The 72,089-nt window shown below is 42.0% G+C and overlaps 2 protein-coding genes across 3 annotated transcripts in view; one reads left to right on the top strand and one right to left on the bottom strand.

Annotated features, from left to right (window-relative positions):
* CASQ2 (calsequestrin 2) overlaps positions 1–4,046 on the top strand; it is a 101,403-nt gene extending 97,357 nt beyond the window's left edge. Inside the window, exons 10-11 of the mRNA XM_074263160.1 lie at positions 560–634; positions 1,703–4,046. Coding sequence (XP_074119261.1) covers positions 560–634; positions 1,703–1,936 — 309 coding nt within the window. The 3' untranslated portion in view covers positions 1,937–4,046. The remainder of the gene's footprint in view (positions 1–559; positions 635–1,702) is intronic.
* Positions 4,047–13,315: 9,269 nt separating this feature from the next.
* VANGL1 (VANGL planar cell polarity protein 1) lies at positions 13,316–70,452 on the bottom strand. Of its 2 annotated transcripts, XM_074263157.1 has the most exons (9): positions 70,288–70,452; positions 54,553–54,766; positions 44,564–44,696; positions 38,935–39,542; positions 23,143–23,276; positions 22,082–22,120; positions 21,595–21,727; positions 16,910–17,144; positions 14,306–14,614 (listed from the first exon to the last, which is right to left on the bottom strand). In XM_074263157.1, exons 2-9 carry the CDS (start codon positions 54,621–54,623, stop codon positions 14,354–14,356), a joined length of 1,614 nt encoding a protein of 537 aa, XP_074119258.1. In that variant the 5' UTR covers positions 54,624–54,766; positions 70,288–70,452; the 3' UTR covers positions 14,306–14,353. The 2 variants fall into 2 exon arrangements, with proteins under 2 accessions (XP_074119260.1, XP_074119258.1); XM_074263159.1 differs by lacking the exon at positions 22,082–22,120 and having other exon boundaries at positions 13,316–14,614; positions 70,288–70,451.
* Between the last annotated feature and the right edge of the window lie 1,637 nt (positions 70,453–72,089).

Below are 72,089 nucleotides of genomic sequence, written 5' to 3'. Positions count from 1 at the left end.
TATCACTTGAGTAGAAATAAAGCAAGCAACCAAGTATTAGTCCAAGAGATCCAGATCCTCTCTTTTAGCTTCTTTCATACCAAAACATCATCAGTCTCTGTGGATACTGGACTTTTTAACAATCCTTTATTTCTCTACATACAGAATAAGGAATTTTCAAAAGTCATATTAAAAGAAAAGACAGAAATAAACATCCCAAATCACTGTCCTTTAATTCTCAGAATGACACATATCCCACATGAAGGAACATTGGATTATGTCAACTATATACTATTAAACTGTTCCTGTATTACATGTATACTTGTACCTTTTTACATGTGTTTCTCCCATTTCCTCAAATATTAGAAATGTCTCAAGGGCTGGGATTGTGTCATTTATTTCTTCTGACCACTTAATTTATAGCTAGGACTTGTGGGAGAAAATCTTTAAATGGCTTTAACTGGTTACAGGGAAACCATGCAAGAATAGCTGTAGAGTAACAGACTTGTCTAGCTACTTCCAGTGGTTCTGGTGATGGAAAGTTTATTCTGTCTCCTAAGTGTATTTTTTGTTGTCACAGCTCATTTCCTACTGGGAGAAGACCTTTAAGATCAACTTGTTCAAGCCACAGATTGGAGTAGTGAATGTAACAGATGTAAGTAGTATATACTCGAGGGCTCTGTAAGAACCTCTTATTTATATCAGTCTGTGACCGGACGTGGCTGGGAGAAGTCTGGTCCAGAGATCTTATAACATAGAGTGAGAACTTAAAAGGACCTTAGAGACCATTGAGTATAAACCCCTCATTTTGTCTTGCCCTGGATCATTTAGCTAGTAAGATAGAATTTAAATTCAGGTGTTGACAGTTGGGGAAGGAAGAGGAAGAGAAGGGAGAGAGGAAGGGAGAAAGAAGGGGAGAAGAAGACGAGGAAAGAGAAAAGGGGAGGGAGAGAGAAGAGAGATTGAGATGGACAAGGACAGAGACCGAAAAAAGAACAATTACTGCTTCTTCTCCCTCTTCCCCAGTTGAGCCATGTTGCTTGCAGCCTTCCTTTCTAGCACTAGCAGCTACAGAAGTCTCCAAGAGAACATTGTCTCTTCTGGCTCAAGTTAAATAGGGGTAGTTGAGCCATAGGGGAAGAGGCTTTTCCCTATCAGTCCCTTCCCCTTGGAGCAGATTAGAAACTTAATTGTGTTCTTCTGTGTCTTTAACTCAAATCCCCTTAATCTACATAGGGAGATAAAGTTGGGAGAAGAGGGGTAGTATTTAGGATCTTGCTAATACTTAGTGAAAAGTCTGCATTTTGGAAAGCCCAGAATCCTTGAATGTGTAGAGCTTCTCTTCCAAGTGTAATTTAAGGGAAATTATCTGGATAATTCAAGTCCTTGAAAAACTCCCAAAGATTTTAAAGGGAATCAGAGAAACAAAGAAAGAGTTTGGAAGGCAGAAAAAATCTATTCACCAGCAATATAGAAGTACAGACAAAGTTACAGGAGGAAAAAAGGATGGAAGTTGAAAGTTATTGAAAATAGAGAGGCGATAACTCTTAGGTGATGGGGTGCTTGATGCCCCCAGAAAAGGTTGGGTGAGCCTTTTTGAGGGTGTTATACAGGATATTCATGGCTACGTATGAGTTGGATTAGAATTCTTTAAGGTCCCGGCAGACTCAGAGAAGCTTCCACTCTCCTGTATCCATTAATTCCCACTATTTCTCCACTGTAGGCAGACAGTATCTGGATGGACATACCAGATGATGATGACCTACCTACAGCTGAAGAGCTAGAAGATTGGGTAGAAGATGTACTTTCTGGGAAAATAAATACGGAGGATGATGACAATGATGGTGATGATGATAATGATGATGACGACGATGATGATGATGATAACTCTGAAGAAGATGATGATGATGATGATGACGAGGATGATGATGATGACAGTGATGATGAAGATGAATAGCTCTCATGGCAGATATTCTCACAAACACTGAACCATTTTTATTCATTATTCTTTAAAGACAGAACGGGAGATAGGAGCAGGCAGTCCCAAAGAGTTCCTTCCCTTATTTTTAAGACCTCCTTTTCTACTCCCTTATTATCAAGAATAAGAAAACTCATCAATTCCTTCCTAATATAAAGTGAGGAGTTGCTGGTGGATATAGGTTGGGAATAGGAGAGTGAAAAGGGGAAGGATAGGGAATATGTCCGGTTTTAATGTCCTGACTCATGTCTTAAGACCAGACATGCCAACAGGACAAGGAAAACCATTCACATCTTACTGCATTTAGCAATTTATTTCTCTTATCCCCAAAATACAGGGATCATGACAGTGTCAACATCTGGTGTCTTGAGAGAGAAAAAAAGTCTTCTCATATCTATTCTCAAATATACTTTTTATAGTTGACTGTGACAATAACAGAAATCGGGTTTTGAAATACCCACCCATACAGAGTTATAGAATCAGATGCCATGGGAAATACTCCTTAATTCATTTAGGAGTATACTCCCACAACAGGCAAATATTCTCAATTAACTTAGAACCCAAACTCAGTATGGTCCATGTTCATGGAAATGGGTGAAATTTTGAAACTTATAAGTTTGCTAAAGAATCCATTTATGATATATTTTTTTCAATATCAAAACATTTATTTCATTGGATGGTAGTTACAATATTGGCACTTTCCTCATCCCATCCCTTTCTCTATGTCCTCTCTCTCACCTCAAATGCTCTGTGGATGAGCCAGATATAATTTTATGGAAAATTATGTACCTTTGTATGCCTGGAGCTTCTTTATCATTGCATTTTTCTCTTTGTGGTAAAAGCAGTTGTTTTTTTTTTTTTCTGACATCCTATCAAACTGAACTTTCTATTAATTAACACTTCTACACATCTCTAGTGCAATCAGAAACAAGATTTATAATTGTGCTTCTGAAGCACTGTGAGATCCTGAAGTGTTTTCTGAATCATCAAAGAAAGTTTAAATTATGTTCAGTACAGTTGTAGTGTTGTTTGTTTTAAGCCTCTTCTAATTCTTTGAAAATTGGCAACTCATATATGAAGATTATTAGCCAAAAATTTTTACTAATGGGAATTGTTTCTTACCCAATCATTCTGGGAAAACTAAGTTAGCCCTATTTCCTCATTTACTTCTCTGCTGTAAAAATTCTGGTAGACTGTTCCATAGTATATGACTTTTCAAGGTCTGGACATACTGGCAGGCCTCTAAGACTGTCTGACCTTCAACAGAATTTCATTTTGGACCTTTGCGGATATGAATCAGCAAAGTAGTTGTTGAAACTATTATGCTCACTGGGCTTTGGTCCATGTGTCCATCCCGTCCCTACATCTGGGATGATACTGACTCCTCTTAATCTTTAGGCTTTTATTCTCAGGGAGATTTGCTAAGTTTGCCCCCTCCACAAACATACCATCTTTAAATTGTATTACTATGTAAGAACACTGGGACATTGGAAGATAACTGAGGAGGAACAAGTGGGAATGATATAAAAAGTACCATCCAGTACACATATGATTACGAAAGGACTAGTTGTATGCTTCATGAACATTAAAAAAGTATCAGAAAATGACTTCCAGGGCCTTGAGAAGATGCTTTTGTAAAGATTGAGGGAAGAAAATTTCACAGGATGCAAAGACAGGGAGGGGTTATAATCTGCTTTGATGATCCATAAAAAGATCAACAGTCACGTCCCAAAGTCTATGTTGTTTTCTTTTAGGACTCAGACCAACAATTAGTCTTTATTATTCTCCAGGATCCAGTGCAACAAAACTTTCAATCAAAGCCAGTCAGAGTCCTTCCTTTTGTCCTTTATGGTACCTCTATGTTTAGGGATGGGGCTCCAGTAATTTTCCCCACTTCTTTCACTCAGTAGAGCCTGGAACAGATTAATTCTTCCAGTCTCCTTTTGGAAGTAATAGCCAGGATGATAAGCATTAGGAAAATAGGGCTATCCATTATGTTTTGGGAAATGGTTCATTGTTTTATTGTCAAGAATGAGTAAAATTTTAAAATTTGTCTGTAAGAATAATAATTCTGTTTTAACATTTCAAATTGGCTTTTCTCATTTTTATATACTTAGATTGTGCTCTGATCATTTCTTCATTTTCTTTGAATCCGTGAGGTCATCTTTTAATTGAAATCATTAAGGGCATGTTGATTACACACACCATATGATGTAGTGGAAAAAGATTGGATTTAGAGTCAGATGGATTTTAGTTCCAGCTCTGATACTTCCTATGCACTTCTGGGTTGTCTGATGATTTAGTCTCATTTATCAAATGAAAATAATCATACTTGGGTTGTTATTTTTTTTTCAGAAAAATAAACAAAAATAGGCCAGTTGTTTACTTGAGCATAAAAGCCTTTAGTGACAGGTTGCCCTCTTTTCGTAATTTTCTTACTTGGAACTTTATGCTCCTTGGGATTCCACTTGGGAAGCCCCTCATGAAGAAATTCAGATTGTTGGGAGATCTTGTCATGTTAGTCATTGACATGTCTCTAGCAGTAGAAATAGCACTAGCTAAGACTTTCCATTCAAGGATTCTGTTTCTGGCCTGAGCTCCTGGAGTATTTTGTGGGAAAACAGTTTCTTTCTTCAATGTCAACCCCCAATATACCTCTCTTCTTTGAATAATAGCCAAAAAATTCACATAAACCCTTCCTAAATGCTGATGGCCCTGTCAGAGAAACGTCCAACCTAGGTATAAGAGAAAAGACTACCTTAAAGATAATGATCTTTAATAATAAAGATATTTTAATAAAAAATAAAGATATCCCCTACTACAGAGTAGGTTCTGTGGAATAAAGCTAGTTCTCTGACTCGAGAGATGCTTTTGATAACAGTGCCTTTGTTTCTATAAAGAACTTGTTCCACAGGAGCAGCTGGTAGGTGTAGTGGATGAAGCACCAGCCCTGAAGGCAGGAGGATCTCAGTTCAAATTTGACCTCAGACACTTAAAATTTCCTGACTGTGTGCACTTAACCCCAATTGCCTCAGAAAATAAAAAAACTAACAAAACAAAACTTGTTCCATAAAGCAGTCTGAATCCCATATCACCTTACAAATTTCAAAGAACCATGAAAATAAGTTCTTACATGTTATTAAGAACTTTAATAATTATGTGTTATGTTTATATAATAACTAATATCATATGCAAATATAAGCAAATGTTGTTAAAGTGCTTCCTCTGGTTTTAACCTTACTAAGAAGGAATCTGCTTTGTGTGCTGTCTGCATTGCTGACATGGTACCATCAGTAGATAAGAATTGTGGGTGAGCTTTGTAGGCACAGGTGAAAGGGGAGCTTCCTTGATGGAGTAATTTGCTTTCAGCTTTTCCTTATGTGAACATCCCACTCATCACAATTAACACACCTACACCAGTCACCCAAAATAAGCCTTGTGAAAAGAATTAAGTGAATGGCATTTTCCCTCCCCTAGCACGTCTCTGCAATTGCTATTTTTCAAATCTCCCCCAATTGTTGCAGCGAATCTCTCCTTCAAGACCCCACTCCTGGGCCAGAGGCTTCCTTGACCGTCCCATGCCATATTCTACTTTATGGGGCAGGGTCCTGATATTCCACTGGAAGAATTCTGAATGGGCAGATTTATGTCGTTTTCCATTTTTGTCCCTTACCATAGAAGTCCCACTTACCAGCCTTGGGGCCTATTTCTGGCCTGTTTCCCTTCCTCCAGGAGGAGCCTGGAGCCATTCCTGCATCCTGGATCACTTGTCCCAAAGGAGAAAGGAGAAAGGGACTAGTCCCAACTAGTAACTAGTATGGTTGCCAAGAACAAAAGGCAGAAGCCATGCAAGGGTGGATCCCTGTCTAGGGCAGTGAGCAACGAGTAAAAACAAATTCTGCCCTTTCCCCTAGATTAGCTGCACTAATTCTGAGGCTAATATTGCTGCCTATGGGAATTATAATTTAGATTTTTAAAATGGGAGTAGTGAAGAAATATAAAAAAAGAGAATTGAGTTTTTCTGGGTCCTTTACTATGTAAATAAAAACTTGTGTAATTCTCTCTAAGGCTTGGCGATTTTTTAAGAGAAGCTGGCACTATGCCAGATATCAGGCTTTAAAGATCTTTGGAATCTCCTATGCATATACAAGAGAGACCAGTATACAAGAGAGAAAAGTGCCTTAGTTAAAAGTCCTACAAACACTATTCACTAGATTCTCTAGGGATCTGGAGAAATGCCTCCAGCATTGTTGGGAAAACTTGTGTGAGAATTAAAGGAGTAGGGGGAATCTAGTTGGTGTAGTGGATAGAGTCAACTCTGAAATCAGGAGGACCTGAGTTCAAATCTGTCCTAAGACACTTAACACTTCCTAGCTGTGTGACCTTGGGTAAGTCACTTAATCCTAATTGCTTCAGCCCCCCCCCCCAAAAATTACAGGTCCTTCAAGTCAGGAGGGAGCTGCTGACATAAGGATTAGAATCCACATTTGTATACAGAAGGAGCTTAATAAATGCAATACATGGAATTTATTACAGAGAAGCTATTTTATCTCTTGAGTTCTGCATACTGGAAAGATGATTCCAGCAAGATATCAATTTAAATATTATTCCCTTCCAGCCAAAGTTAACATCACAAGGAGTTTAAATTTTCTATTCTACATGTACATTAAGCCAGATTGTATTATTCCAATAGTCCTGATTTTTTTTTTAACCTACATCTTGCAGTGGAGTACAGTGGAAAGGGTTGGATCTGGAATTGAAGAATGCAATTTGAAATCCCAACCTCAGCACTTACTACCTATGTAAATTTGAACAAGTCCCTTCTACTCATCTCTAAAATGGGGTTTGAGTTAGATGGCAGGTTCCCTGCCACTCTATCTCAAGGAACTTTTACTCCTACTTTTAACAAATGAATCATAATTTAAGTTATTAATATTTAAAATAAAATAAAAAATTAAATTAAATTAAGCTAAGATCCCATATTTCCTGAAAATCAACTACTTCTCGGAACAAAATTAACATAGCATCAAAAAACACAGTGACACTAATATATTTAGGATTTCTTTATTTTCCAAGATTTACAGTACAAAATATGCAAAGTGTAAAATGTTTTAGTTTATCGGGAGAGGAGCGGAAGGTAGGAAAACAAACAAACGAACTAGGACTTGTGGACCCAAACTGAAACAATCTCAGGATGCTAGACTTTGTGTTCATCACAGACACTAAAATTTTGCTACCAACTTCACAACTAGAAAAATTTAATTTAATAAAAATTTTAAAGATAGCAATTAAAGTTACATGTGCAGATAGATGCTGGTCAGCATTGATTCAGTTGTGTACACGCTGAAAACAAATACACTGAACTCCACATAGTTTGTGTAGGAAAAACGCACAATCAGGCTTTGTCATACCCAATGACCCAATGGGTGAAGGTGCAGCGGTTGTAAAATTCATTCCCTAGGAAGTGCTGGATCAAAGCTGTCATTGTACAAAGGCTTGTGGACCTTTGGTTAGTAGTTACTTTTGCTGGTGCTGGATGCTAGGCTTTAGCCTTCTGCCCATTGAGCCCTGGCTCTAGTCAGGTACCACCAAGCTCATTCTGGCTCCTGAGTGAAGGTGGCTAGCAAGAGACCAAGAGCAATGTAGTCGCTCTTAGTTACAAACTGAAGATCACCTGTTTCTTTTGCATTCTCCCTCCTCTCGACCCCAAATGTAGAGAGGGACTCGGACCACAGCCATGAGGCAGGGGACTTTGCACATCCCTCCCTCACTTAAATCCAATTTCCTGTGTGTCATGGTATCACCTCTCCAATGTCACGTCCTCTTCAAGAACAATGGACAGACAGCAACTCCAAAAGTAATTGTGCTTCTCTGGCCCAGGTGTGCGCACACAAAAAATTGAGCAAAAATGAAATTTTACTTCAAATGCACTAGTGGACATTTCTTTTTAAGCATACATAGTGAATCATCTCATAAATTGAATAAACTCTTTCTTGTCCCCCATCCCACCTCCCAAAGCTCCTTAGCAAAGAATGGTCTCAGACCCTATGGATTGCCATAGCAAGATTTCATCGCCAATGGTCGGCCTCTTGAGCCCAGCCTCAGTGCTCCACACTGGACCCACAAGTTGCTGAGTGGTCTGAAGGAACGCCTCCTGTGGGGAGGACCCACGTATCTGCGTCCCATGGAATGCGTGGTCATGGCTGGCTGGGGATGGCGGCGGTGACTACATCCATGAGGTAAGTATTGGACTAGCATCTTTCCAGTTCAGATTTTCACATAGGGGACCAGCAAGGATGCATGTTCAAAGCTCATTGTTTTCTGACTAAAAACTGCTAGAATTGAAATGGGGTCACCAAGTCCTTTTCATGTGGGTTCCTGGAGTGATTACTGGAACAGCTGGGATTCTGGGCCAGTTTTCACTCAACTAAAATGAGCCACCCGTGGGGGAAATGTCCTGAGCCCCCATTATCAATTCCCTGAGCCACACTCAGCCCCTCCGCCCCACCTTAGAATGGAAGCTTTCATAGGCCGAGTGTTATTTTTTAACAGAGCCTGATCAATTATAAGAATGAAGAAATAAACACACATCCAAACACACAAGACCAAAGACAGTTATACATTCATTTCTTTTTCACACAGACATTTCTCCAGAAGGAAGAAAGGCCCTCTGAAGGGAAAACTTTGGAGGCTGCTCTCATTTTTCCTCCAGTACTCAAGATAAAAGCTTCTTGTTCTGCTTGGCAAAAGAATGGACTAAGGAATGGAACATAATGAGTGAAGTTCCTTGAATTTTTTACAAGGGTAACTTTAGTCCAACCACAGATTCTTAATTATTATTAATTTATTCACTTACCAAGCAATTCTGTGAGAGCCAGTTAACTCAAGTATCCCAAATTGGGGGGGGGGGAGTTAGAAAACTAGGAGGGCTTAGAACTTGACCCTATTAAAAGGATTTATCTGGTAGGCAAGTGATCACAAGTTCAGAAGATTGGGATTTGGGATGGAATATGGTGGTAGGAAGAAAGGTCAAGAGGAAAAAAAAAGTCTGCACGTTCCACAAATCCCATTTTTCCAGTAGTTTCAAACTCCTCCCTCATTAAAATAATAATAATAATAATAAAAAACATACACACAAACAATAATAAACTACAGCACCCCTGCCACAGAATAGCAGAGCTCACAGATTTGAGTTTGGCCCCATTTTCTGGTTGGATCAAACCAGTGATGCGGCAGTGGGAAGAAGGGGAAAGGAAACGGGAAAACCTCGACACAATCCTTTGACAAAATGATTTCCAAGAATTCCAAATCTTTCATTCTGACTTCCTCTTTGTTCTCAACAATCATCATTTAATAGCTTTGAACTACTCAGAAGAAGTAAGAGGTAGCATGACTAAGTGGACAGACTGCAGGAGGTGGAGCCAGGAGGATCTGAATTCAAACCCCACTTCAGAAATGACTAGTTATGTGATAGGGAAGAAATGACCTTTTTATGTCCCAATGCCCTTCACTATAAAATGAAAAGGGTTAACATAGTCCCTAAGGTCCCTTCCAGCTGCAGATACCTATTCACATCTAAGTACGGTCTATAGGTGATGCACAAGGCAGAGGGATATTCCTGTGCTTCCCAGCCAGGCCAGTTCAATTCCCTGTGATTATTTCTCCACCTCCAGGACATGGGAAGAAGAATATTTCTCCACCTCCAGAACATGGGGAGAAGAATACAGAGCTGGGCCCAGAAAGGCTGAGCCTAGAGAGATAGTCTTCCCATCCAAGAGGAAGGAGGTGGTGGGGAATCATTGCTGTCAGGTGGGGGAGCACAACCCAATTCACTGTGGGTCAAGAGCACTTAGAAAGTCTTCCAAAGGGAGCTCAGATCTGTAGCTGCAACCTTCAGGTCCTCATGACCAAACCAAACCTTTGACATTAGCTTCAAGCAATAAGCTGGGACCGTGAGATTAATGCTTCCCTCTTTCCAAGCCCTCAAATTGTTGGAACTATGGACCACAACCTCACTCTGTAATTTTCACGCAGGGCTCTGTTAGAAGCTACAAAGGGTGACATTTCCCTGATACTTCCAATAGGAAATAATTTAGGACTCATGTTTTATGGGAGGATAGGTAGTGTTCCTAGAAGGCTCCAATGTAGTGAATGTTACACAATAGTAACTGTTACAATGGGATTTAGTCTCTATCATATTTCACTAATATAAATTTTGGTAGGGTCTTGAAATATAGAAATGTTCTACATGCAGCTAATTTTGTTGGATCCAATGGATTCCTATCTCACATTGTTATTATTGGGAGAAATCAATGTGAGCTGACTTTAAATATTAGAAAACAGAAATGGAAGAGAGGGAAAGAAATTAGTAGTAGGAGGGTGGGGAAGCATTATTTTGAAAACAAAATCATTGAATGGCTTGTATCTCTCAAAATCTAGTTGGAGAACCACCAAGAGATGGTATATACACACATAAATGGGGATACAAATATGGATCCATGCATTCATACAGATTCTTATCTATATCCCATAGATATACAGATTTGGGCTGTCTTTCACACATACATTAAAATCACAGATTTTAAACACAAGCAGATGTTTAAACACAAGCAGACTCTTTCTATTATGGAAACCTATCTTCTATTCTCCCTGGGCTACCACTAAGTATTTTATGTTAAGAGGGACCATTTTATCCAGCTCCAAGTGACGGAGAAATTCATTTAGTCCGTAGCTGTAAGGTGATGTGTATGGTAACCAATTTGTAAGCCAAGACAAAAATGATGTGGAGAAAGACACAAAAATCGTGGGGAGACAGAAATAAGTACGCTTCCCTTTTGTGAGAAAACATAAAAAAATACCATCTCAGCCCAAATCTCTATATAATAAAAAGGATTCTCAAACATAAGCCAATAGTCTTAACACAACAAAATCTGAGTCACACCAAAGAATGTGAGACATTTTGCCATATATTATAACCAGACTTGGCTTATATACACATTGGAGAAAATGAGAGAAAATGGATTATTAGGTTGGCAACAGGGAATTGGGAGATCACTTGAGGTATTGATAGAATTTGGAATGCAAAACTTTTTTTTTTTAAAAAGATCCAAATGTTAAAAAAAAAAAAAGTTTTAACATATCGTTGGGGAAAAATAAAATATATTTAAAAATAAGAGGGAATTTAATTTTTAAAATATTATATCAGAATATCAGTTTTCATGGAAAGAATGCTTGCCTTTAAGAAGAGTTGGAAGCTAATCTCAACTTTCCCACTGATTACTCCCTGTGATACGGGCTAAGTTTTGTCACTACTCTAGATCTCTCTTCATAGAATTAGGAGAATGGACTATATAGTCTTTAGAGCTCCTTCTAGTTCTTAGATTCCATTTCTCTTGAGCTCAGTCCTTCAACTTTTCAAGGGGCAAATAAAAGCTTGGGTGCTTAAGATAATACTAAAGACACAAGAGAATTGGAAACACTCAATAGAGCTGGTACTTAAGAAATATGCCGTATCTTTTAACCTGTATATGAAAGACACATTTGATTTTAAGTTCTCCCTTAACAAATCACCAGGGAGGAAAAATCAGACAGCATAGCCTTTATAAAGTCTGTGAGCAGTTTGTGAGTGTGTACTTTGTAAACTTGAGTGTTACAGTTAGTGGGTACAGCAGAAATAAGGTAAAATGGCATTTAAAGGCAATCTGAAGCCTCTTTTAGCTGAACTACACAGGTCCTTAATCTTTGAGATTTATATGTATGTATTATACATGTATATATAATATATACATATATGTATATTTCCCAGTAGCGTCTTTTTTTACCTTTAATTTGTCATAGGACCTGTCAGAAGGATACAATGAGAGAATTCTTAACAGCTCTATTGTTTCAGCAAGTTGCTTTAGAGTACCATATGCCAACGGGTTTTATCACATCTATTTTCTAAATCCTAAGAGATACAAATATAGTATCAAATATAGTGCAAAAGGACTTTTTATCAGAGCTATGAGAAACTCAATCCAAGTTAGCCCTAAAAACCCAAGTTTTAATTTTTAAAAAGTGATTCTTTAGAAAACCAAATGATTTCCTATATATGGTCTGAGTTCAAGGGGAAATTGAGTTTCTCAGTTTTAGTCAATAGTGCTGGGAATGCACAAATGATAGTCAAAGCTTTTAAAGAGAATGAAAATAAATTCCCCTGTCACTGTCCTAAGGCTGGAGAAATTCAAAGAAGAAACTGCACTAATAGTGGGCAGAAAGAAAGCCCAATTTAGCTCCTTCCAGGTTAGCTATGAAAAGGCTGATTAATATCACAAAGGGATTCTTTTTAAGGACTAGAACTTTTGTCTTGCTAGCATCCCCTTAAAAGGCATGGGATTCTATGGCCCTTTAAAAGCAAACATGTTTATTATCCAGCAGCTGCCCATCTCTCCTGCACTTGACTAAGATCCCATTCCCACACTACAAAATATATTTCCTGAGAAGGTGACTGAGCATTTTAAGCAACTTCCAGTTTTGAGGGCAAAATCTCAAAGGAAAGTAGGATCACATTATGTATCTCCAACAAAAGCCAGATGGGCGATGTCTTAGGAATTGAATAGTAAATTTTGACACTGAATAAAGTCAAACATTATCCATTTCACTGCAGAATTAGAACACTGCCAACCCAAGAATGTAGTCTGATAGTAACAGGTATCATGATAACCTCCAAATTTTTTAACGATTCATAAAATACCAAACAATCATAAAAACATACAAAACTGTTCTTAAAATTAATGCACACTGGATGCTGAAATCATTTTAGACAATGTAACAGACGACCTCAAAGACCTGGAAAACAATACTGAATGCTTTAAAATAAAATTGCAAATGTCTGTGGTGGGAACATAAAAGCTGGAGGCAAAAGATGCTCCTGCTTCAAGATGGCCCTGTCTGAGACACAGACAGAACTTTGCACCCCCAGCAGTGCTTGACAGGTTCTGGTTTCTTTCAGCACCAAAGCTGATGATCAGCTATAAGACAGCTCCTCTAGACAAAAGGAGCCCCCTGAAAGCAAGCTACATGTAAGCAAACTAATTCTGGTTCACCTAACTGCTCTCTCTCCTACCTGCTCCCACTCCATCCCACCACAGAAATAACTTAAAAGACCACAGGAGGTACCAAAGTATCTTCCTTTCTTCCTTGTAGTGATTGGAGGCAAAAAGCCACACAGTGAAGATGGTCAGAAAATAAAGCGGAATTGGATGTAATTAGCTGCCATTACAGTGGATATGGTTTGATCTTTGTTAGTGGGGCAACCTTGGAGGAAGGTTTGTATATTTATATTCTCATTCTCTAATTCTCTTTTCTTTTTCCCCCCTCTTTCTTTTTTTTTTCTCTCCCTCTCTCCACCCCAACCTGGATGACACTCAGTCATAACCTTCCCATCTTAAAACCACAGCTAGTAGTTTATGTCACTAGGACACAGTAGGTGCTTTATAATCTCTTGTTGAATCAGAATGGAATTCTCCCCTGGTGATGGCTTATCTCAGAGGTGAGTAAAGATGCAGGATGAAGGGAGATTTATGTGAACATCTAAGTAGCTATTATGAATGAGTGCACGTGAAGAGGGGTCCCAGAGGCTGGGGTTTTACCCTACTTAATCCTCCCAGCTCTAAGGAGAAAAGCCAATAACCACCACCACAGACCAAAGGGTGCTCCCAGGAGAGATGGAAGCAGGGTTAAAGTAAGACAAATAGAGCAAAGTAGTTATCTTTGGGGAGTAAGGAATGGGAGTGAGGAAAGAGCCACAATCCGATAGTGCACTTATTCATTGTGACTTCTCTGAAGGACCAGAAGGCAGCAAAGAAGAAAAAAGGAAAGGCATTTTCTGTAATGGCCTATGGCCTACCACGGGGAAGCGGGCCAGGCAGACCAAGCTGGGCCACTCAGGATCCCTTTGTTCCAAGGGTGAACTCTACACCTACCCTGTGGGGATACGCAGGAGGGTTACTTCGAAGATGGGCATTTCTGTAGGAACCTGTGGGGACATGAAGGAGACCCAGGGGACGGAGTGGAGGATGGGGGAGGCGGGATTTAATGACACTGAGACAGAGGACCAGCTGTTATAAGGCAAGGTTCCCATGAACACGCCAACTTCAATTTGGTTTACAGCTATCTATAAGACTGTGGCAAAAAAAAAGTGAGAAGGCTTTTGTAGGACGGTCAGCCACCGGAGCCATGTCTCTTGTTGTCTTTCTTCAGGACAAGCGTCCCCTAACTTCTTCCAAATAAAGTGCAGATGGTCAAAGAATACTGGTCTGTCATCTGCCAGTTTCAGTCAGCATCAGAGAAACCAAAACCAGAGAAAAATCCCACAATATAATATATATATTTTTTAAAGCAACAAATATAAAACCTTTAAACTGATGTCTCAGATTGTAAGCGAAGAACAAATTTATGAGATTTGGGGTCTATGAACTCTTCTGAAAGCACGATGAATGGGATTTTCTTCACATTAATTACAAGGCTGAAGTCCAAGCACTTAAGTACAAACACAGCTCCATCCCTTAGTCCGTTCGTGACAGCTTCTTCACTAACAAGTGTCCACTGCTTAGAGAACCACCGATCCTTGTCATACTGCAGGGTTGGGCCGGCATTGAGGTAACGCTCTAGGAATGCCTGTAAAAAGAGGAAGAGCTCATCAAGGAAAGAGAAAATCTCACCATCAAACTGTTGTCTGGTTCTGTCTTTTTCAGTTGGGCTGCCATTTTTATCCCCAGGGACACCTTTTTCCCCCTAGTCAAATAAAACCTTTCAATTAGAATACATTCATATCGCCTTGTTTTCCTACCAATTCACTGGAACATAGTGGGAGGGGAAGGGACTACCCCAGAGCCATCGACTGTAAATTTCTTCATTCCTCTTTTGCGTGTGCGTGTGTGTGTGTGAGAGTGAGTACATCTTTACACAGTTGGTGCTTAGGTTTATGGAATGGAAAAGAGATGTTGGAGAAAGAAAAACCCTTAACAGGAAAGGAAGGATGAAATATCACAGAGGATTTGGATTTATACCAATGAAAAGTCTACCAGAGAAATCATGAATCTATATAAATATTTATCCTGCATATAAATTCTTTCATATATACATACATACATATACATATATATATATATATACACACACACACAGATATATATATATATGTATATATATATTTGTGTCTATTGTTTCCTCCATTAGAATGTAAGTGCTTTGAGGGCAGGGACAGTCTTGGGTCTTTTTAGATCCCCAGGGTGCACACAGTAGTTGCTTAATAAAGGTTTACCGAGTGACTCATTGATTGACCTGCTAAGTTCACAGAAGCAACACCTACTAAGAGCAGCCTGTGACGGATGAAAACGTTCTTCATTCATCTGTCTGGTTTTAACTGGCAACTCTGCTGCCCTGAGTTTGTACTCTATAAGAGCCAGTTTGCAACCTACATTAGGGCCAGGGGAACGGGCCATCTTAGGACCTGAGGCACAGAATGTGCTGCATTGCTCCATGAAGGTCTAAAACACACAGTGAGGACATGGCAGAAAGGAGTCTGGAAGTCAAAAAGGGAAAAACAATCACTGGGAAGCATGTTTGTAAGGACGCAGTTTTCAATGATCAAAACAAAGGACCAGCAAGGATGTGCTAACAGCAGTGATAGGAAACTTTGGAAGATGAAGTGGAAAGGAAATAAATAAGGAAGAACTTAATTTCTTTCCACATGAGGGAATCAGAGAAGAAAGTCCATCAGCCATCTTCACAGTGGGTGATTCCTGAGAGTAATAAGAGAAAATAAAGCGCTCGTCTCAGGCTTAGGTGCGCAGGTCAACAAAGCCGAGGTGTTCAGGACTATTAATTACAGAGACTGCTTGCCCCGAGCCTTCATGTTCATTTCTTTTATCAAAGAGTTATGTCTGGCATAGAAGAACAAATTCTGGCTCCAGTACTTAACGTCCTGGGTTCAAATCCTGCCTGTGACTGACAAAGACATACCCAGCGTGCCTTCCTCACTAACCACACAGGCAAACAAGGGACTCGTTTTACTATAAAGGATGGGTGGGTAGATACAATATCTTACCACACGTGAAAACCAAATTTAAAAGATATCATTTATTGTGGTTTCAATAATGTTATTTATCTTTTCATGTTTTCCTCCTTTCTTTTTTGAGACTGAATCCGTTCTATTTTGCTGAGGGTGAGAGCCCGGGGGCCACTCCCAGAGCTATTCCTCTGCTAATTGGCTGTGCTGGCTCACTCCTCCTTAGGCAGCTTACACCCTGATTCTGCCCCCTCCCAGGGCTTACGATATTTTTGTTATTTTTCAACCATGTCTGACTCTCTGATCTGAAGAACGGTTTTCTTGGCAAAGACGCCGGAGTGATTTTCCACTTCCTTCTCCAGCTCATTTGACAAATAAGGAAACTAAGGCAAATGGGGTTAAGTGACTTGCCCAGAGTCACACAGGAAGACGAACCCTCCTGATCCAGGCTCCGCACTCTATCTACTTGCCAGCTAGCTGCCTGCTCACGTCAGTGCCAGTGATTACGGACACCCCATCAGTCTTAGCCTTATTCACCTCAGAACCAGCAAGCTCGAGAAAGCCATGGATCTCACATGCCCCAGGAGCAAAGTGACAAGTGTGCGAGTGATCACACCCAGCAAAAACCTTTTTTTAACTTACTTTTTCTTAGAGTTTTGATGTCCTAACCATCCCTACCCTTTCAGAGAGGTGACAGACGTGCTGTGTGATTATTGTCTGCAGGCTGTTCTGAGCAGAATGCAAGCCCGCGGAGGACAGGGCCGGCCGGCCCCTTTTGGCTCTTTGCACCACTCAGCAGCCCTTAATAAAGACTGGCTAATCTCAGGTGAGAAACGAAACAGCCGCGCCAGCTGCTTCCACAGCCAAGGGCTGGGAGGGGGAAGGACCCGATGGCTGGCTACCTTGGGGGTCATGTTGTTGGTGATGCAGAAGGCCAGGTGCTGCAGGATGCTCTCCATGGTGTGATAGTGCTGCTGCCGCGTGGTACGCAAGTACTTCTGCAGGGCCCTGGCCATGGACGGGAAGATGGCCTGGGCTGCCTCTCGGGGGTCCATCACCTCGCCAGGGACCTTCTGCTGCTCCTCTGCCTGGAGCCGGCGGATGTGGACGAAGGCCTCCTCCACCGCGACCACCAGCCTGCAGAACACGGGAACCAGGACGTCACCTCAACCGGAACGTCTCTAATCCTTCCGCAGAGCCCAGCCTCCCTCCTCCCTTCCTTGTCCCCGCTGCCCCGACAGACACGAGCGTTAGCGTCTATCATTTGTCATTTCCATCACGGGCAGCAAGGTGGCACAGTGAATAAAACTGGAGTCTGGAAAAGCTTCGCTCAAATTTGGTCTCAGACACTAACTAACTGTGTGATCGTGGGAAAAATACTTCGTCTCTGACTACCTCAGGCTTCCTTGTCTGTGGAATGGGGATAATAACAGGACCCACCTCCCAGAAGGTTGTCTGAAACATGGTAAGTTCTATAGAAATGTTAGCTATCATTTTTACTTACAGTCTCTTTGGCAAACAGGTAGGTGGCGGTCCTGGATTTGGAATCATGAAGACCCGAGTTCAAATCCTCCCTTCAATACCTAATAGTTGTGGGCTGGCCCTAAGTTACTTACTGTTAAGTGCCTCAGTTTCCTCATCTGTAAAACGTGGATAATTGTAACTCCTACCTGGTGGAGTTGTCACGAGAGCAAGTGAGATAATATTTATAAAGTGCTTTACAAGCTTAAAAGCACTATTATTATTATCATTATTATTTACTTACAGAAGACAGCCTGAGAAGCAACAAGATGGTTGCTACCACGGGATATACATTAGCATTTAGGGTGGGTGTGGTCCTTAAAACTCATCTAGTCCAACTCCTTCAGTCATCAGATAAGAAAGCGGAGGTCCAAGACCCTGAATGACTGGCCACCAAACTGCATGACCCGAGAGACGGAGCCACCATCTAACTGCTTCAGGAAACCCTTCAGAGAACGAGAGCCTGGGGAAGTGACCGGGAGCAATTCCAACGAATCAACCCGGGATTGGAGGCTCTCCACGAGCAGGCACGGGCCCACCTCGTTTAGCTTTATTTACTACTCTCACTGCCTTCCTATGCGCTCGGCTCCAGCCAAGATCGACCGCTCGTTCTCCAGAACACACCTAACGCTTTCCTAGCTCAGGGTATCTTTGTAGACACTGCTTTTTAACGCCTGGCTGTCCTGGCGTGGTCTCACGCTCTTGGACTGACCACCACTCCCAGGACGCCCTCTCTGTCACATAACCCTCTGCTGACATATCCTCTCTCTGATATTTCCACACATCTGTGACTTCATTAATTCAACACAATTCAATCAACACATACTATATTTGATTTATTTATTTTTTATTTTTCCTGAGTTATATTTAAAACAAATTTTTTGTGGTTTGAAAATTTTTGAGTTCTTGATTCTCTCCTTATCCATACCCACAATTAAGAAACCATATGCGAAGTTATGCAAAACATTTCCATAAAAATCTCAACCAGCATATATTAAGCGCCTGCTTTGTACCAAGTACTAAGGATATAAAGGATGACTTCAGGGAAGCTAAATTCTACCAGGAGGGAAAAATAATTTGATTTCAATACAAAATATATCATTGGGGGTGGGAGCTAGAGAGGGATGCTAACAGGGATGAGGAAAACCTCCCAAAAGGAGGGAAAACAAGAAAAAAGTGAAGAGGGAGAGCGCGGATGGTGGGAGACAGAATGGTGACTCATTAAAAAAACACATATATGAGTGCTGACTAGTTTTCCAGGGTCTGAGAATCAGAACAACAAAGATCTGTCAGAAGTTAATTTGAGTTACAGGTCAGAGCTAGCTGTACTTAATAACATCTTTTATACTAGATACAATTGTGCACCTCAACAATATTAAATTGTAATTGGGAAATATTTAAGAAAATAAATAAAAATACAGAAAACATAGATGAGGTTAAGAAAAGTAAACAAGAGGGGGGAAAATTCCTCAGCTGTACAGGGAAGGGACCTCAGAGGTTACCCAGTACAAATCCTTCATTTTACATTTCACTGCCAGGAGTGAAGTTACCTAACCAAGGACAAGTAAAAGCGAAGAACGGGATTCAAACCCTGGTCCTCTGCTTACAGAGTTTGGGTTTTTCAGGCTGAACAATGGAGTCCTGGGAAATAAGCCAAGGATAGAGGTCTCCTTTTCTTACTTTCACCCCCCTCCCAACCTCCTCAAGGAAAAGCTGTCACATCAAACAATGGGACTTGGGAGCAGTAATGAGCCACTTCACAAATGCAATCAAGCTGGGCCAGAGGAAATAGAGACCCTGTCCACTCTCCAGGTGGCTGTGAGGTTGGAGGCTCCCCCTCTCTCAAGGTATTACCACCTGCAAGGAGCTTGTGTATCATGCTGGCTGGGAATGGTCTGAAAATGAAGGTCAGGAGGATGTTCAAGAAGAAATCGAACTGAAGTCCTAAAGAGAAGCTACAAAAGCTGGAGAGAAAGCAGAATTTAGTCTCTCAGCCTTCTCCCCTGCCCTTTTTTTTTTTTTGCTCTTTAGTCTTCCTTCCTCTTCCTTTTCTCTCTGGCTATCTGAACACTTCCCCTTCCAGAAATACCAAAAATATCGACAATTTTTCTCTAACCACTATCCATCAAAAACCTGTAGAGACATTTTTATTCCTCTATGCTGTTTTCTCCAAGTTACTTTCTCTAAAAGTTACAGCCTCCAACATTCTCATAACCCATATGTATTTAGACATGTATGTCACTTTTGACATTATGAGTGCGCTGTGTGAATATTAAAAATCCACTAATAGCTACTTCTTCCCCATCCACCAGTTATAATAGTAATCCAACGGTTTTCCGTATTTGTCCATGAAGAAAAATTTTCCTAAGGTCAACAGCATAGATTTTGTCTGTTTCTTATAAAACTTACTATAAATTTTGCTTTAAATACAACATTTTGTTCAAGAGCTAACATTTTCCCAAAGTCATTAGTGCATAACTTATTTATTGATAAACAAATCTCCTGGAAATTTTGCTTTGAATTTATTTCATATTGAATATAAATTTACTGTATATTTATTGATGGGTTAAAAATTTCTCAAAGTCACCAGTATATAGTTTATTTACTCGATAAACAAATTTATTGTAAATTTTAAAATTTATTTTGTTTACAAATTTACTGTATTTTTCTTTATCCGTGGACTAAAATTTCCACAATATCACCGTTTTAGAGTTTGTTTATTTGATGAGCAATTTTATTGTGAATTTCACTTGACTTCATAAATATACAACCTTTTTAAGGAAGAGTCCTCAGTGTGCAATTATAGGAGAGTGTTCTAAGTGGTATTAACATCAAAAACCCACAAGTTCATAAGGCTCTTAAAAACGTGTTATGTTCTGGAAGGAAGGGCACATAACCCCACTCGGAAATGGTAGAACGGTCAAAGTAAAGAAGGGAGAGATTCAGAGCTACATCCTCCTCCCTTGTTCTAACCCACCTAAAGAACGGGAGAGGTCGCTCATAGAAACACAGGATCCTAGAGTCTGAGACCAGGTCCCATCCCTACCTGAGCAAGAATTCCAAGGTGCGTACCAATGACACCCAGCCGCCTAAAGGTTTCTAACACGGGCAAACCTATTCCCTTCTGGGAGCCCATCCCCAGCCTAGGTGGCCAATGGTCAGGAAGCGTTTCCTCTATGAGACCTACGCCAAACTTCAATCTCCTGCTTTGGAGCTTTCTCTGCTGCTTCGGCCTAATAGGACCAAGTAGAACAAATCCAATCCCCCTTTCACATCAGAGCTTGGGAAGAAAAGCTACAGTCCTCTACTTTCTTCCTCAAGGTTTCCCCGTCCAAGCTAAACATCTCTTGTTCCCTTCAGCCAATCCGCCTACGGTATGAACTGGAGGCGTTTTACGCTCATCATCTTCCTCTGAATTCTCAGAATTTTTCAATGTCTTTCCTAGAACAGGGGTCCAGCATAAGAGGGATATAATGCAGTCCTCGAAAAAACGTGTGATGCTGGAGGAACCCAGTGGGATCCAGCGGAAAGAATGATAGGTCTAGAATGGGAGAGAGATGCGATTCAAATTCAGCTGGGATGCTTGCCATTTGCATGATCTCAGTAAGCCTCAGTACCGATCTATGTTAACATATGACTGTGAATATCGAAAATTCTCTCATAGTTAATTCTTCTCTGTCCACCACTTTCTGTGTTATTTTATAGCTTTTGATTTAATGGGTGGTTTTTTTATTTTGTTTTTGTTTTTTTTGCATGTCTTTGAGGGGTTGGTATATTTCCTAAAAGGGGAAGACTGGACAAGACTATTTCTCTTCCAGCTTCAAGTTTATGATCCTAGGAACATATTCTCCAAAACCTAGAAGATTCTGCATTCATAAAATACTACTGAAATCAGTTTATTTCAGGAAACAAAAGGTTAGTGTAAGAAGGAATAAGGGTTAACGATAACAACAGCAACAACAAGAACGATTTGCAGATATGTCTTATGCTTTTCAAAGCACCTGACACATATCATTACTTAATAAATGTTTCCTACACTGAACCGAGGGGGCGGAGAGTCACGTACCTGGCTCTCCGTTTCTTTACCCGACGTTCATGTTCTGCTTCTTCATAATATAGCTCGTTGTGGCTGGAGTCTCTGCGTCGAGCAGCAGCTGCTATCATAGCCCGAGACTGGCCTGTGGCATTGTTCCCTGGGCCTTCAAGGAAAAAGTGGTAGAAAAGCAACAGTTTTAATATCTTAAATCTCCTAAACACAGGGCACATTTCTCAATACCCTCCACCCTATAAGAAACCTACTGGCACAGTGCCACATAAATCCCAAAGGAATAATCCCAATTTAATGTCCTACAGAGTGGAGCGTTCCTAAATCTTTATTTAATATGCCCAGTTTAGGATAGGAAAGACATTCTTAATAAAACCCCAACTGGATCAGTGAAACGTGAAAAAGAATGGGATGAAGAATCCTAGACAATTAAAATGTTTGCAAAATAAAAAAGTAAAAAAAATAAATAAATAAAGACAAAGAAGAGTGCGCTAAAGATGTTACTTACCATCCGTTATATAAAGTTTCAGTTTGGCCATAAGGGCAGCTGGAACATCACATTTCAGCAACAAAACAATGAGAGAGCATGAGAGGGAGGGGGAGAACAAAGACAGACAGAGAAAAAAGAATGTCAAGAGACATGGAGACACCAACCACACGAAGGAAAATAAAAGTTATGCTGGAATGGTCATGGCAGCCACACCTTTTAGGAAATATACCAACACCTCAAAGACATGCAAAAATGGCACCTGTTAAGTCAAAAGATATGTAGCCCATGCATGAGCTGAACATCTGACCCCCTCCCTTTCTGTGTAGCAGAATATATTGAATCCTTCTTATTTATTACCTAATAGCAGATTTTTGATAAGTTCTACAGATTCTAAAAGGATAACTTCAAAATTCACGCTCTAGCTGAATCTATCATTGGACTAAGAAACTGAATGAGCATTTAAAAAATAAAAACAAAAAATGTTCTCGAATTTAACACTGCCCATTTGTCCTAAGTCTTGCTGAGAGTATTAACTTTTTCCGGTACATGCAAGAGTGGGAGGCTCTATCAGAGCCTATCTCTAGCCTTCTGCCAAGTCCTACAACTTCATCTCCCAGCACGGATGGATAAAGGCCTGCACTGCTACAAATATGATGAGAAAGAAGCATGATCTAGCGAGATATTTACTGACTTTCGTAGCTATTTGAAATTAAAGTATTTCTCCAAACTTTTAAAAGTAAAAGCCTTCCATGATAAGATATTCCCAGAAGAGAGGAAATATAAACCAGGGTTATTCTCTTATAATTCTTAAAATGTGTCCAATTTTAATTTTTTTAAAAATGTGTTAGACTCTCAGAGATTCTTTATGCAATACATGTAAAATGTTAACCAATACTTTTTTTAAAATAAATGTTTGCCTACACTTAAACTCATCTGAAATAAGAACGTCATAGAAGACAGACACCAAAGGATGGAGGAACCAAATTAATTCTAAATTTTAACTCAACAGTTTCTCCCCCCATCCCCTCCCCCCTCGACCCCCGTGCATCCAACCTCAGAAGCCACTTCCAGACACATACCATCTACATTGTAGACTTTCAGGCCCGCCATGTGCTTAGCCGCTCGGGACTTGGAGGCTGTTAAGAGGGTTGGGTTATAGATGGTGAAATCTTTGTAGTAATTTTCCAGAACTACCAACGCTGCTCGCTGTATGCTGAGAAGAGAGAAGAAAGTGAATTCAAATCTTTGTCATAATCAAGCATCCTCGGCCACAAAGCCCCCATCTATTGGAAGACCTTAAAGTTGGTGGCCACCATCCGGCCAGCCAGGGGGACACAGACAACCTTCATTCAATTCAATTTAATCAGCACTCATTTGGTGTACGTGAGGTGCTATGGATACAAATAGGGCTAAGATAGTCCTTGTCCTTCAGGAGTCACAGTCGTGGAGAAAAGGATAAGGGACTTGGCGGTGAATACTTTCCCGGGGCCAGTTCTGGGATCTTAGAGCTCATCTGGCCCAGCTCATTTGGTTTTTCTTATTCAGCAGGTCTGAGTTTCGTCCAGCTCTTTGTGAGCTCATTTGGCATTTTCTTGACAGATTCATTGGAGGGCTCTGCTGTTTCCTTCTCCAGCTCATTGTGCAGAGGAGGAAATGGAGGCAACGAAGTGAGTGACTTGTCCGGGGTTACAGTGAGGTCCCATTTGAACTCAGTTAGAGACATCTTTCTGACCCGGCCTGGCACTCTATCCACTGAGCCACCCGGCTGCCTCCCCGTACCCCCTTCGTCCTCCCCCAGACAGTAAATCCACAGAAGAAAACCAAAGTGATTTGGCCACGGTTACGGAGGAAGCTAAATACACAGCAAGGACCCAACAGAGCTCCCAACTTTGGATGCACTTTCCACCGAGCTTCCCAGAAGTGCTGTGGGAAGGCTGCTCCTTGCAGGATGGTCAGGGAGTCCCTGCCTGCAGGACAAGCACCAGAGGCTGCACGAGACCTGCCCTCCCCCCAAGCACCCAGAGCTTCCTTCCTCCTAAAGCCTTTCCTTTTTCATTAGAGGAAGGAAAACTCCAAGCAAAAGCAGATGTTTGCAATGTCCTTCCTAGAGTCTTCACGTTGGGCCTTGTTGCAATTCCAGTGGACCATGGAAGAGAAGTCCATGCCCGCCTTCCAGAGAAGTAGAGGAGAGAGCCCTGAATGGGCCCCCAATAAGGAGAATCACAACTCAGTACAGGAAAAGTAACGGGGGCAGTGATTTCTCTCCTGTATCAAGGTACCGTGAAGACCTAACCTTTCTCTGGCACAAGTAAATTGTCAGCAGATTTACTTCCTTTGATCCACTCAACAACCTCACCGGGTAGGCCTTTTTAGTATCTCCGTTTTACTGATAAGGAAATGGCAAACCACTCCAGGATCTCTGCTGAGAACACCCCAAATGCGGCCATAGTCAGACAAGACAGAACAACAACAGATCTCCAGATTTCTCCTTGATGGTTCTTGAAGTTTTTGCTAACCGTAGCCGATTCCTCCCATCCTCAAAATAACCTTTCCTTACGTCTGCCATCCCTCAAGTGTCATCCTCTACTTCTCCCCTTTATCCCTTTATTTTTGCAGCTCTATATTCATTTTCTGTGTTTGTAGGGGCAATCTGGAGAGTCTGGAAGTTTCCAACCTTCTCCACCATCTCCACAGATGTCCCTATTGTAAACTTCTAGACAGAGCTGTCTGCACGCACCCGCTCATCAGCCATTCGTCTCTTGTAATCTAGTTTCCAGCTCCGTTATTCCACCGAAAGAAACTGCCTTTCTCAAGATCCTGATGGCACCTCTAGGGGAAATTCTGCGACACTTTCTTATTCATTTGTAGGACTTCCTAGCGACCATCCTCTCCTCCGGGATTCTCTCTTCTTTGGTTTCTATGAAACTGACCCTCCTCTCACCTGTCTGATAACTTCCTCTTGGTTTGGTTAACTCATTTCCCCATTTCTGAAGTGTAGGTGTTCCCGTAAGCGTCCTTTTATCTCCTTTCCTCAAAAGTCCCACCCTCGGCACTCTTATCTACTCCAATTATTCTCTAGGTGAAAATATTTTCTAAACACACACAGACACACACACACACACACACACACACACAGGTCCTTTTATCTCCTTTCCTCAAAAGTCCCACCCTCGGCACTCTTATCTACTCCAATTATTCTCTAGGTGAAAATATTTTCTAAACACACACAGACACACACACACACACACACACACACACACACACACAGGTCATATTCCCTCTACGACACACTTACAACATAAAGACAGTCTTTTCCCAACCCCCGCTTTATAGCTTCCTCAGCATGTAAACATAGGACTTAGAGAAGGCATTTAGAATACCTATATATAAATCAACACACAAGGAAAGAACAAAAAATAGATATAAATACAGATTCAGAAAATTATATAGTATGTGGAACGACAGCAAAAGTTTTCTAATTTCTGAGACGGGTCCTGAAAAAACTAAGATTCTAGCAATAGTATGTGTACTAGTCTAGTACCATACAGGACCTATCTGCCTGGGCAAAAATAAATAAATAAATAAACCTTACATATAACATGGAAGAAATGATCTGCAGGTTGGGGAAGGAGAAAAATTAATGAATCAGGCAATGAAAAAGAATGTAATAATTGCTAAAAATATAACTAAAGTCCTTGACCTCAAGGAGCTTACATTTTTTTAATTGAAAACAAAGTCACTTTATTATAAAATTTTTGACAGTATAGATGCATGAGTAATTTTTTTTATAACATTATCCCTTGTATTCGTTTTTCCAGATTATCTACTCCCTCCCCTAGATGACAGGCAATCCCATACATTTTACATGTGTTACAGTATAACCTAGATACAATGTATGTGTGTAAATCCAATTTTCTTGTTGCACGTTAAGTATTGGATTCCGAAGGTATAAGTAACCTGGGTAGATAGACAGTAGTGCTAACAATTTACATTCACTTCCCAGTGTTCCTTCTCTGGGTGTAGTTGTTTCTGTCCATCATTGATCAACTGGAAGTGAGTTGGATCTTCTTTATGTTGAAGATTTCCACTTCCATCAGAATACCTCTTAATACAGCATTGAAGTGTACAGTGATCTTCTGGTTCTGCTCATTTCACTCAGCATCAGTTGATTTAAGTCTCTCCAAGCCTCTCTGTATTCCTCCTGCTGGTCATTTCTTACAGAACAATAATATTCCATAACCTTCATATACCACAATTTACCCAACCATTCAAGGAGCTTACGACAACACATAAAAAATCAAGTCTGAGTTGAAAAGGAGTCAGGGGAGGCACAGTCAGGGCAGCCGGTAAGAAAGCCTGGCTCTGGACAAGCGCAGGTGAAAGCTCATCTGTGAAAGTCAAGGATTCCAGGAACAGAGTAGGAAACGGGCAGAGCACAGGGAGTGGGAGCAGTTCAGTATAATACAGCAAGCATTAGTAAGTTATCTGCAAGGGCACGCGGGTGGCAGAGTGGGGAGAGAACCGGGACTGGAGTCAGAAGCTCAAAGCTAACCTCGCTAACTGGGAGGCTCTGGCCAAGTCACTTACCCCTGCCTGCCTCCGTTTCCTCATCTGTAAGATGAGCTGGAGAAGGAAATGGCCCACCCCTCTGGGGTCCACGGAGAGATGCCCACAACTGAAAAAACTCAACATTACATACTAAGCACTGGGAGTGGAGAGAAAAACAGCCCCTGCCTCTAAGGAGTTCTGGCCTAGTGGGTCTGCGGCCTACGGCCTCAGCGGCAGAACTGTCCATTCCCGAGATCCACTCTACACTGGAGGTATAAGTTGCAAAACCAAAAGGGACTTGGGGGAATGTGACAAATGGTGACAGAGGTCGCACGTGACTCTACATGTAAAGAGTCATCCCAGCGCAGCTGTGATCGGACGAGGTAATTTGAAGTTTGCCACCTTGTAAGCACTTATTAAGTGTTTCCTCCTGTGTCTCCCGAATAAGACTCAGGATCATTTTGTGCGACTTAAGCCTGAGGGGCTTAGTCTCCTTCTGGTTCTGAAGCCAGCCGGGAAGAGATGAGGCGGGGGCACCACAGCCCAGACTCCTGTTTAAAGGAGAGGAGAGGGGCCGGGCTTCAGGCGAGTAAAAAGGAAAAGGCCGACGCTGAAGCTGGGCCAGACCCGGACAAGCAAAGGCAGAGGCAGACGGGAGGACACTTAGCACCTCGGAGTTTCAGAGCTGCCAGTCCAACGCCGTTTGAATTGATAAAATGGTTCCTCCCTGACAAGGGCCTCTCTATACAGTCTGAAACTGGAAGCTTCTCTGCGTCTTCTCCAAAAAAGCGTTTGCTCTTGTAAGGGTTTACTTGGCGTTGCTAAAAGGCTGGGACTCGAGACTCATCTGGCTCATTACCAACAATTGTCACTCGATCACAGATTGGAGAAAAAAGGAATCTTAGAAACCACCAAGAGAACCCCCTCATGTTACAGAGGATTAGTCCGAGGCCTAGAAAAACCAAGTAACTGGCCCAGGGTCACAGGAATAATAATGGGGTGAGATCAGAATGCGGCACCTCTGCCAGCGCCCATGGTCGGGCTGGGTGTGGGAACAGATCAGTTCTCCCTGGGGGCTTTTAGTGTCCCCTCATAAAATGAGAAAACACCTGTGAAATATTAAAAACAGAGTCTCTAATGTCTCTTCCAGCTGACGAGGACCAAAATGTACACGTGTCCCAGGGGCTGAGCTCGGAAAGCTCCACCCTGACTGGCACAAAGTTCCAATGAAAATCTGGGGTGACGGTAGACCTGAGTCTGCACACGCCCCATTTCTTCCCTTCCGGTCACACTCACCGGAACCTGAGAGTCTCCTTACGAGACGGTCTAATTCATTTTTCTATCACTTAAGAAATTATTCCTTAAAGTGGACAGAAGCTTAAAGGTCCCCTGTGTGCCCTCTGGCCACGCAGACCCCATAGTCTCCCTTCTAAATGCAGCCTTTCACTCCGGAGAGTTAAGGGGCCGCCTTCTCACTCAGCAGGCGGCCCCCCAGGAGGGGTCGGTGCAAGGAGTGTTTTCCTATTGGATTCCTCACCTCCTCCCGGCCTTCTCAGAGCCGGTGCTGGCCCGGGGAGGACCTCCACCTTGTCCGTGGAGCACTGGGAGAGCCCCCGAGAACAGGGACCAGCGTGAGAGTGTGGCTTTTGTAAGCACTCCCCCTCGGGTGGGGGGCAGGGGGAGCAGCCGGCCACCACGGCCCGGTCCGGAAGGAGCCGCCAAAGCTGTGGACGTCTTCGTGCTGGCTTTGTCGGTGGCAGGGAGGGGGGAGGGGAAGGAAGGGCAGGTGAGGGCAGATGCACCAGGGGGGTGACAGGAGTGGGACCACCAGCCGCTCCCCAGCCACAAATCACGGCTCTTCGGAGAAGCGGGTACAAATCCCAGTTAACACCTCCTGCCTTTTAATTAAGTGTCAGGCCCAAAGCACCGTGTTTGGGATGACAGCTTATTCGGGCCTGAGATAACAGGGAGAGTAATGACTGCTCTGGAACTTGAAGAGAAGTAAATAAGGATGGACGGCAGCGGAAGGAGCCCTTCTTTCCCATCGAGAGCGAGTCAGTTTTTAAAAGTAAACCGGGACTTTGTGCTCATGGACTCTGGAAGCCAAGAGGGCACAAAACCCGGGAAGGGGGAAAGTTTGCAGCGAAATTCCGGCCTAAGAAGCAGACAAAGATCAGACACCTGCCTCCTTTCCTGCTCACCCTTGCCCTAGAAGCACCTGCTTGCCGGAGGGCAGCCCCCCCAGCTCCATTAGGTGAACGTGGGAAGCCTCGGGGAGCCCCCGGGAGCTGTACTAGAGGGTCTCCGCGGTGCTGGGGGGCGCCTGTGCATAAATTGGGAAGCGATCTGCACATCCACCACAGTCCCAGAACTGGGGGCCGCTGGCCTTGGAAGTGACCTTACAGGCCTCTGGGCCTGAGCTCTCCACAACGTCTCCCACAGGCGGTCATTCGGCTTCCGTCTGAAAATCTCCCGCTCAGGGAACCCCCCTTCCCCTTCTAGCTCGGAATAGCCTAGGACCATTTTACTTATTATTTTCATTTAACAATTGTCTTCCTTGCCTCTCCTTCACAACCAAACAACCCTCACACTCGGCGTGCTCCTGGCACTGCAGGTGTCTCCATAAATGTTTCTGAATTCACTCTGTAGCACTTCGAGCCCTATGCAGAATGCGGTGCCCCCATTTTCTACACAGGCACAGATTAAGTGATTCTCCCGGCTTAGAATACTGGAATTAAAACCCGAGACTCCTTTGGGAGGTAATTAGGGGACAGGCAGAATGGGGGCCTCGAGAGTCAATCTTCACCCTCAGTTTCTCATCTGGAAAATGGGGACTATTTTTCACAGGACTGATGGGAAGACCAAGAAACTAATAAAAGCCTGGCTTTTAGGAATAAAAATTCCTGGAGGGCAGGGCCCGGATAACTCACACTTGTACACAATGCTAATAAGGGCTGCACACACAATAAATCATCAGCCGATGCATTCCCTGAATTTCTGAGTTGAAAAGGGCCGTAAAAGCCATTTAAATCCAACCTCTATTTCCCCACAAAATTCCCCAATACAACATACCTGTCTTGGCACATCACGTACATGCCCGTGATACAGTCATCCACCTGAGACCGAAGCCCTTCCACGGGAAGGGGGAGGAGAAAGTTACTCCCCCTCCTTCCACAGCAGCCCCTCCAACCCCACCCAACCGGGACTGAATGGCTGCACCACCCCAATGTTTAGGAAGTTACTTTTTGTTCCCGACACGTTTAAAATTTGAAGAATAATTGAAGAATAATTAAGATTTCTCCCTACAGAAAAACTAAAACTCAAAGGCGGGGGTGGAGTGTGCTGAGAGCCATTGAGAATCTTCCCTTTCAGACTTTTCCCAAGCTGGTTTGGATAAGGGGAAATTTCCTTTCTCAATACAGAGAAAGAACTGGGGGGGGGAGGGTGGACAAGGGTAAGCCTTAGTCAATAAGACCCAGACATCTTTAAAATGAGAAGGATTTCCTCCCTGCAGCTAGGGTGGGAGGGTTTGGGAACAAAGTCCCAGACAGCTTGGGAAAACCTGAGGCACATCCCAGAACGGGTCCAAAACTATGCAGGGTCCAAGTCTTTCAAGGGCCACAGAGGAAGGGAAAACAGGGGGGAAACCAGAAAGTCAGATTCCCCGTGGCTAAGGGGCCAAGCCCATCCTGGCTGGAGGCCGGGGGACCGGTCACACACACAGAAGCTTCTGGGCCAGACCCCTTCATCCAGCCCCGGGAGCACAAAATGCCTTTGGCTTGGGCTTTGAAGCCCCCTGACCTCCAGATAAAGGCCATAAGGTGAGTTAGAGGGAGGGCCAGCGGCCTGGAAAATGAAGGGGACTGAAGGGGGGTAACGCGGCCAGCCCACTGAGGCCCCTCAAAGTTGGGAGTTCTCTCGGCAGGTTCCAGATGCTTTTAACGGATGGGCCAGGGGCATTCCCCCCTTTCCTCCCCATCCCTGTGGGTTGTTTTAAAAGCTAAAATCACAAATTCCTCTATTTTAGTGAGCAGACTAAAGGAAGGAAGCCAGGAAACAAAAGCTCACGGATGCTAAACTTGGAAAGGGCCGAGCCGCAGGTCAGGGAGATAACAGGGGAAACAGAACCGAGCAGGAGCTACCGCGGGCAAGAGCATGAAGACTATAACACTCACATTTGGGCAGCCAGTCAACGGGCATTTGTAAGCACTCTCAGGCCAGGCCTGGGCTAAGTGCTGGGATTTAGGGGCCAACAGGTAAAAACGGTATTGCCACCTTCCAGGAACTCACATTCTAATGAGAAAAACCACATGTAAACAAGGCAGGCCCAAGGCAGGAGTGAGGGGATGGAAGGGAGGCTTTGAGAAGAAGGACCTGGAGCGGGGGTTTGGGGGGGGCCTGGGAAGGGCACAGATCCCCATTCACACCGTGCACTGCTGCACATTTCCACAGCCCTCTCTCGTTCTGCAGAGGGCCACGTCTGTGTGCGCGCTTCTCTTAGGGGCAGCACTCTCACCACCACAAGGCTCTCCCATTCCTGGGATAGGCAGGGATTACAGTCATCCATACGTCCTCCAACCCCTCCCAGGTCCACTCTGAATGAATCTGTTACTCACCCAGGAGTCCAGATGCTTTACCTACCCGACATGACTCCAGAAGGATAAGTGACATCACTTAAAATCTACCGGCATTCCCTATTCTGAACCCAAATCCACCCAAACTGAATGGAATACACAAAGAAAGGCACGAGGGGGCAGCTGTGGGGTGTAGGTCTCAGCAAGAGAAAAGGGTCATCATTTTCCCTTGAGAATGACTTTATTAACACAAGGTTTTGCAAGGGTCAATGTTGAAAAACTACCCATGCATATGTTTTCTTAATAAAAAACTTTAATAAAAAGAAATAATTTTTAAAAAGAAAAAAGTGACTATTACTGATAAATGCTAAAACAATATTGATTGGGTATTTGCTATGGTAGGTACCATAATGGGTTTTCACATTTTCTAGTTAATGACGACATGGTTCCTGATCTCAAGGACGTTACAAGAGAAGAAGATGCAGGTATATAAAGGATAAAGGCATAATAATATCTATTATGTCAAGTAGGAGGAGGGAAAGGAGTCATGACATTTCAGAGTTGGAAAGGTCTCCAGAAGCAGACATTGGCTCCAGAAGTCAAAAACACCCAGATGCAAAGTCTGACTCTGACACTTACTACCCACGTGATCTTGGGGAAATTAATTAATTTCCTTGTCTGAAAAACAAGGTGTTCTACAAGATGATCTCTGAGGTTCTTTGAAAATCGATATCAGTGACCTTGTGATACAAAATTCACTACAAAACATCTGACAGTGACATCCATCTAATTTTTGTTTAAAGACCTCCAAAGAAGAGGAATTTGCCCATTCCACTCTTGTATACCCATCCCTGTTAGGAAGCTTTCCTGACAGTACGCTTAAATCAGCACTTTTTTAAAGAACAATAATTTAAATTTAATAAATAATTAAAGTAAAAGTCCTGGGAAATATCACTTGCTAGTGAAGTGGAGAAGGAAGAGAAATGCGTTAATAAAGGTTTCATGAAAAGCGTGTCACCTGAACTAGGCCTTAAAGGATAAAGAAGGGGGGGGGGGAGGAAAGGATGTTTCATCCAGGGGAGGGAACGGTATGAGCAAAGACCCGGAGTTAGGAAAACATGGGGCATTCAGGGGATGAGTAGTCTAGTCTAGCTGGTTGGAAAATAAAGTAGTGTTTTAGATAAGGGTCAGAAAGACAGGCTGGAGCCAGACTGACTGCCAGGGTTAGACTTTATAGCAGATAAGGGGGAGTGACTGATGACTTCTGAATAGTAGGGTGCCATAATCTAAACTCTGCATTAAAAATGGCAGGAGGAGAGAGAGAACTCAATTAACAAAAGTTTGAACTAGGGTAGGGAAGGGTCAATAGGAATGGTGGATAACCGAATGTGATGATGTCACAGTCAAAGGTAACATTACATCACCTCTCTGGCTCAATCATCTATAAAATTAGGAGGTCAAACCAGAAATCTCTACCTGTGATCCTCTGAATGGAGGAGTTTGAATAGGTTAAAATGATGCTGCAAACGTAGAAAGCTGATAAGTCAAGTTCAGTCCAGGCCGAGTTGAGTTTGAGAGACCTACAACAGGCTTCTTTTGAATTCTGTAAACAATGGAACTCTGGTGCTATAGAAAATATAATAAGCAACCGGGAAATCTAAATGGGAACTTGGCAGCAAATGGGATAGAAGTAATAGTGATAGGAGCTTAGATAGTCAGAGATCCAGAATTCAAGATTTGTACTTTGGTTAAAATAACAATGACGAATATTGGAGGGGATATGGGAAAACTGGAGCACTAACGCATTGTTGGTGGAGTTGTAAACTGAGTCAGCCGTTTTGAAGAGCAAGTGGGAACTATGCCCAAATGACTATAAAATTGTGCATACTCTTTCAAAAAAATGATTGTATATGTATAACCTGTATATATATATATATATATATATATATGTATGTATGTATATAACATGTATAACAGATTTCCTGCTGTCTTGGGGAGGGGAGTGATAAGGAATGGAGGAAGTAGAAATTTAGAACTCAAAATCTTGCAAAAAGGAGTGTTGAAAATTATTTCTACATGGAATTACAAAAACAAAATACTATTATGACAGAGAAACAACAGCAGAATTCAAGATTTGGGAGAGAAGAAAGGAATAAAAGATCATTCCCTGGTAATGAGGTCTAACGGTCACAGGATAGTCAAATTCAAAGGAAATGGGTATCAACATGGAGAAATTAGGGGACAAGGATATTAGAAGGGAATCAAAGTGATAACTAAAGTAGCTGATAACTGTAGATAATAATTAGATGGAGAAGACTGAGTCAGATTGAAGATGGTAAAAGGACAAAAATTCTCGTTATATAATACTGTGTCTAATCTTGGACACGATAACAAATACATTATTATTCTCTGGGTCTCTTACCAGTTCTTTGGACAGACGTCATACCAACTCTAGTTAAAAATGAATGCTTTTCCCCCTCCATTAATGACTGGCCCTTGCATTCTGAAGAGGCGAGGTCAGCGAGATTGCCTTGTTTCCCTCCCTATCAGGTGAGGCCCCTGAGCAGAGGTCGGGATGAGAAGTCTCCATCCCAGTTCCCTGCCCAGGAGGCAGCTGTGCAAACAGAAGAGATCACTGTCCAGAACCTTTCACTCTCATCAAAGCCCCTTTTAACAAACACCACAGAAGCTAACCACTAACGGCAGCTCCATTTCCTCCCTAATAATCCCTCAAATCCAAAATATATTTAGGTTCTGATCCCTAACACATGCACTGATGATTTAGCTCCCACTGCTCTTGGGGTCTGCCAGCGCCTTATTATTTGGGAGGGGTACAAAATATCCATATTAGATTACTATTGTCAACAAAAGTAAACACACACACTCCCCGAGAGTTTGAGCTTTTAAGTTGTCCACAGTGTTCAAATAATGTGAATAAAAACTTTCACAGCTTCTATGGGTCTATTGCACAAATGTCCACAGCATAAAGAGCACTTATTCTGAAGAGGTGAAAAGGGTTAGAGCCCTGCCACCTCCCCAAAAAACAATGGGTAAGACTTCCCTGTCTGAGACAGACCCTTAACCTCAGAGATCTTACTCCCAAGAGAGACTGCACGAGGAAGGGACCTCCACAGCAGACACGCCACCATTCTGTCAGGCTTCCTTTACAAACAGAAAAAGTATTGTCTCGGGGGTGTTCCCTAGAGACCAGGAAAAAGGATTCCCCGTGGATGAAAATGTCATTTGTCTTTGAAATTATATAATTGTTGTAGTTCAGTCATATCTAGCTCTTCTTGACCCCACTGGAGATTTTCTCGGAAAAGATACTGGAGGTTTGGTTTGTTTTCCAGATGAGGAAACTGAGGCAAGCTGGGTTAAATGACTTACCCAGTAAACTAATTATATGCCTGAACTTAAACACTATCATCTTCCCTTAGCAGATTTGCAAATTGAAGATGGAGAGACTGATTAGATGCAACCATCCCAATTTAAGTAATAGGATTGGCAAGGAATTTCAGAGGGCAGATTTAGAACTAGGAGTCTCTGTCTTCTTGCACAGCTTTCTTTACTTCATAGATGGGGAAGCTAAGGGTTAGAGAGGTGAAAGGTACTTGGAACCATGAAGCCCAGAGGCCATCTAGTTCAAGTCAGACACCAGCAGAAAGTCCCTCTATGCCTCAGCTTCTCGAACTGAGGGTCGCAACCCCTTATGGGGTCTCACAACTGAACATGGGGGTTGCAAAATTATGATTTCTCATCAGTAAATGTTGATTTGTATGACTATTTTATATACCTATATGGCTGGGGTCATGAAAAATTTCTCAAGCAGAAAGGGGTCGTGAGTGAAAAAAGTTTAAGAAACTCTGCTCTACATCATCCCTAGCACAGGGTTATCTAGTTTCCTCTTGAAGATCTTCAGAGATAGGGAGTTCATCACCAATCAAACCAGACCATTCTACTTGGGGAAAACGCTTAATTGCTAGAAGGGTTTTCCTTCCATTAGGAGAAAACCTCCCTCCCCAAATCTCCACTGCTCCCCATGATCTCCGCTGCTCCCCAAATCTCCGCTGCTCCCCACAATCTCCACTGCTCCTCAAATCTCCACTGCTCCTCAAATCTCCGCTGCTCCTCAAATCTCCGCTGCTCCTCAAATCTCCGCTGCTCCCCACAATCTCCACTGTTCCCCACGATCTCCGCTGCTCCCCACAATCTCCACTGTTCCCCAAATCTCCACTGCTCCCCACAATCTCCGCTGCTCCCCACGATCTCCGCTGCTCCCCACGATCTCCGCTGCTCCCCACAATCTCCGCTGCTCTCCACAATCTCCACTGCTCCCCACAATCTCCGCTGCTCCCCACAATCTCCGCTGCTCCCCAAATCTCCGCTGCTCCCCACAATCTCCGCTGCTCCCCACAATCTCCGCTGCTCCCCAAATCTCCGCTGCTCCCCAAATCTCCGCTGCTCCTCAAATCTCCGCTGCTCCCCAAATCTCTGCTGCTCCCCAAATCTCCGCTGCTCCCCACAATCTCCACTGTTCCCCACGATCTCCACTGTTCCCCAAATCTCCACTGCTCCCCACAATCTCCACTGCTCCCCACAATCTCCACTGCTCCCCACAATCTCTGCTGCTCCCCAAATCTCCGCTGCTCCCCAAATCTCCGCTGCTCCTCAAATCTCCACTGCTCCTTTTTCTGCCCCCCTGGGACTCAGTAGAACAGATCTGATACCCTACCTTTCAAAAGTACTGATCCTAGTTGTTCCCTCCATCCCATTCTCCCCAGATCTTCTTGTTTTTAACCCTGCCATTATCCCATAAACCACACATCCCACTCGGAAGCTTTCCTGGGCTTCGTGATCTCCTGAAATTCCTCATTCTTCAAGATAATTCAACTCTCAAACTCACACCCCTCAGCACCTCCTGCCCCTGGAGCCCCTTTCTTCCTCCCTCCCTCCTTCCCAGCTCCTGCCCCCAGTTTGGAAGGCAGCCCAAGGATTTGCTTCTTTATTCCCAAGCAGCTGCTCTCTTGAACTTCATAATCACCAGAAACTCATTTTCTGTAAGATAAAATCAGCTCTAAAATGGAGATCCCTCCTGGGCCACAAAACTTCATTGTACTCCAGAGCCAGTTAGCCCCCGCTCCCTTCTCTCCCTCACTCCTAACTTTTCAGCTTCTTTCTATGTGCTGTGCCCCTTTCAGACTGTAAGCTCCTTGAGGGCAGAGCCCTTCTTCCGCTTTTCTTCCCGTCCCAGAGCGTGGCACAGTGCCTGGCACAGAGTAGCTGCTTTATAAAGGTAGAACCACTTTGGCTTGGAGTAAACAACTGGCCCAAGATGGCACCTACAGCCAGGACTAGGACGTGGTCTCCATTTCCGGGCCAGAGCCCTCTCCATCAGGCCGTGAAGAGAAATACTCGCTCGTTCTGGGCAATCACCACCTTCATTATTTCTTGGCCCTGGGATTAACTAACAGACACAAAAGTTCAGTCAGCGGCTGGCTGTCTCTCCAAATTATTAGAGTAACTTTAAGCTCCCCAGGGAACCTCCCTCATAAGTTTCTAATTTGAAAACCAAAGTGAACGCCACAAAAAGCGAGGTCCCAGCCAGAGCTGCGGAGGATGTGAAGGGGAGCAAGAGGGGTGACAAGCTTAGCTTTGTCTCCCTGGAGCTGGACTCTGCTCACTGACGACAGTTTCCTCCTGTTTCTGGGCCCGACGTGGCCAAGAAACATAAAAGTTCTTTTCTGAACGCCACCGGGACAAGCTCACGACCAAACTCCCACGGCCAGAACGGACTTACAAAAGAAACTGCTCTGAGAAGGCTGTGTTTTTTTAAATTTGCAGTCAACGGCCATATCTTTTTATAAATAGCCATCCTTCGGGGATAAGGCACAGACGTTGGGCTCAGACCACGATGGCTGAAACCACACATCTCAATTCGTTACAGCAACCCCTCATACCCCCAGAGCACTGCAAAAAAAATGCTGAGAGTTTGTCCTTAAAATCGCCAAGCTTTTGGTCAGTCGGATCAGTTTAGCTAGAAATCTGTACATACACACAAAAATGTAATGAACATCATTTAATGTTTAATTAATAAAGATCTTCAAGGGAGGTACCAAGGTGCTGAGGAAAGAACCCTGGCGTGCCCGTGTGACCTTGAACAATCTCCGAGTCTCATTTTTTTATCTGCGAAACGAGAAGGTGAGAGTAGATGATCTTGTAGCTCTGATCTATGATTCTTTGATGAAGAATCTCTCTGAACTTAGCAGGACTGGCTATATTTGAAGCTTTCAATAAAGATCACCCTGTGGCCCCAGATCAACCTAAAAACTTAGCCTCTGTGGGGTGGGGTGGTACACATCTGCAACATCTAATAATAGTTACATTTTACACAGTGCTTTGTGGTTCCTGATGCCAGAGAGCACCGGATCGCTTGAGCCACAACAGGGCCAAAGGCTATAAGGTATCCACACCAGAGTATGGCACCAATGGGGTGAGCCTCCGGCCCCAGGCGGCCAAAGGAACAAATCAGTCCAGGTCAGAAAAGCGAAGCCACTTTTGTGCCAACTGGCACTGGGGACAGGTTGGGAGTGGCTGCCGAATTTCTGGCTAAGGCAAGATAGGGAAACCGATAGTGAATTGCACAAAAGATCCTCCAGGACATTTTGCCAAAAGTCCTTTGCAAAAAAAAAAAAAAAAAAAGTCACCTTAGCTATGCAGCTAAAGCATGAAAACAGGTCAGTCCCACCAGAGCAGCCTTAAATAAAATACAGAGGCCTGTGATTCTAGTTTGGCCAGACAAAGAAAAGGGATGTGCTATTCTGGACCTCTCCAATTCCTTTTATAGACTGTCTTCTTTTCCTTATGTAATGCTTAAACATTTAAAACTTCCCCCCCCTTAACTTTGCAAGGCTCTTCGAAGGCACATTTCTGGCCTCCCGGCGGCTTTTCCAGCCCTGCTGTGTTGGGTCAGACTCAGCCCCAGAGCTTGTGGGCTGCGCCGCCACATGTGGCCCGAGGGGCCAGCCCTGATCTTCACAGTGGGCTTCTGCAGTGACTGCTCCACTGGTCCCCAACCCATCCTGCCCCGGCTTAGGTCTGAGCCCCAACAATGACGCCGTGCCTACCAAGGCCGAACGCTGCGCGAGCCTTTCTCTGACTTACCATTCTATCCTACCCCAGGCTCTGTGTGGAAAGTGAGAGGGAGGGAGCGGCGTGGGGGACATGAGGGCGTGACCACCGCGAGCTGGAACCCCGAGATGAATCGTTTTTAAGTAGAGACTGAGGGTGGCATTGGAGGTTGGGGAGTAGGGGACTGGATGCGTGGCCCCTGAGAAGGGCACAGGCCGGAAGGAAGGGCTTCTGGGCCGGGAGCGTGCCTCAGGGGCCCCTTCATCTCCAGGACTCTGTGATACTGAGCATCCATTCTCGATGACTCCTGCCAGGGACACCCGTGTCTAGCAGTCATCACGCTCTGGGGCTCAGTGCTCCATGGCTGATGCGTCCGAGAGGATTCCCGGTCCCACTGTAAGCAGCCCTCCCAAACTCCACTACCTTCCCCTCTGGAGAATAAGCGCCTGCTGCAAAAGGACTTGGTCAGTCCCTCACCTCTGTGTAAATGGGGTTCAGCAGCTGCCTCCTCTCCCCTCAGCGCACAGAACAACAGACATCAGGACCTCTGCTTTATCAAGTCAGAAGCACCGGCCGTTTTTAAGCAAACCACACAAGGTAACGTTCCTGAATTTCTCTTACCTCAAGTTTCCCAAGCTGTAAAAGCGTGACTCGCCGTCGGTCGACCGGACCACCTTCAGGGTGAACATGGGCTGGAGCTGCCGGAGCTCTAGCAGCACAATTGCTAGATAATGGATGAAGAGAAGGGCGTCCACGAGAGACACCGCATATTGCACAATGCCCTGGTAATTCCGGTCCCGAGAGTCCAGGATGCGCACGCCATAGAAAAGCCAATAAGAAACCACAAACAGAAAAATAAGGACCAGTAAGAGGGCCCGGAAGACAAAGATCCGGGGCATTTCCACTGTCTGACGACGGAAGAAGAGGGCCCAGGTCCCAATGAGAAGGATGAGGAGTTTAAACGCCACTGAGATGAAGAGTCCCTCGCATATTGTGCCACACGGCTCCAGCTCTTCCCGCCACAGGATGGGGGGCAAGAGAATGAAGGCAATGGGGGTGAGGAAAACCAGCAGGCCCAGGACTGCCGCCACGGTCAGGCCGAGGTAGCGCTTGCAGTCCAGGCCGACGCTGTCCTCCATGTCCTTGCTGATCCTCGCGATGTCCTCCTGGGAGATGCTGTGCTCGGAGGTGCCCGTGATGGCCGTGGTGGTCTCTCCCCAGTTGTCATCCTAAGGGCAGAGCAAAGAGAGCGTGAACGGATCTCAGAGCAGGACAAGCACCTCAGGGGCAACAGAGCCCAGCCCAGCCCGAAAAGCAAACTCTGCCTCTGAAACCTCCCCAAAGAGGCCGTCCAGAGCCTGCTTCAGGACTTCCAGCAAGGAGAGCCCTGCTCCTCGGAAGCAGCTCGTTCCACTTCAGAACTGAATTCATCCTGCTGGGCCCAGAAGCCTTCTCTCCAAATCTCCCGTTTTACAGAGGAGAACTAGGGTCCAAGGAAACGGAAGTGTTTCTTCAAAGTCAGAGAAAATCAGGAGGAGGACTTGAACGTCGGAGCCCTTCCCTTACATACAATTAGCAGCATGTCATTTGTAACAGCTAGAAAATGTTTGAGGTATAATGAGCCTGTAGGAGAATTTCCAGAGACACATTTTTGGGACTTCATGTCTTCATTCTCCTGGGGAAATAGAGGAGTTTGCCATGTAATTACGGACGACCTCTCCGAACACTAAATTTTCGGGGAAGGACTTCTTAATATAATGAACGTAACAATATTTTCTGGATGTCTGGATTTGGAAGCAAAGAAGCATATGTGACATTGGGAGAGTCACTTTAATTCTCGAGACCCAAGAATCAGAAAAAAGAGGGTTCTGAAGTAGAAGATATTTAAGGTTCTTTTCCTCTCTAAAGTTTATTGTCGTATGCCTGTTATTAATATTAATTTTCTTATTCTAATATAGTGGTGCTTAACTGTGTACTAAAATACGTAGGGACGGCTCTCCCTCATACTCAATGGGCTTGGGCCCCTGTGCTTTTAGTTTTCACATCTACTTTTGTACTTCTTCAGTTGTTTTCCCCAAGTCACAATATCAAAGCCATCACTTTTCCTTGTCATCCAGCTACTGGTGCAGCTGGCTTATAATAATTTAGAATCTATAAAACCACAAGAGAGCAATCTCATTAGGACTATCCTCGAAGTAAAACAAATAGGTCCTGTAAGTTATGTAGATAGAATGGGGGAGGGGAATGGGTGAAGGTTTTGTCTTATGTTAGGGTAAAAGCAGCACCTGTTTTATGTAGCCTGGACTGGTTTTTCTGGCCCAGGAAATGAAGGCTTGATTTATTAGTATGGCTTCCTTGCTCCCTGAGTCATAAAGGACCTAAATGATGGGGAATTGGGGCTCGGGAGGTTTTATAGGAATTCCTATTCCCCTGCGAGGATGCCTTCCTGACTTGACTATTGTTAACTTCTGTAGTAAGTCAGAAGCAGAAGGGTGGAATAGTGGATTGAGTGTAGTACATCTGTATGTGTTTTTTATATGTATAAATATATAAAACTTATTTATATATTATCTATTATATATGTGTGTGTACCTTTATAGATACACATGTCACATATATGCATATAAACTATGTATCATATATAGGTTATGCAAATTATACAGGAATAAATTTTATATATATGTATATATATGTAAAATAGTATTTGCATAACACTTGTAAGATTTGCAAAGCGCTTTGTAAATTTTATCTCATTTTATCCTCATAACCCTGGGAAGGGAAGCTATTTTTAAACCCACTTTGAACAAGTCTTACTGATTCCAGATCCAGCACTCTCTCCACTGCACCAGCTGTCTAATCTCCGAATTATCAAACCTCATGGCCTTTTCTCAGGCTTTATCCCTTTTGTGCAGCCTTGGACACTGTCATATTCTTGATTCTCTTCTCCTTTCTCTCTGTTCTTTCTCAATATCCTTTGGTGTATACTCTAGGACACCATGGTGTCCAAGGCTGTCTTGGGTTTCTTGCCCCTCTCTCACTTGCACTTGGAGATCCCATTAGTTTCCATGAATTCAATTATCTCTGGGCTGATGATTCTCACTATAATTTGTCCAGCCACAACCTCTCGGCTTGCTTCTACAACTTCCTAGTGGACATTTCAAACTACATGTCCCATCACCATCTTAGACCAACACGTTCAAAATTAAACTCATTACTTCCCCTCAAACTCCCTTCTCTTCCTAACTTCCCTGCTACTGTGGAAAGAATTACCATCCTGGCCGCCCCCAGGCTTGTGGTCATCCTTGCCTCTTCCCTCCCACCCACCATCGCACCCACATCCACTCACTGCCCAGTGCTGTCCCTTGCCCACTCTGTAATAAGACTCCTCCATGTCCCCTTCTCTCCCTGCCCCGACCTTAGTCAGTGTCTCACATCTGGGCTATGCAATTGGTCTCCCTACCTCTAGCCCATTCTCCACTTAGCTTAGACCAAAAGTAGAGGTTTGACCATGTCATCCCCTAGTCAGTAAACTTTAATGGTTCCCCATTATTTCCAGGATCAAATGCAAAATCTTCTGTTCTACTTTTAAAGTCCTTCATAAATGGGCCCTTCCTTCTCTCATACCTTACTTTCCTCCGTGCAATCTGCCATGCATTAACACTAGCCTCCTTGCTGCTGTACCAACTCCATTTCCTAACTCCAGGCATTTTCATTCATTTGTCCCAGGCCTGGAATGATCTTGCTCCTCATTCCTGCTAACGGCCTTCCTTCCAGTCCCTGCTAGAGTCCCATCTTCTACAGTAAGCCCTTCCCAATCATCCTTCATCCCCAATGTATTCCCTCTGAGATCCCATCCTCTTTATCTGCTCTGTAGCTTGTTTGAAAATTACTTCCCCAAAGTCATACAGGTAAGAAGGGACAGATTTCTTTCATTACAAATCTACTATTCTTTTAGCAAGATAGCAAGCTGCCTCCTTACAACATGCATGATAATTGATTCCCTTGGGAAAATACAAATGAAACAGAGGCAGTATCCATTGTCCCATGGGGCGGGTGAGACCGGGGTCATAATGGAACTAAATATGTTTGGACCCTGTGATAACTCAGGTGGCAAGGTACAAGAACCATGAGAAGTGGAAGCTAAAGGGGGATCCTAGATCCAAGAACTGCTACAAAAATTATTTCTTAAAGTAAAAAATTACATATGGAAAGAGAAGTTTGCCAAAACTTGGGTAAAAAATTCATTTAAAACATAAATTTACTATTATTGTTTACAGGTAGAATTCCATGTTTGGACTATGCCTAGAAAAACTTAATAATTTAATTAATATGTTTAATTATTAATTTAAATTTATTTTAATTAAATAAATAATATTTTATAAGTTAAAATGTTTAGCATCTATTGGCAACTCTTCTCAAATCACCGTTCATTCCTTTTTTCTACTCACCTTATATATACACACACATACACATACCCATATATGCACCTATGCATGTACATATATATAACCTATATATAATCATCTAATATATTAATATATATGCATATATGTATATATACACAATCTAATTCATATATAATCATCTAATAAACACATATACATGTACAGAGCTACATATATATTATATGTATCTATGTGTGCACACACCATATATGTTTAATCTTAGTAGCACGTATCTATATGTTCACACCTGTGAATTGTATAAGACCCAGGTAAACGCAAAGGTTGGCTAGTGCTCTTGTGCTTAAATAATAATCACACCAGCATACATACCTCTATGTTCAGAATAATTGCCAAGGACCTACAATGGACCATAAGATGCCTTGAACCCCAGCTCTTAATTAAATTAAATGTCTATGGCAACTGTGGATATTCACTAAAAAAATCTAATTCCAACCTATGATTAGAAAGTGGTCCTCAAAAATCCCAAGGTCATTTAAAAGTTCAGGAGCTGGAAGAAAAGGCTTATGGTGCTTTAAAAAAAATGAGCCATGCTACAGGTGTTCACTAGGTAATCTTGTTTGTAAATCAACTTAGAAAAGGAAAGCAACGGGCCCCTGAGCACTCTCTGAGGTATGTTCAGTGACCAGCATCTGTATGTATTCAGAAAGGAAGCTCCATACTGGATAAAGAATACTGGATCTGGAATTAATGGACCTGAACTTAAACTTTAGCCTTTTCACTTACTTACCTGGCTGACTGGGGGCAAAGCACTTACATTTTCTAGGATTCCTTATCTTCTCAAAAAAAAAAAAAAAAAAAAAAAGGCTGGACTAAATAAATAATCTCTGAGATCAATTCAAGCTCAAAAAACCTATGATCCTCAGGGAATGCTAAAGTTCCTTCTTGTTCCACATTTATGTTCTATGATGATTCAGAGGGAGACAATGAGGTCAGGATCCTGTGTTCAAATTCCATCTTATTTGTTTAAGCCACTTTCCTCCTTCTGAGCCCATGGGGAATGGATTAGATTAGTTCTAGTATGTTCCAGTCGAAATCTTTGATCCTTTGCCCTCCAAGTAGTCTCATTTATTATATCCAAAACATTGATTTTAAGAAAAACAACTTTACAGCCAGATCCACTGGAACACTATGAATGAAACTATAGTACACAGTCTGAGATTTGGGGAAGCTAATGCCGCAGGGCCTTAAACCCTGCCAATCCTGGCATGCATCTGAGACTAAGAGCCCAAAGGGGCGAACGTTTAGTCTGATTAAGTGCCAGCACGATACAGTCACGGCAACATCCTGGAGACATGTCTGCACACACACGTCTCTCTAGGCAAAGGTGCCCAGGTCTGGGGCCTGTCTGCATGCCCGACATGTGCACTACCCCTGGATGGTTCCCTCGAGGGGGCAGGAACGTCTGACTCCACGCATGCTTAGGTGGGGTCAGTGTGTGAATGGCTTCCCACGTGGGGAGTCTGAATGAGTGCCAGGGGAACGTCCACTGCTGTCGGTTATTCTGCCCTTTAATGCTCCCAGATGATGTCTTTTCTTTGATGACGCCTAATAATTCTGGTTTATCTCTTAGCATCATGCAAAGTACAGGTAAGTGATCTCCGACTTAGCGCCAAGAGCACCAGGCGAGAGCTGGATAAAAATGAATGAACTGGTCAGAAAAGTAAACGTGGAAACCGCAGGGTTGTCACTAATAGAGACAGACGGTGCACTAAAAGCTGAGAGAACGAGGAGCTGAGATGGGCCTCCGTGGGCGACAGCAGACTTTCCCTCCTTTTTGTCCTTACCTGTACTTCCTCCGCACGAGTGGAATCATTGCCCAGCAGCGGTTCTGCTGGAGGGGCCTGAATGGTGACAGACTTTTCAGAACGGCTTCCATCTTTACTTCGGGAGGATTTGTGCCTCTCCCTATTTCTCTCCCTGAGAGGGAAAAACAAAAGACACAAATATGAATGTGCATGTAGAGATGAATGAATAGAGAGATGGATGTTGCTGTTGATTCAGTTGGACCTGTGCCTGGGGTTTTCCTGGTAAAGACACTGAAGTAGCTTGCCAAGTTCTTCTCCAGGGTGTTCCCATTTTACAGATGTAGAACTGAGGTTAAGTAGGGATTATGTGAATCTCCTTGAGTCATCCAAAGAGTGAATGTTTGAAGACTGATCTGAACTTAGACCTTCATTCTAAGCCTGGTGCTGTAGCCACTGTACCTTCTAACTGCCCCAAAGCTATAAATAGATACATTAGGACAATTGACTCCACAATTTTTTTCATGACTCTTGCTCATAAAATCATTAAGAACTTTAGAAATCATCTAATTCTAACTTGAAGTTTATCATTAATTTGTTTTAGATTTATGACAATGCTATTTTGCATGTAGGCAAACTACACTCAGCTCCCCAAGGATCAAATTTGTTTCTGCTTGTAGAATTTTCTTTCTGATGGCACTTAGAACCTGAATGACTATGGAAAGATGGGGACAATACAGCATCTATCTCACAGGATTGTTGAGTGATCACATCAGAACATACCCAGAAATTCTTGACAAATCTTACACTGTTCTGCAAGTAAGTGTCGACTGTTATTATTATAATTTCCTAGCCAACGGCATGCATTAGATAATACTGCTTTTTCTCAGCCCTACATCTTGGTATGGCAGGGACAGGAAGAGAGATGTGAAAGCCATATCAAATGATATGATTATATTATCAACCACTAAGTTCAAGCCTGAAAATCATTCTCCAAGGATACCAGCCAATTTCAAAAACCCCAAAATACCTAGAAGTGGGGAAAATAAATGGAAAGATGGCAATGTTTCCTTTGTTCTTTAAAAAAAAAATAAGATCCAAGTGGTTATAACCACTTAAGAGAAATAGGAATTCAACACCAGATGAATGTTCTGGGTGGTCGTCCAGGGATCCTTGAGCACACCCTGCAGTAATCCAATCTGGAGGTTACAAAAGGTATCAATCATTGCGGCAAAGCCCATGGGAGATGGGGTCACAACCTGTGCATTAAACACAGATGGAAAATGGCACTCCTAGTCCCAGCTGCTGACTGAGGATCAAAGGGCTTCTACCATTCAGGCCCCTCCGTTGGCTACAGTAAATAAATAAGTGGGTTGCCCCTCCTTCCCATGGGATCCCTGCGCTCCTCAGCGCAGCCTGTGCTGCCAGCCAAACACTTGTCCTCATTCCCAAGAATGGTCACAATGGGACTAACAGTTTAAAAAAAAAAACACACCTACTTACATACATTCATATCTACATACACATATATAATTTGTTGTAAAAGTTATGCAACTTGCAGCAAAGTGAAGTAAAAAAAATTTAATTTTAAATTAAGTTAGTGGTAATTTAGACACAGCTATCCTATAGTAAAAAAAAAAATATATATATATATATATATATATATATGTACAAAATATATACATTACAAAGGAAGAGATGATAACTGACTTATTAATGGTTATATACCCCCTGGACCTTTCTGTGTATCAATCATCATAAACGCTTACTATGTCCTAAGTACTACAGTAGGTGCGAGAGGTAAAAAGACAAAGTCAGATAATTCCTGCCAGTTTATTGGAACCCACTGGCAGTCCTGTACAAGCCAAGTCCTAATAATCAATCAATACTCATTAAGCACCACCACATGCTGGGCACTGTGTGACACTGGGGATTCAGAGAAGGAAGGGTACCGCCAAAATCCACAAGATCACAGACCCAGGGCAAGGGAGCCGGGATGGAGATGGGGAAGAGGAGCCCGAGAAGTGGTTTAGTCTAATCTCATTTTACAGAGAGACTGAAGCACAGAAACTTGAAGTGATTCGTCCACGATCAAACTTCTAATACATAGTCGAGATGAGATATGAATGGCAAGTCTGTGAACCCTAAATCTGGAACTCTTTATACCGAATGCTACATGCTAAAATATCACTGAAATGACTAGTTCTATGGCAATGATCCTAAACTGAGCCTACCTTGGGAGGAGCAGCACAGGACCATGCTCTCCTTCTAGTCCTACTAGTTTCTATGGGAACCAAGAGCAAGGAAATTGAAAGAAATCCTCCATAATCTGATAATCCTTTGATAAGAATCAGATCGAGCATAACAAAGGGATCATTATCTGGTAAAAGGAAGTTGTGTTTTTATTTTGATTTTTTTTATCCTGTGACACCTAGAGGCCACAGCTATCCATAATTATCCTGATAGCTATCCTGCGGGTGAGCTAAACTTAAGTGCCAGCCAGAAGATGTCACTGAATGTCTTTTTCTTCTCTTTCCTCTTAAGTTGTGCTGTGTAAACAACCATCAAGTGTTGAGGTTTGTTTTTGTTATAGTTATTCCTTTATCTGTTTGTTTTTTAAGGAAACTAACTAGATAAAAGCTTCCACAAATTAAGTCAAGATCACCAAGGTCACCATTGCAATGGACCACTGGCCAAGGTAACCCTCCCATCAGGATGAGCCAGTCACTTGTAGCAGTGTTTGTTTTTAAAGGATGTGACCTGTAGAAACAACTTTCCCCCAGGTCACCAGTTAAATAGGCGCCTTCGTTGGTGTCCCAAGCTTCCCCTACAAAACTACCTAATGCTCATTTGTGTTACACACACACACACACACACACACACACACACACACACACACACACACACACACACTTTTTATTCTCTTTCCCATTTAAATGGAAGATCCCCGAGTGCTGTTTTGCCTCTGTCTTTGTATTTATCCATGGCATAGCAGGGCATCTCCGTGCTCAATGGATAGAGTACCCAGATTAGAAGATTCATTTCCTCCATTCAAATCAGCCCTTAGATACTTACTAGCTGTGTGATCCTGGACAAGTCACTTAACACTTTTGCCTCAGTTTCCTCTTCTATAAAATGAGCTAAAGAAGGAAATGACAAACCACTCTCGTATCTTTGCCAAGAAAATCCCCAAACGGGATCATGAAGTGTTTATTATGTGCCTACTATGTGCCAGGCACTGTGCTAAGAGCTGAGCACACAAAAAGAAGCAAAAGCTCTCCTTAGGAAGCTTACAATCTAATAGTACAAAGAAAAGTGTTTGGTAAATGCTTAATGATTAATGAATACTAGGAAAAAATGCTTGGCAGTCATAGGATCCTATCATACCTCTCCTTAACTGGGGCCAAGCAAGAAACAGACTCTGTAATAACAAGAACTCCCCACTAAAGTTCCCAGTTCAGAATCATGACTTTGATTTCAGAGCCATTTGAATGCTCAAAGTTGTGCCCAAAAAAGGCTTCCAGGACACACTGGTACCCTCTTTGCAGCATATTATCATAGCACCCAATACCACAGACCTTAAAGTAAAGAGCTGCCAGATGTCATCAGGGTAGGGGGTAATGTTTATAGGACCATAACACCAGAGATCCAGAAGGGACCTTGGAGGCCTTCTAAGTCAAATGCCCCCATTTTACATATGAGTAAAATAAGGAGACTGACTTGTTCATGAGCAGGAGCAGGAGTCTCTGACTTCTCCCTGAAACAAAGCCTGATCTTCATTACATCAGACTTCAGACATTTTTCTCTAGTTGTCCCCCAATTCTTGGAACGTTTTTACTGCTCATTATCATTTATTGGGTTCCTGGCCATCTTTTAATTTCCAACTAAAATCCCATATTTCAAAAGACATCCTTCCCAAATGCTCTCAATTCTAGTATCTTCCCTCTTTTAAATGTTTTCCATTTATCCTGTATTTAACTTGCACGTACATATTTGTTTGCTCTCATTGGATTGTGAGCTCCTTCAGGACAGAGACTATTTTTTGCTCAGCTCTTAGCAGTGCCAGACATACAGTAGGCACTTAATTGTTGACTGACGACATCAATATTTTGACATCATTTTATGGCAAGTCATGGAATGTCATAGCCCATGAACAATTAAAGCAACAGGTGATTCTCTCTCCTCCATCCCCAGCCCAGGTCTCTATCTACTAAGCCACACTGCCTCTCATTAGTGATTTATTATAGTTTGTATCTCAGTGAGTTCATAATATTAATAGCTCATATTTATATAACTATTGAAGGTGGGGTTTTTCCATCTTAGTTCTCATACTACATCCCCATCCTCTCTTATCCTTTACTTTATCATAATAAGTTGGTCCCCACTTTTTCTCTTCCCTAATCCTAGACAAAGGCCTTCTTCCAGGTCCTGCCTGATTCTGAAGCTCTCTAAATTAATCCACTGTCAGTTTTGAGACTATTCCTGTTACTTGGAGCTGTGTGGGGGTGCTGTTTGTCCTTCATTCTCAGGGAGGACCATGACATCAGGGAGGGGATGCTAGGGCATGCAAGTGAACTGGACTGAAGTGAGGGAGAGCTGGGAAAGATCACATGCCTCACTTTCCCCTCCAGAACCATCTGATGGTCCAGTGGCCAGATATAGATCAGGATGATGGCCCTGGATGAAATGGGAGACCTTGCCCTTTTTAAGCTCAGTCTTCAACAAGTCTGTTTGATTGAGAAAGTTCAAAATAAAAGACATCTCTGCTGGAAAGCAATTCTTCATTTTTATTTAATTTTGTTCTAATTCTTCTACCCTTCCAGTCTCAAGCATTCCTGAGCTTCTCTACAGTAAAACTGATGGAGAAATACTAATCTACACAAAAACAGTGGCCTAAGAGTACGTTCCTACCCAACATTCCCAAACTAAATGGAAATTCTCCTGAGACCAAAGCTTTACAGCCAGGCTATAAAACTCAGACAAGAGCTAGACAGTTCACATTTGTCCATCAACCTGGAAACTGGACTACCCTCAGAGGGTAATCACAATGTCATCAGGAGTATCAAGTTCAGAACCATTTTATCGTTCCTCTTTTGAAATCAGACTCTTACTGAAATTACAGGGAGAAAAAAGTATAGTCCATTTCGTATCCAACTGTCCTATTCAGATCTATTCAAATTCTGAGCATGTCTAAAAAAAAAAATCAAAACAAAAACTCTCACTCAGTTTTCATAGACACCCCTACCTGGATAATGCTCTGTGCTTGGCTGGATTGAAGGACTTTCTCATTAATTAGTCCTTGGACAGGTACTATTACTGCTCGGAACACTGATAAAGGACACATTGCTATGTACCATTTATAAACTATATCCCTTGCCCTAGGGGGTTCACAATCTCTGTATCACAGATAATATACCTCAGTCACAGAATTCATTCACCCAATAGAGTGGTTAAAGCTCAGCAGTGTGGGCAGCTAGTCGATTGCATGCATCTATAAATCTCATCACAGTCCAGATAACTTAAGAACAATTTCATGGGATAAGAAGCCGGAAGGGAAATCATCTGGCCCAGCTCCCTCATTTTCTAGATAAACAAAGAGATTCATGACTTTTCCAAGGTTATTCATGTAGCAAGAGGGAGAGGATTCAAACTTAGCTCTGAATTTAAATTCCATGCTTATAATACCACAATGTCTATTGAGCTCACCAGATATTTGAATCAATCCATGATCTGGTATATATGTTCACCTGTCTCTAGTAGAATTCAAAGTTTCATAGAATTACTGAGTAGCAGAGGGGAAAGGGATCTCCGACCACAGCTGCCTGGTTGTTCTCAAAAACAAACCCATGTGTAGAACTGAGCAAAACAAGTGGGGAAGAAGAAAAAGCCCCTGAAAAATGTCTATTCAGATTTCGTGTTTGCACCAATTAGATATTGTGAGTTTGTCAAGACATCCAGCCTATAAGCCTTGGTTTTCTCCTCTGAAAAATGGGGGAAATAAAACTTCAACTACCTCCCTCCCAGGGTTAAGATAATATTATATCAAAGATTTGTTTCTCATCAGCAGTTCAGTGATTCAAGGCAATTCCAATAAACTTTGGATGGAAAATGCCATCATAATCGGAGAAAAAACTATGGAGACTGAATGTAAATCAACTTTTTTTCTTCCTTTTTTTTCCTCATGGTTCTTCCCTTTTGTTCTGATTTTTCTTTCTCAATATGATTCATATGGAAATGTTTAAAAATGAATATACATGTATAAATTAAAAAATGTTGATTTACATGTAACTGGAACAAATGAAAATTTTTAAATGGAAAAAAGGATGATCTTATATCAAACAGCTCTCTGGATTGTGAAAATTTATACAAATGTAAGATTAATAGGATCATAGATTTAGAGTTAGAAGGACCTTTTGAGATAATCTGGTCATAGAGTCTTAGGATCTCAGACATCAATATATTTCAAAATGTCATTTGGTTCAATTCTTTCTTTTTCCATATGCTAATACGGTGGCCCACTTGTGACTTGCCCCAAAATGACAAAGGTAAAAAGTAGTAGAGATGGGATTTGAACCCGATCTTTGACTTCAAATCCACCATTCTTTCCATGGTATCACACTAACATTCATTCCACAGATGAAGAAACCGAAGTTCGAGAAATCCACCATCCTACAAATGGGTGAGCAGAGAAGTTGGGGGCAATCAGGTCTGCTGTGTCCAAATGCAGGCAGTTTTCATTAGGCCAGAAGGCCTATAAACATGGAGACATCTCAGAAAAGCATTTAATATGCATGAGTGTGACCCTCCAACGGGCGCTATAGAACTGCTAGTGATTATTCTCACTCAACCACAGCAAAAGCCAATCTGCAAAGTGCCCCCCTGTGCAGGAGGCAGACTACCCAAGAAGTATACAAGATGTAGGATCACAGGCTTAGAGCAGCCCAGGCCCTTCATCGTCAGATCCCTTTCTTTTTTTACAAACCAGAAAAAAAGAGGGACTTGCTGCAAGTCACACAGGAATGAGTGTCAGGTGCACAGATCCTGTGAGTTGAATCTTAGCACTCTTCCCCATGTCACAGTGTTTTCCCAGCAGAAAGAATACCCCATCTTCGATTCAAATGCTGCCCCAAGCAAGTTAATTACAGGATAGTCATAAATCTTGAAGTCTGTGATCTTAATACTCCATGACCAAATTATTTCAAAGGGCCCTTTCTAGCTCTAAATCCAGATTTTCACATCCAAAGAGCAATTTGGTATATCATCTTAATTTTGCAAAGAGGTAGTTGAAGTTTCAATTGTCCCCATTTTACAGAGGAGGAAAACCAAGGCTTATATTTTACTTGTTTCAGATCTCAGCTATCTCATCTGTAAAAAGGAAAGAATACTTGTTCTGTCAACTTCATAGGCTTTGTAAACCTTAACAGGGAATACTAGCAATCTCTTAGGACCCCTGGGAGGAAATGTTTTGTAAACCTTCAACAAGGAATGTAAGTGTTAATTATTATAAACACTTGGGGAGTAGGGGTGGAGTGATAATACAAATAAATGGGACATCAATTAGAATAGGATATATATATATGGAGAGAGAGAAGAAAGGTATACATGAAATGAAATTAGATCAGGGCTTACTTCAAAGAAAAAGGAGGAGGGAAGGGCTTCCTGGAAGAGGTGGTATTAGAGTTAAGCCTTGAAAGAATGGATTAGATGTCAACAGATTGAATGAGATGAGAAAAGAGGGGATTCCAGGCTAAGAAACAATGTAAACCAGTCTATCCTACTCAATTCATCTTTGAAATACCCTACTTTTCCCCTCTAAAAAAAAAAAGGCACATGCAAATCTTGAATCCTTAAAAATTCTGGTTTACATAATTTTGTGGAAGAAAAGGAACGGTGAATGTTAACAACTGAATGTTTTCAGGGTGGGTCTAGGGATTTAAGACTGAAGTTGTTATTCTCAGATGTTTATCCAATTGTTTATACTTATGCCCTAACTTGTCTCCTCATCTGAAAGGACTTCCAGAGTTCCCTGGCACCTCAGTTTTGTTTTGTTATGAATTATTGGAAAATCTCGAAAGACTCAATTCAACCTAATATTCCAAAATGAGACCTTAGTTTGGGGCTTTTGAGTCTATCTCTTGAGTCCCTTTTACCTCCCAATTCTATGAGAAAAGCCTTTCCTAGGCTTTGAAATTCACAGTGTATTTCAATAACAGGTTTGCACAGATTAGCACCTTCTCACCACTCATAGTTTTTAGAGTTACCTGATACAATTGAGGGGTTGAGGGTCTTGTTTGGATCACAGAACCAATAGATATTAGAGGCAGGGGGTCCCTTTATTTACTGATTCTTAAGGAAGACTTATTCCTATACTATGTTGCCCCATCATATTATTTATGACAGATTAATTATAATAACAATAAAAGTGCTTTCACATAATCATCCCATTTGACACTCCTCAAAAATCCCTGAAAAGTCAGTAAAGCAGGCATCATCCCCATTTCACAGAAGAGGAGCCCATGATTTAAAAACGGACTTGTCCAAAGTTACATGCTTGTAAGCAGTAGGACCAAAGCTAAAACTTGGCTAAGAATTCTGCCTTGTGCTCCTTCCACTGCACCCTGTTACTTCTCCAATTTATTCATTTTTTCAATCTTCTGACCCCGGAGCTCTATGACTCTTGCTTCCTCCTAGCCCTACCTGAAGACTTCAATTATTTTTTTAAGTTTTAATAATGACTTTTTATTTTTAAAATACATGCAAAAATAGTTTTCAACATTCACCCTTGCAAAACCTTGTGTTCTAAATTTCTCTCTCCCTTCCCTCATCCCCTCCCCTAGACAACAAGTAATCCAATATCTGTTAAACAAGTGCTATTCTTCTATATGTATTTCCAGATTTATCAAGCTGCACAAGAAAAATTGGATCAAAAAGTAAAAAAAAAAAAAAAAAAAAATGAGAAAGAAAAAAAAGCAAGCAAACAACAACAAAAAGGTGCAAATGCTATGTTGTGATTCACATTCAGTTCCCATGATTCTCTCTCTGGATACAGATGGATCTCTCCATCACAAGTCTATTGGACTGATGCCTTATTAAAATGCCAGGGGCTTGCCATGGCTTAAGAGAGCATCATGTTGAACAGATCATCCCTTTATCTGAGTAAAATTGGCTCCATAAGTTGTAATGTCTCCGAATGGACCAAGTTTTGATACAGACCTTATGTAGGCCTGTAAGCTTTGCTCAGAGAAAAGTCCTTTGTTCCACAAGCCACAGGCTACATCACCCAGGAGGACAAGATGGATGTGGGCTCGAACCCCGAGAATAGCCAGAATGAAGGGCCCAGCTCAAGCAATTGGAGCAATGGAAAGAGCTATGGGTGTACAATCAATGACCTGGTTTCAAATCCCAGCACTTTCTCTCATGCGGCCTGAACAGGCCAGGGTCTCTTGGGGGCTCACTTTCCTCGTGTGTCAAAGGAATGAGTTCGACAAATGATCCCAAAAAAATCACTTTGGAGGCTAGATGTCAGACTGTAGTGCCCAGCATAGCTACTAAGAAATAATTAACATCAAAGTATAGCTTCTAACCCATTCATCGTCAACAGGAACATCTCCCGACAGGAAAGAAAACAAATTAACACCTTCCCTTTTCATTTACATTTTTGGTTAATTGTTAAAGGAAGGGAGGGATCTTTCTGAGAAGGGCTCAGAACAGAAACACTGCAGCTGAAGTAAGAACCTTAATCTCAAATCAATTATGAAAAGAACAAGAGGCCATCCACTGTCTTTTACTAGAAAATCTAATTTGGCAGGGTAGTTACTCCTCATGCATTTTAAAAGCTCTTTCAGGATCCAGTTACCCGTATTGTCAAGGGAGACAAACTCCCGGCTCTCCCAACTCTATTGCACTCTAGTTCGAAATGTTTTAACCGGTGCAACAATTTCAACAGCATCAGTGGGAGAGGCAACGCTCGAACGCCGGCTGGAACATTTCCCAGATAAGGAAGAGGGGAATAATCAATAAAGTTTACTTACCCCTGTCTGTGAGATTTCTTGGAGTGACTTGAATAGTAAGAATATCCAGAGTATGTAGATTCGGTATCCATAGCAGAGAGCACCTCACCCTTTGGCAAGGGGCAGGTATTGGTTTTCCTTGGGAGAAAAGGACCACCGCGATCTTGCTTCTCCCCAGTGGTCCTCCTGAGATGCAGCGGAGGGCTCTGGAGGGGCGGTCTTTAACTTCTTCGACCTTGAGAAAGGGTAAGAAAAAGATACTTTAGCCTGCAACATTCACCTAAAAAGGGAAAAATGAAATATTACAGCAGCAGTACAACCAGAAGCAACTCAATGTTCAGAATTTTGATGAAGCAGTAGTAAGATAAGAGATGGAAGAGGTAGGTCAATATTAATGTTAACTAGACATCTAGAAAGGGATCCAAGTCCAGGTTTCCTATCCCCTGCAGTTCAGTCACCCTACACACATCCTATTATGTTTAGAGTAAGTCAGTCATCAAACCACCTTCTCCCCCCCTACCCAATTTTTCAGTCGGAAACAAGAAGAATAGTGCCTTTCTTCTGTTATTTCCCATTTATCCTACATACAGTGTATGTGTGCATGTATGTCTGTATATATTGTCTTCTCTATTAGACTGTAAGTTTCTTGTCTTGCCACTGGATTTAGATCACTCTGTAGCAGAGAATGAGACTTTATACAACTCTTCCTCCCTAAAATCCTATTCAGGAGCACATCAAGACATCACATGATGTTACCAATCCTCTTTAGAGGAAGGAACATAAGTTTCTTGAACTTATAAACTGCCTTTTGCCTTTCTTTGTATCCCCAGTGCTTGGCACAGTGGGTGGCAAACAGAAGGCATTTAATAAATGCTTATTGACTAGCTGCCTTCCCAACATTCAGGTACATTACAATGAATGAACATATCATCAAAAAAAAAAAAAAAAAGTCAGAAGAGCAGAGTTCAAATCTTGCCTCAAATATTCACTACTTGTGAGAACTGAGCCTGTATTTCTTTTCTAAAACTAAGGTAATCACACCTGCTACAGACAGTGCTTGAAAGCAGTGGTGAGAGCCACTAATCACAGCATGCTGCTTCCTGCAGGCCACACATTGATTTAATTTTAAAATGTAATATTATTTGTTCTTAATATTTTTAAATTAATTTTGTTAAATATTTTCCAATTACATTTCAATCCGGTTTGTTCAGTACTCGGGAACATTGTGACACCTCTGGCTGAGGGGACTGACTACCACAATTTTTTACAAGCGCTATGTAGGTATGGTGGTAGAGAGAGTTGTAACAGTAGCAGTAGTAGTGATGGTGGCAGAGGTGGTGGTAGTAGTAGTAGTAACATTTAAAACTAAAATGAAATTGATCTTATTTTTAGTATTTTTTTCCTCCTCAAATTATATTTACCAAACTATGTAACAGTTGTATCCATCCAATTGAAGTAAGCTACTTAAGAGTAGGAACTGCTGGATTGTTTTTATTTATTTTTGCTCTTGTCTTTAAATGTTTCCCTAGTTGCTAACATAGCATTGGGCACATAATATCGGTCACACAATAAATGCTGACTAGTGAGTTGTCCGAAGTCACATAGGTACTAAAAGGGCAGCCTTGGGGGGTTTGAATTTAATGTGATTAATTTATGTAAAGTGCTCTCTGTATACTTTCAAATGCCAAATAAATGTCAATTATTCCTATTAGCTGATTGGAAAGAGCCAGATCCACCGGCTCCAAATGCATTGTTTTTCCATGCTAAGTCTGCACTGTTCTATCCACACCCAATATCTGCCATCAGTGAAACAGTTTTCAGTGTAAAAAGTGTCCTAAGTCCACCTTGTTGGCCTTACTAATCGTAGTAACTATACACAGCTCATTCTCACAGTGAATACAGCAAAACATGAAAAGCCCCAGAATTCTTGGAAAAGGAAAGCACCCACCCTTGGGAATCCCAAAGCTGTGCTTCCTTCCTTGCATCCCACCACACTGGAACCCTGTTCCATCTGTCATCTGCTTCCTTCACATCACCATCCAAACATAACAGCTCTTGTCTGAAGCTCCATATGGGAGCTGGAACAGCAGGCCCAGACAACTGCAGTGAAAGAGCTATGCATGTGTCAGGGAAAATAAAGACTGCAAATCCAAAGCCAAGCAGAGCTGGAGTCGAGAGAGGCAGCTGCCCCAACGACTCTGGAAGCAGGCTTGTCTCCCTTTATACAAATCCTATAGACTGGCATATACTTTCTGATGTATTTTAACTGTTTATAAAATTTCAAAATTTTAAGACACATCATTTCTGGGGAGGATATTATAGAAACTGAATCCCTAGCTGTCTTCAATTTTTAAATCAAATTTGTGGAAATATGTATAGAAGAATTGTATATGTTTAACATATATTGTTGGATTACTTGCCATCTAGTGGGAGAAGGGAGGGAAAAAAATTTGGCACACAAGGTTTTGCAAGGGTGAATGTTGAAAATTATCCATGCATATGTTTTGGAAATAAAAAGCTTTAAATAAATTTAAATCAAATGCTTTTTACCAAAGTCTTTCTTGATCCTCTCTTTTCCCCAAATGGCAAGTGGTCCCCAATTCCTTTATACTTAGTTTGTATTTACACATATACCCACATACATATGTCCCCTAAATAAAATGAAGAAAAATGTTCAATTTCTTCTTCTCCTCCCCCTTTCCTTTTCCCTCTTCTTTTTTCTCTCCCTTTCTCTTCCTTTTTCTCCTCTCCTCTTTCTCCTCCTTCATTTCTTCTTCTTCTTCTATTTCATTTCTTCATCATTTTCATCTTCATTATCTTAGTCTTCATGTGTAGCACCAAAGTCAGTACGGTGCAGATCACACAGCAAATGAGTAAAATATGACTATTGACCAATTGATGAAAAGATTTTAGAGATACATCATTTAGCCTAATCTCTCCATTTTACAAAAGAAGCAACCTGCTCGTTTAGAAGAACATCGGAGCCTTCAAAATCACGGGAAAAAATACATCCAAGAACCTTACAAAAAACCAAGTGGGGGTTCACTTCATCTTGTCACAAACTTTTTAAGTTTAGCTTCATCATTTCAGTGCTGCCACAAGAATTTACTGCATTATGCCATGATAAGTAAGCTTCCCTTTAGGTTTTTTTCCCTAACACATTTCAGGTGAGTGTGGTACAACAGACTGAGTGATGGACTATGACTTGAGTTCTAAAGTGCCACCTCTGATACTTAACTTTGTGACAGGTAAAAAGCCAACTGATCCCTCTCAGTCTCGGTTGCCTCATTTGTAAAATGGAAATAATTATGGCATTGTGAGGTTTGAATGTGATTAATTTATGAAAAGTGCTTTTCGTACACTTTCAAATGCCAAATAAATATAAATTATTCTTATTAGTTGATTGGAAAGAGTCAGATCCAGAGATTTAAAAGGCTGTGTGGTCCCAGAAAAATCACTTTTCTGTGTCTATTCCTTAAACTGGGGTATTTTCTTTTCAAAAGATTATGAGGATGAAATAATAAAATGGAAAAAATAAAATAAAACAAACTGAAAAGAATCACTGACTCCAGCTTTGAGGGAGCCAAGAAGAATTAGAGAGGGGAATATAGATTTGCCACCCCTCCTTCAGAATCCCCTGGTTGGGGATCCTCCACCACCACTGTTCCATCCTAGCTTGTGCTGACACCATTCCACTCACTCACAAATGACTTTCTAATGTCAAATTGAGGTGTCTCTTCTCAGGCCCCATCTTCTCTGATTTTCTTTGGCATGGCTGTGACTTTGACATTATATTATCACCCTTTCTGTTGGTCTTGCCTCCCTTGGTTTCTATAATATTGCTTTACCTATTTCTACTCCCTTTTCTCTCATGGTTCTCTGTCAATCTTCCTCTTTCTTCCCTCCACGTATATGAAGTATATTTCAATTCAATGTGCTTTTATTGAGCACATTTATTACTATGTACTAGACACTATATTAGATGATGATATAAAGACAAATATGAAACTTGAACTTGAACCTAGGAAATTAGTCTTTGGGGGAATACAATAATGAATGGAGAGTGGTAGAGTCCTGGAGGGGGTACCATATTTATTTTGCACATACAGTCATCTCTTCCACATTGAGGCTTTCTCCAGTGTGGTTATGATATACCATGGGTCGACATAAGAAAGTAAATGGGAATTCTGAGGAAGTTTTGCAGAAGCTTCAAACACACAAAGGCCAGCAGATGACACAGAAAAAGTTTATAAATTTCAGAAATGCATAAAATATATGTATAGTACTACATAAAATCAATATAGTTTATCTTTTAATACCTTAATGATTCAGACTTCTTTTCTGGTATGAAGGGAGGGCCAGAAAACTTGACATGGATTTTCTAGATCTCAGGGGCACTATACCCCTAATTCCCAAGAAGTGGGGGTTACTACTTATCTGAGTATATGTTTCTTCTCTTTCAGGAACTTTCAGAGAAGTTACCTGCTACCAGTAGTGCATGAACCTTCCTTGGTTCATTTGTCTTCAGTAATTAGCCAGTTAGCTCAAAGCAATGATATTAACTGCATCACATAGCAAGGCCAGCAAATAGAGAGAAGGAAGACTGATAAATGGAGTGAATTTATTAAGCATTTGCTAGCAAGGATACAGTGGGAAGACAATCAGGAAGTAGCACAGAGGAGCGCTTAGGGCCCAGCTATATAAAGTTTCTGCACATCTATCAAATCCAGGGGAGTTTCCAGTGAGAAGAAACTGCTAGAGTAAAGATACAAATCACTCCATACACCTGGAGCATGCTCTGTCACAAACATCCTCAGCTGGAGTGGGAAGAACATACAGGAAAAGTAAAAAAAAAAAATACACTAGGGATAAAGGCTCTGAGCTCAGGTAGCTCCTGTCCCAATGTGGCAGGTTCCAAACTGCCTTGCCCTCCTTGTGTGCCCATCCATTTGCAGCTCTGCTAGGTTCTGTGGGCCTGTCCTAAACAGCTAAGCTGTTAATGTCCAGGGACATCTCTTTGAATTTAATAAAACTCCTCCTATCTAATGTCCTTGATAGACTGCACGTACTCCCTTCTGGGTGTGCACAAAGCTACAATATGCTATGGCCAAAGTGATGGAGAGAAGGGAAAAATCCCAACCTCCTGATTTACTCCCAAGGACTGGGTTCTTCTTCCAAAGCTGGCCATCTTTTCTGCTACCAAAATTCACCTTCCTTGGAGCTCTCTCCTGCCTCCACTGACCCCTTAGAAAAAGAGTCCTTAACCTACGGGTCAAAAACTTATTTTACAGTATTGTATTTCAAAAGAATTGGCTTCCCTTATAATCCTGTGTATTTTGTTTTGGTATATTTAAAAACATTATTCAGAGAAGGGGTGTGTAAGCTTCATAAGACTGCCAAAAGACTCCATCCAAGCAGGAGTGTACCAGATCCAACTCAAATCTGCTCAAGTCAATTGTGAAATGTTCAGTGTGAGCATTTGTGTCTTGGAAAAAATGGCAAACAATAAATTAGGGCTTGATTTACTGTACTATTGATTGTATAGGCTTAAGAAAGTGATGAAGAAAATGTTAATAATGAAGATTAAAATTTTAAAGTACGCCCAGTATTCACTTCTTTTTTTTTTTTTTTTTTTTTTTTTTTTTTGAAAGCCAGTTGTTAAATGTTACTAAGTGCATCCTTGGATATATGATATACCAAAAAGATTAAGAACCTCTGCTCTGGAGTGTCTTTATTGAGACTACCAAATAATTGACTAATCCTGGCCAACTAAGTTTGAATGCCATTAAATTGGAACAAAGAGCATGTTTACTCTTGTAAAAGGATAACCTTTTAAAGAGACATTCTTTGCCCTAAAAGCAACTTGTCTGTTATCTGTGCATTATATTCTCTGACTTCTTCAGTTTAAATGGGCCTTTAAGATGGAATCTTTATATTTTGTTTAAGCTTCTACCCCTTGATTTTTCCAAAACAAACAAGTTTTCCCTGGCTACCACTTTCTAATCTGTATTGTTTCCACCATTTTAGGTTGCAATCTCCTCTAGGGCAAAAGCTATTTAAGAGTTTGCATTTGCATTTTTGGCAGCAAGAGTACCAGGGCCCAGCTAGGCAGACTCATTTTCCTGGGTGTAAATCCAGCCTCAAGACACTTACTAGCCAGGTGACCCTGGACAAGTCACTTAACCCTGTTTACCTCAGTTTCCTCATCTGTAAAGAGAGATGGAGAAGAAAATGGCAAACCGCTCCAATGTCTTTGCCAAGAATAACCCAAATGGGGTCACAAAGAATCAGACACAACTGAAATAACTGAAAATTCAGAGCATTTAGCAATGGTTGGCAAGAAGTACACTTTTTTTCCCCTGAGGCAATTGGGGTTGTGACTTGCCCAGGGTTCCACAGCTAGCAAGTGTTAAGTGTCTGAGACCAGATTTGAACTCGGGTCCTCCTGAATTCAGGGCTGGTGCTCTATTCACTGCGCCACCTAGCTGCCCCTATATTATAATTATTTTTTAATTTTTTTGTTTTTTCCCTGAGGCTGGGGTTAAGTGACTTGCCCAGGGTCACACAGCTAGCAAGTGTTAAGTGTCTGAGACCAAATTTGAACTCAGGCCCTCCTGATTTCAGGGCTGGTGCTCTATCCACTTCGCCACCTAGCTGCTCCCCAAGAAGTACACTTTCAAAGAAAGCTTTTTCATCCATCCATCCATCCCTTCATTCCCCTCTTCCCTTCCATGTCCACAATCCAGAGACAAGTAGGTAGAAAAATGGTTAGAGCATTAGGCCCAGAGTCAGAAAGAGCTGAGTTCAAACCCAGGCTCAGGAAATTGTTAGCAGTGTTACACTGTGCAAGTCATTTAATTTCTGCCTGCCTCAGTTTCCTGAATTATAAAATGAGGATAATAATAGCATCTACTTTACAGAATAGTTGTGAGGCTCAAATGAGATATGATTTGTAAGGTTCTTAGCATAATGCCCAGCACATAATAAGTACATTTAAAAAAATGACTGCACTTTCCTCAGGGCCACTCAAATCAGGAGACCACAAAAACCAATTCACTTCCTCTAATAGACCATTCCCAGTCAAAGAATTTACAGGAGCTCCAGTGAGAAAAATGCAGAGCAGCACCAAACTGCTAACTAATTCAATTTAACTGTAAATTAAGGAAAAGGAAGGAAGGTGAAGACGGCACCAAACCCATAAAATCTCAGGTTAATTTATTTAAAAATAGGCTTGATAGTCTGGACAACAGGTCTGTGGTACTTAAGCAGGAAATATACCCCGAAGGTTATCATCTCAACTGTGTTATTTACAAGATAATATGATGTGCAAGTAAGGCTGTTACAAAACTCTCAGAAGCAAGAGCCAGAACTTATCAGGAAACACAATAAAGCACCGAAAGAGAGCTCCATTTTCAATCAACAAGCATTAATTAAGCACCTAGTATTGCCAGGCATTTGTGCTAAGCACCGAGAAAGCAAACAAAGGCAAAAGTCAGTCCCTGCACTCTAATAACCATAAATATAAATGGATGGCAGAAGGGACAGGGGAAGGGATAATTGCTTTTGATAGACTTTAATCTAAACTGGAAACAATTTGATTTTAGAATCATAAGAGTGTAGGGCTGAAAATAGGTTACAAATAATAAAATGTTTAAATCATAGAATGTTATCAATAATAAAATGCTAAAGGGAAGGTTTTTGTCCAATCTACTTTTTACAAATGGTGTAAATAGAGGCCATTGCCACTAGTTAGAATCTGCTCTCTTCTCCATTTTGATCTCTTAGTAAAACATTCAACTCTATACTGTTTTCATTCTCTCCAGTCTCTTGCTCCTTTACCCCAGAGCAGATCTTGCCCTGGAAAACTCAACCTTGGATCAAATTCACCATCCATTGCTTTTGCTCTACTGTTATCCTACTGAACAAAGCTGGAGAATGTCACCAAGCACTACTGCCTGGGTTATATAATCTCAATCGGGCCCTCACTGCTGCAAAGCTATCCTTTTATACTTCCCTGATGGAGTTGATATTTCATTCATTTCAGAGGCTTTTTCAAATCTTTTCATTACTTCTCAAACTTCTCATAACAACTCTATTCCAAAAAATGGAGGTTATTTACCAAGATCTCTCTTCTTCCTCATCTCAAATCCCTCATGTGCCTTCCCCTAATAGCTCCTTACTGTATCCTGATATATACCACATATTTGTCTTGTGGGACAACTCAGTGGCAAGCCTAGAGTCAGAAAGAACTATTTTCCTGAGTTCAATTTGGGCCTCAGACATTTACTTGCTGCCTCAGTTTTCTCATTTGTATCTTTCCTCATACAGTATCTTTGCTAAGAAAACACTAAATGGGACCGGAAGAATTGGACAGGACTGAAAAATGACTAAAAAAACAACACCCATTTAGATTCTGGAACCAAATGGTAAACATCTTAGGAAAGACCTTCTTAGTCTTTATTGAGTGAAAAGCAGAGTTCAGTAATTCCTCCCAGGATTTCTCCTAAAGTCATATTTAACAGAGATGAATATCATATAAGGGATAAGTCAGAGATTCCTGACCTTTCGGGGATCACAGACCCCCCAAATCTAAATAAATCCTATAAAATCTAATAAGTCTAATAAAACTTACAGATCCCTTTTCTGAATGTTTTCTAAATGTATAAAATTAAATATACAGGATTACAAAAGGGAGCAATTATACTGAAATGCGGTCATCAAAACTTTTTTTTTTTTTTTTTTTTTTTTTAAAGAATGAGTTCATAAACATCAGTTAAGTAGAAATCCATAGCCAGGACAAGAATGAATTTTGGAAATAATGGTAGCAAAAATAAAGCAGCTCTCATCGATAATGAAAAGATTAAAAATATGGGTCGAAAAATGATATTCCCTTTCAAACAAAGAGCTTCTCCCTAGTTTTAAAATCTACCTTAAAATGAACACACAAAATAATAGACTGAATTTGAAAAGTGGAGCTCATCTCACATTCTTTGTGGATGATTTCCCAGTATAACTATTTATAATACAATACTTATCCTTCTAAGTTCTTTTGAGTAGTATTACTGGCTTTCTTCCCACCCCCCAACTCCCCTTAAGTGGGTAATTTCAAGTCATGGAGGAAAAGCCCTGAGCAAAGGCCAAGTCCTATTCATATGGAGCTTCTCCAAATGCTCCTAATCACAGATGACTTTGTACAAGCGGTACTAAGCCCCAGGACACAATGATGCCTCTTTAATGAAATCCATAGAAACGTGAAAGACATTTTCCTTTCCATCACTGCTGCTCGTAACAAAGTAGATGAAAAATACAATTTGCCCAGACTATGGGATGACATGTTGCTAAGCAAGGACAGCTCACATGTGAGAGCAGAGCCATTCTCCTAATAGGAAGTCTCTCCAACTCAGCTAGGCTGGTTCTTCAAAACAGGGAGGTTAGTGCCAGGGCCATGCTAAAAGGCTTTGCATAAGACAGACCATCTGGGGGCATAGTTTTTAACAACCCAAGGTCATTTTCATGTCAAAAAAGTATGTGTGTATATATATATGCATATATATATGTATATATATATCTATATATATACATATATATACATATCACAGAGTGAAAAAAATCACAAGATTTGTAATCAGATAACCTGTGTTTAAAAAAATGTTATCATAGAGGAAAAAGCACTAGATAGATGTACAATCAGATAATCTGTGTCAAAAAAGTGTATTATCATAGAACAAAAATCACGAGATGTGCAATAAAATAACCTGTGTCAAAAAAGTATATTATCATAGAGGAAAAATCATGAGATGTGCAATCAGATAACCCGTGTCAAAAAAGTATATAGCACAGAGTGGAAAAAGCACGAGATGTGCAATCAGATAACCCAAGGTCAAATCTCCCTCTGACACTTATTTACAGGATCCTCACAAAGTCCCTTAACCTTTCTGGGACTCAGTTTCCTTATTTGCCCCCCCCCCAAAAAAAAGGGGGGAGAGAGTTGAACTAGATAACCTCTGAGGTATTTTCCATTTCTACATTGTATTTGGGAGACTGAATTTTCTGTATTCTGCAAAAGTCCGTCTCTTTAAAATCAACATTCTCCCAGTAAGGCTCCATGGTTGTGAATCACAGAACACTATAATCTTCAATCAATCAACCCAAAGGCCAATGGAAAGACTATTAGTGGGCATAAATCAGTGGTAGTAAGCTACCAATTATTTACACATGATGAATGGCATAAAAGGCTGACCATCAAATCTTATTTTCCCCACCTATACTGCCCAAAATCTGATTCCCTTTAACATCATACATTATTGAAGAGATCTATTGTTAAGAAGGGCAGAGAAGTAACTAAACAGATAGCACATCAGGAAGATGAGTTCAAATCCAGTTCAGACACTTTGCAAGCTGTGAGACTCTGGGCAAGTCATTTAACCCTATTTGCCTCAGTTTCCTTATCTCTAAAATGAGCTTTAGAAGGAAAGGTCAATCACTCCAGTGTCTTTGCCAAGAAAATTTCAAATAGGGTCATAAAAAAATCAGACAACTAAAAATAATTATTACTAGAAAATTAAGTATAGGGCAAGGCATGGACAAGCCAAGTGCTTCATTAGTACCTGAAATATTTTTTTTTTTTTTTAAAGAAGGTCAATGGAGTACTACTGAATGAATGGAGTATGAAGATTTATAGAAAGGAACTGTTAAGAATAGAAGAAAAAAAGAGAAAAATATGATTGGGAGAGGCTGTGCTATGTAGCAAAAAGAATGCTTGCTTTGGCTCTCTGTTCCTTTAACAGATATGAGATCTCAGATATATATCCCTTTAGCTTCCTAAGATTCATGATCCTTCTCTGTAGAAAGAGAAGGTTAAGATCCATGTTCTTGTCCATCTGTATAGGGAAATATGAAATCACATATCCATCAACATACCAAAGGGAGGATTCTTCTTTAAATATAGGATTTGAAAAAGTTAGCTGTATTTTGTGGGTTTTCTTTATGTCTTGGAGCCAAAACAATCTTTTCTATGGGAATGCATCTTCAATTTTATAATTATTTTGCCATTCTGCCATTACAATAATTATGATGATTTTACCACTGGCCATCTAAAAGAATTAGTTTTATGTTAGCTTTACAGCCCCAAACATCGATCTGGTAAACCAGACAACTACAGTTAGAAAGGCTGTGGCTGTATCTAGCTGTAGGAGTTGGGAACAATATATGTAGAAACTTTTCTAATATCTTAACAATTAAAGGTACCATTTTTTCCAATCACTCATTTTATAGATAGAAGACTAGTCTGTTGTTTGTTGTTGTCCAGTTGAGTACAACTATTTGTGGTGGATGAAAGCACATCAATATTGTCCAAGGGGCTTTCTTGACTAGGATACTGGAATGATTTGCCATTTCCTTCTCCAGTGGATTAAAACAGATTAAGTGACTTGCCCAAGTTCATATAGCTTGTAAATTTCTAAGGTCTTCCTAACTTGAAGTCCAGCCTAGTGCTCTCTCTGTTCACAGAGCTATCTAGCTGCCTCAAAATATAAAACACTTTAATGTTTGCAAAGCATTTTAATGTCATATCATTTGATCCTCATAACAACCCCAGGAGACAGATGCTATTATTATTCTCATTTGATAGATAAGGATCCTGAGACCGACCCCAGAGTCATACAGGTAGCAAGTCTCTGAGGATGGATTAAATAGTTCAGTGTTTAGAATTTGGAGCTTGGAATCAGGAAATCTGTTCTAGCTTCCAAACGTGGCTTCAGATACTTATTAGCTGTGTGACCTGGAAGCAAATCACTTATTCTTGTTTTCCTCAGTTTCCTCATCTGTAAAATGAGCTGGAGAAAAAACAAAACAAACAAAACACAAACAACAAAAAACAAAAACAAAAACAAAAGCAAATGGAGAAACCTTCAAATGAAATCAGAGTTAGACATGTCTGAAATGACTTCTTGACATTTCAAGTTCTTGACCCCAGGATCTAGCACTCAATCCTCTGAACCACTTAGCTGCCTTTGAGGCTTCAGGAGATTAATTAATCTTCTGTTATGGTGGCAGAAGCTTATATGTTTTCTTAAGCACTACTATGTACTACCATGCAATTTTAAAGTCTGACAAATATTAAATATCCACAGTACTAGAGGAGTTCTTAGATAAGATGCAGCCTTTCTTTCATTAAACTTCCACTTCAGTAAACTACTTGCACACTTATAATATTCGTTTTGAAAATAATTTTCTCTTATCTATTTCTTTTCACTCTCCTTTATTACTGATCCACATGCCCTAATGCCTGGATGATGAATTAAGAGGAAAGTGAGGGGAAAGTGGAAGAGGGGAAAGAGAAAAGAGACAAACAATGGGTGAGGGAGTATATGAATGCAGGTGTTGGCAAAGAATTAGGATGAGAGAAAGTGTGGCTATGATATCCATGAATTTTGCCAGACCAGTGATCTATAGCATATGGAGAACTCATAAAATCTAGGGCTGGAAAAAATATTAGGGATTATAATATAAAGCCTTTCATTTTATAGATGAGAAAATTGAGGTCCAGATAGGCAAGAGGCAAAATGACTTCTCCATTTCCTTACCAAGAGTACCTGGATATGAATCCCAGACTAGACTATAAACCCAAAACTCTTTCTGACCTACAGCGCTTGTCTCCCCTAGCTCAATGACAATGTTTAACAATGCTTATTGTAAATTCAAAAATCCAAGTCATTTCTCTGTAACTACTCTTAAATTAATGCTGCTCTGCTACTGGTCACAAGGAAATGGCAGTCTTCTTCCACCTCCACTGAAATGTAAATTTCAATCACAACATAGTATTTTCACTTTTTTTTCTCTTTTTTTTTTTTTTCCTTTTTGATCTGATTTTTCTTGTGTAGCGTGAAATTTGTGTAAGTACAAAAGAATTGTACACTTATTATATATACATGTTTTGGATTACTTGCTGTCTAGGGAAGGGAGTGAAAGGGATGAAAAAATTTAGAAAATAAAATTTTGTAAGGATGAATGTTGAAAATTATCCATGTATATGTTTTGAAAATAAAGAACTTTAATTAAAAAAAAATAGATTTCAATTCCTACATCAGATGAAATCTCTCTGAGGTCCTATCACTTTAATCCCTCTGACAACACCTTTTTCACAGGTGTACATGTGTTTGAACAGCTGTAAGTTGTTAAGAATCTGCTTTTGTTTTGGGGATCGTTATTTTTATCTGTAGTATGATTTTTATTCAGGTGAATCCTCTTCTTCCACGCCTAATTTCCCCTCCCCCTCTTCTTCCAGGCCTTCTATTTCTTTTGTAGCAACCTCCCTAGGGTGTCTGAGATAGTGAAGGCTCAGCATAGGAGGAGTTGATAATGATGACAAGAATTGAATCCGACAGCAGAGAAGCATACATGCACCCTTAATAACAGACTAGGGCTAGTGAAGAGGAGCTCTCTTGATAAGTCAACCCCACTAAGCCAAAGCTGTACTTGGGGGGCCCCCTTCTTCTCACAACCATCCAGGAAAAGGCACTTTTACTGGCCTAATTCAATTATTTCATTAGAAATTCTACAACAATACAGCATAGAAGTCTCTTGACTAACAGGTGGGAAGCCAAATCATAAATTCTACAAAACCATCACCTATCTATTCTCAATTTCATCTCTTCCCCATAGGTAAAAATGTGACCAGTTGTCCTTCAATTATAAAGGGCATGGGGGAGGGGAGCCACAGGAGCTAGCTCTAAAAAGCTTTTTATTTTGCAACTGACAAGCCGACTTTTAATTATTTTTCTGGGATCGAGAAGTTAAATGTATCATATTGCTATCCTTTCAATTTCACATTAGTCCAAATCCAGCATATTAGCCGGCTAATGATGTCTCCAAAAGTGACACTCACAAAACTCTTTACCGCATTTTACTTTCAAATTAAGAATCAACACAGGAGTCTCCCATCCTCTTCGGGGAAACACCCCCTCCATCATTTTCTAATTACATTCAATAGCACCCCAAATCTGGGCAGGCTATAGACACGGATTATGTTGAGTGTGTTGTTTCTTTGAACTGTAAAACAAGTTTCCTTCCACAAATCAAAGCCCCAACTATATCACATTGACTTAATTCAACCCTAAAAACTCTAATTAGTGGTTACATAAAATGGCTAATTATGCCTCCCTCGATTCAGACAGTTTCTGCCATCTCTTAAAGACTCTTAGGAGACTTGTAATCAAACAACCCACCCTTTGGAAAGAGAATGCTAATTAGCATTGTTGATTAGTGACACAAGTTATAATATTTTTCAGCCGCCCCTGCAAAAGTTAAAAACGTCAGTGAAAACGCCGGATTCTTTACGGCTAACTTGCTTTTCAAAAGAGTAGCTAAAAATATACAGGCAATTCCCCCTCCCCCCTCCCTTCTCATAGTTGGCGAAAAAGAAAAAAAAAAAACAAAAACTCCATAAATGTGCATGCTAACACCTTCTAACTAGGGGTTAAAAGTCCGCGGAGCACTCTCATTAGGTAAGGATTCTGCCTACTTTGCAGGATGAATTAATTTGGTTCAAGCAACACAAGCGCCTACTACGTGCAAGTCATGTGCTAAGTGTTGGGGACACCAGGGGCAAAACTTGAAAAAACTGCCCACGAGGAAAGCGCACACACAATTGGGGGGTGGGGTGAGAGGGGAGCTGGAGTATTCGAGTGGGGAAGGGTGCAGAGTAGGATTCCGGGGCAGCCAGGCCTTCTATATCTCAAAGATCTCCCCGGACCGACGCGTTGAACACTTTTGCACGCTTTTTTACGCTTCTTTTGCCAGCCCCATTTCTCGCAGCGGTTCCTAGGCTGGGGAGGACACGCGGTCCGGTCCTGCGGTTAGTCAGTTCTCCTACGAGGGGTTTCGGCGCTGCGCCTCTTGCCAGCCTATTTCTGCTCCACCCCGGCGTTTTTTTGAAAGTAAACTCCTACCTGCCTGTTGCTCCCTGAAGCGCAGCGGGGCTCCGCCGGCCGGGCCTTTAGGGTTGGCTGAGTTATATAAGGGAGGTGTGGAAATAGGCAGCCCCCCACCCCACCCCCAGCCTCCGGGGTCACCGGCTAAAGCCCTAAACGAGGCTCTTAACTCCGCCGGGGAAGCCACGGGGAGCTTTGTTCCCCTCTGGTGGAAGTCCATTGCCGGCCCTAACGCAACTAAGTCCTGCGGCTGGCCGGCCACTCGGGGCCTCCCTGGGACCGCTGCAGCGGATAAACCGCTTGGGATGTGGCCAAGAACGGGAGGCAGAGCCTTGCTTCGCCACGTTCCGGGCGCCTCAAAAACTACGCTCCAGAGTAGCCTTTCTGAATCACGCCCCCCCCCCCCACCAGCCCAAGATAAGGGACGTGGGAAGAAGAGGGGCGTCCTGAGGCTGGGAAGGGCATCTCGGTACCAAGTACGGATGTGGAGCTGCGGAGTCGGGGAGAAGGGTGCGGCGGGAAAGGAGGGCGCATCTGTGGGAGACTGCAGGGAAGCGGGGTTCCCAGGGTCTGGGGAGAGAGAAATGGGGCGGGGTCCGCTAACGGCCAGGAACGGTAGGGGTCCCCGGCCGGGAATGACGGGAATGGGGCCCCCGAGCCCGAGAGGACGGTGGGAGCGCAGTCCCGGGGATGGAGGAGCACTGCGGGGAGATGGGAGGTGCGGGGTCCCCGGGCGGGGGGCGTCTCCCCCAGGAGGTCCGCTTCCAGGTGCTGCTCGAGGTTCAGTTCCCCAGCCCAGTCCCTCTCGGCCTTCCCCGGGGCTCACCTGGGTCCCGGCGGGTGCGGACGACCCCGGCGCGGGGTCTCGGTGCCCAGCAGCCCCCCGGCTCTGCGGCCTGCGCTGGGCTCCGTGCAGAAGCTCCGCGCAGCCCCGCCGCCGCCGCTCCGCTGCTGCTTTCCGCTTCCTGTCCCGGCACCGCCCCGCCGCCCAGAGCCCAGCCCCGCCGCCCAGAGAGCGAGCGAGCTTGCGAGCGAGATCCCGAGCCCGAGCCCGGCGCGGCTGGAAGCCAAGAAGCCGCCGGGAGCGCAGCCAGCGCCGCTCGGCGCAGCGCAGCCCTGCCCTGCCCTGCCCACCTGCAGGCACCGGGGCGGGGTCCCGGGCTCCCCCAAATGCGCGCCACCCGGGCACAGATCCCGCGCCCTGGCAGTTCCCCGCCTCACCTCGGCAGTCCCTCCCGGCGCGTTGGCACACCTGGGAAGCCGAGCCCGCTGCCAGTGACCCCTACCCTCTGCCCACGTTGTGTCCCACGTGCCGATTGGAAGCATCTACAAGACAGGCGCCGAGTTCTAGTTTGTTCCCCAGTGTTGTGGAGTGCCTCACACTTAATGAATGCCTATCGGATGGCATGGCGTTGGATAGCACCTTTTCCAACAGAGGCCATCATTGTGCTGACCTCCTTTCTGCACAGGTCTGTAAAGGGGCACATGCATTACTGTAGTCCCTACTGTATACTTACCCTTATACAAAGCACTAGAAAGTGACCAAGGGAAACATAAGAGCTAGATCCTGCTCTTATGGAGTAGAAAAGTCTGGTCAAAAATTGAAGTAAAAATAGATAGTAATTATAGTTTTTGTTTTTGAAAATAAAAATGCCCTGGAGGGGCAGCTGGATGGCTTGTGCACCTGCCCTCAGGGCAGGGGGATCTGAGTTAAAATCCAGCCTCAGACACTTAACACTTCCTAACTCTGTGACCCTGGGCAAGTCACTTAACCCTAGTTGCCTCAGCCAAAAAAAAAAAAAAAAAAAAAGTGCTAGAGACTAGGGTTCAAATTTAATTTAATTAAACCAATATATTAATTAACAAGGTACTGTGCCAACATATCTCCCCTCCTCAAAAAAAGGCAGCATATAGACAGTTGTGAACCCAAATTTTCTTAACTCCAGTTGAGCTCTAATATGGCACCAGGATCCCTCTTCAAGTTTATAGTTACAAAGATTAAAAAAAAAATGATAATCGTTCTTATCCTTAAGGAAATTACACACATCTCAAATTATTTCTACAGTGTAAGAAGTTTGAAGGAAAAAAAAATTAAAACTGTAGAAATTAAGGAAGCCTTGAGTGACCAAAACAAATGTTTTGCGTTCCATGACCATTCACAAGAGAGTTCTTTAGGACCCTCAATTGAAATCCATTACTAGCAATTTAATACATTTTTATACATTTGAGACAGGCTATTTCGCCTGGGGCAGCTAGGTGCTACTTTGGATAGTGTCAGGTCTGAAGACCCGAGTTCAAATCCACATTCAGACATTTACTAACTCTGTGACTGGGCAAATCACGTTAACCCTGTTTTCACATCTGTAAAATAAGCTGAGGAAGGAAACGGCAAACCTCTCAGGTAGAGAAAATCTGCCCAGAAAATCCCAAATGTGATCAAGATTATTTGAGTCTAGGGGAATTCTCCTCCCTCCAATGGCATTTGTTTGTCCTCCCTAAAGCACTTAAGACAATCAGCAGGGCAACCTTGGAATCAGAAAATACCTGGTACAAGGTTTGCCTCTGACATCTACTGGCTTTGTGGTTATGGGCAGATCACGCAACCTTGTCAATTACAGTTTGAGTTGG

The sequence above is a fragment of the Sminthopsis crassicaudata genome, chromosome 4, assembly GCF_048593235.1.
Source record: "Sminthopsis crassicaudata isolate SCR6 chromosome 4, ASM4859323v1, whole genome shotgun sequence".
Taxonomy (NCBI): domain Eukaryota; kingdom Metazoa; phylum Chordata; class Mammalia; order Dasyuromorphia; family Dasyuridae; genus Sminthopsis; species Sminthopsis crassicaudata.
The sequence above is the reverse complement of the archived record's forward strand: the minus strand, read 5'-3'. Positions and strand labels throughout refer to the sequence as shown.

What these genes read in the sequence shown, in the direction of transcription:
- VANGL1 (XM_074263157.1), bottom strand. Translation starts at nt 54,623, where the DNA reads ATGGATACCGAATCTACATACTCTGGATATTCTTACTATTCAAGTCAC. An exon ending in CTCGTGCGGAGGAAGTACAG is followed by an intron (nt 39,543 to 44,563) that starts GTAAGGACAAAA and finishes CTCTGCCCTTAG; the next exon opens with GATGACAACTGGGGAGAGAC. An exon ending in GAAACTTTATATAACGGATG is followed by an intron (nt 21,728 to 22,081) that starts GTAAGTAACATC and finishes TTTTCCTTGAAG; the next exon opens with GCCCAGGGAACAATGCCACA.